This window comes from Salvelinus fontinalis, chromosome 7 (assembly GCF_029448725.1).
Source record: "Salvelinus fontinalis isolate EN_2023a chromosome 7, ASM2944872v1, whole genome shotgun sequence".
In the NCBI taxonomy this organism is placed as follows: Eukaryota; Metazoa; Chordata; class Actinopteri; order Salmoniformes; family Salmonidae; genus Salvelinus; species Salvelinus fontinalis.
Window position 1 is genome coordinate 53,525,877 of NC_074671.1, and position 60,948 is coordinate 53,586,824.

Consider the following 60,948-nt stretch of genomic DNA (forward strand, 5'->3'; position numbering starts at 1 on the left):
CGATAGTCATTTAAACAGGTTATCTTGGCGTTCTTGGGCACATGGACTATGGTGGTCTGCTTGAAACATGTAGGTATTACAGACTGGGTCAGAGAGAGGTTGAAAATAGCAGTGAAGACACTTGCTAGCTGGTCAGCGCATGCTATGAGTACGCAGCCTTGTGAATGTTAACCTGTTTAAAGGACTTGCTCACATTGGCTATGGAGAGCAAGATCACACAGTCGTCTGGAACATCTGGTGCACTCATCCATGGTTCAGAGTAGTGTTGCACGGTATACCAAAACGTCTGTACTTTTTCGATACTAGGTGCTAGAATTTATGTTACTTTCGGTACTTCTGTCAAATGTGTCCCACGGATCAATACTGTCTATAAGCACAGCCGACCCCTTGTTATAGCATGCCTGTTCCACTTACTCATTGCTAACCTGCACTGGGAGTCTGGGCGGCATTATGTTCGATACCCACTCATGCTGCACAGAAGTTAACACACTTGAATAATGCGACATTCGCTGTAGAAATGTTGAAACTGTTAATTATTATTCACAAAACAATGTCTATACAGGCTAGAGCACTTTAATGAAATACTGGTAGCATCCAGCTTTGTTGAATAACTTTCCTTGCTAGCTTACAGATAAATCTGACATCAATTCACTACCCTAGTCCTTTGTTTGTGATCAGCAAAATGTAATCAGTAAATAATGCTGATTGCCAAAATTGTATTAATTCACTTATTCGGTCTCTCATTAGCGAACTAACTGCATTATGAATGAAGTTATTACTGGTTAAAGAGACAGCGCACATTTTTATAAAATAAGATACTTCTATACAAATGTTGTTGATCAGTACAATAAAATAAGTCCCAAATGGAAGAGAAACAGATTGTTTGTCATCTGTAGCCCAATGAAATCTGCTAAAAGAAGCTCAATAACTCAACACACTCCTATTAAATATGTATTCACCTGTTTTGTGGATAAGGCTACATGTTGATTTACAACATTTATCAACAGAGATTTACCATTCAAATAAATTATTACCATTATGCAGTTAGATTGAGAAGCAAAAAAAATGTCTAATTGATTGTATGATTGTATAATTGTTTAATTCATGTATATATGGCTGTCTCTGAAATATGTTGATGTAAAAAAAAAAAAGCGCTCAAAAGATGCCCAACCATTTAACAGAGCGGTAGCTGAGTTTATCTCTCTGGATCAGGTGGCTAATATGCCACATTTTTTGCCGTGGTATCGTTTTGGTATCGTTTTGGTATCAAGTGTCGTGATGGTATCGAGTACTGTGATACTAAATCTGGTATTGAAGTCAAAATGATGGTATTGTGACAACACTAGTTCAGTGTTGCTTGCCTCGAAGTGAACAAAGAAGGCATTTAGCTCATCTGGTATGCTCGCGTCACTGGGCAGCTCGCGGCTTGGTTTACCTTTTTAATCCGTGATAATTTGTTAAACCTGCCACATCCGACGAGCGTCAGAGCCGGCATAGTAGGATTCAGAACATATTCCAGTCTGTGCTAGCGAAACAGTCCTGTAGCTTAGCGTCCGCTTCATCGGACCACTTCCATATTGAGGGCATCACTGGTACTTCATGTTTGAATTTTTTCTTGTAAGCAGGAATCAGGAGGATAGAGACTTGCCCAAAGGAAGGGCAAGAGCCTTGTATGAGTTTCTATGTGTGGAGTAAAGGTGATGTAGATTTGTGTTGCATTTAGTTGTACAGGTGATATCCTGGTAAAAATTAAGGTAAACTAATTTCCGTTTCCCTGCTTTAAAATCATCAGCCAATAGAAGCACCGCCTCTGTATGTACATTTTCTTGTTTGCTTATTGCCCTATACAGCTCGTTGAGTGCAGTCTTAGTGCCAGCATCGGTTTGTAGTGGAAAATAGATAGCCATGAAACATTTTGATGTAAACTCTCTTGGTAAATAGTATAGCCTGCATTAAAGATAAAAAAAACTGAAATGTAAAGGGGGATACCTAGTCAGTTGTACAACTGAATGTATTCAACTGAAATGTGTCTTCCGCATTTAACCCCTCTGAATCAGATCGGTGCGGACCCTTTACTCAGTACTTTGTTGAAGCACCTTTGGCAACAATTACAGCCTCGAGTCTTATTGGGTATGATGCTACAGGCTTGGCTCACCTGTATTCGGGGAGTTTCTCCCATTCTTGTCTGCAGGTCCTCTCAAGCTCTGTCAGGTTGGATGGGGAGCATCGCTGCACAGCTATTGTCAGGTCTCTCCAGAGATGTTCGATCGGGTTCAAGTCCAGGCTCTGGCTGGGCCACTCAAGGACATTCAGAGACTTGTCCCAAAGCAACTCCTGTGTTGTCTTGGCTGTGTGCTTAGGGTCATTGTTCTGTTGGAAGGTAAAGCTTCTCCCCAGTCTGAGGTCCTGAGCGCTCTGGTGCAGGTTTTCATCAAGGATCTCTCGGCACTTTGCTCCGTTCATCTTTCCCTCGATCCTTGCTAGTCTCCCAGTCCCTGCCTCTGAAAGATCATCCCCACAGCATGATGCTGCCACCACCATGCTTCACCGTAGGGATGGTGCCAGATTTCCTCCATATGTGACACTTGGCACTCAGGCCAAAGAGTTCAATCTTGGGTTTCATCAGACCAGGGAATCTTGTTTATCATGGTCTGAGAGTCCTTTAGGTGCCTTTTGGCAAACTCCAAGCGCGCTGTCAAGTGCCTTTTACTGAGGAGTGGCTTCCGCTTGGCCACTCTACCATAAAGGCCTGATTGGTGGAGTGCTGCTGAGATGATTGTGGAAAAAGTCAAGGGGTCGGAATCCTTCCGAATGCACTGTATATTATCCATGTCCTTGTTCAGCCACGACTCCGAGAAACATTGAATATTAAAGTTCTTCAGTTTGTTCTCTAGTGACTGTACGTTCGCCAAAAGAACAAAGGGTAGAGGCATAATCTCGTCAGGGTGGCGGCTCGTCTGCCTGTCTTGCGCTGTCGCTTCCTCTTTCTAGTCCCGGGGATTAGCGCTTGGTCTGGAGTAAGCAGCAAGTCCAGAGCTGTCGAATCGTTGTAGTATAAATTGTCATCCAAATCGAGGTTAGTGGTCGCTGTTCTGTCCAGAAGCTGTTTTCGTTCATAGGAAATTATGGCGAACACGTTATGCACAACAGAAATAAGAATTGGTCAGGAGCCTGTAAAATGGCTGCTATCCACTGCAGCACCATCTCTTACTCTACTGCTGTGTTGACTGTATTAAGTCTGTGCACTAAGTCCCCCCCATAGGAAGTTTGGCCAAACTGAGACTACTGTCTGTGATTCCAATCCAACGAGGTGAATAAGTTCATCAGGCATTTTCATAAATCACGGTTGCCTGACCTGGTACTTGTGTACTAGCGTTCCTACCCTACTCTTACTTCAGCCATATTGCGTGATACTGGTAGATAAGCGGTTTGAAAGAGGTGGAGGTTTCTGCTTCACACTGAAGCAAGGGTGTTGATGGTTCTCTGGGATTGTACCATACAACCAGTGCAAATCCAATTCAAAGGTGTAACTAACACCACACTGAAGCCACATTCACCCACATAGGCTACACGAGGCGTACCATTTTCTATCATACACTTTCATCTTCACAATAACCCAATCGGTTGTCCTATTCCCAAACTTAACACCCTCAAACACTCTCCGACACCCCTTTCTGTTGTGTGAATTAGCTTCCCTGCAGGAGACCCAGAGGGTGTGTTTGTGACCTCCTGCTCCCCGCCCCCCCTGCAAGAGGTGGAATTTGCTGCTGGGAATGGAGGTTGTGTCCTTGAACCGTGCAGTGTCATGTTTGTATCCAGCACGTTGGGATTGGTAGAGGCAGCAGGCCAACAGTGAGACAAGAACTAGAAAGATAGAGAATGACGAGATATCAGAGCTAACCACTAACTAACTGATCACTAACCGGCAATTAACCATTTACCATGAACCATTAACCAACCAACCACTGGCAGTGTTACTATACTTAGTGGCAGATTCATTCAATACTTACTGTAGGGGCCTGAAAGATTGTCAAAACAGGGAACTGAAGATAACACATAAAATCACATCGCCTAAACATTTCTTTCAGAATAGTAGAATGTCAGTATGGGAGTTATATTAGTGTGGGAAACGATCAGATGGGAGTTGGATCATCAGTGTGTCCATTGAGCCAGAGCCATGTGGAGCTGTGTGACTACTGCCAGCAGCCAGACTGTGGGAGATATCCTCTCCAGTCTGGTATAGAGATCTACTTAATGAACCCTCACTGAAAGAGAGAGAGAGAGAGAGAGAGAGAGAGAGAGAGTGGGGGAGAGAGAGAGAGAAAGTTACAGAAGAAGAGGCAGAGCGGGACAGGGAGACACACAGACACAACGACACAACAAAGAGCTGGACCTCTACATTATAAACCCTCGCTGCACCACAGGGTCTAAGAAAAATACAAACAGAGGGTGAGAGGGAGAAGTGACAAAAAAGAGGCAGAGAATGATATGATAAGTGATGGATAAAAGAGCATAGATACTATATATACAAAGCCCCTTCTTAGAGACTGCAGGGAGGACAACTCCACAGGAGTTGATAGACCTGCCTGAGCTGTCTGTAGAGTAAGGTCAGATCCTAGAAATAGAATGAAACTCCTTCCAGTTCTATCGGTCAGACTGACCTCTTGTCCATTCACACTCTCAGCACTGTCCCCGGCCCGTACAGCCAAGTTTGGGGGGGAACAGATTCATTCACTCTGGTGTGAGATTGATTTTGTTAAATGACTGATTGATGCTCAAGCCAGTTCCAGGATTGGAAGATGTTGTTGGGGTAATTCACGTGTAATGACTAGAGCCCAGAGATCATCATGGTCAGGTAAAAAAATATAACTAGCCCCAATTATGACAACTGAGCTCACTAAGTCCCCACTGAGAATGTTTGATACAGAGCATCAAGTAACGTCAGAGCTCACACAAGGCAGAATGGGACTGGTAGTGTATCTCTCTCAGTGGGTGAGTCCCAAATGTTATCCTATTCCCTAAAGGTCACTAGTTTTAACCAGAGCACTATGGGCCCTGGTCAAAATTAGTGCACTATATAGGGAATAGCGTTCCATTTGGGACAGAACCAATGTTTCTCTTCCTGAATGTAAATGACTGTCACCATGTACAGTTGAAGTCGGAAGTTTACATACACCTTAGCCAAATACATTTAAACTCACTTTTTCACAATTCCTGACATTTAACCCTAGGAAAAAATTCCCTGTCTTAGGTCAGTTAGGATCACCACTTTATTTTAAGAATGTGAAATGTCAGAATAATAGTTGAGAGAATGATTCCCAGTGGGTCAGAAGATTACATACACTCAATTAGTATTTGGTAGCATTGCCTTTAAATTGTTTAACTTGGGTAAAATGTTTTGGGGAGCCTTCCACAAGCTTCCCACAATAAGTTGGGTGAATTTTGGCCCATTCCTCCTGACAGAGCTGGTGTAACTGAGTCAGGTTTGTAGGCCTCCTTGCTCGCAAATGCTTTTTCAGGTCTGCCCACAAATTTTCTATAGGATTGAGGTCAGGGCTTTGTGATGGCCACTCCAATACCTTGACTTTGTTGTCCTTAAGCTATTTTGCCACAACTTTGGAAGTATGCTTGGGGTCATTGTCCATTTGGAAGACCCATTTGTGGAGGAGTACAATTGTTTTTCTGAGGTCTTGGATGATTTCTTTTGATTTTCCCATGATGTCAAGCAAAGAGGCTCTGAGTTTGAAGGTAGGCCTTGAAATACATCCACAGGTACACCTCCAATTGACTCAAATTATGTCAATTTGCCTATCAGAAGCTTCTATAGCCATGACATAATTTTGGGGAATTTTCAAAGCTGTTTAAAGGCACAGTCGACTGAGTGTATGTACATTTCTGACCCACTGGAATTGTGATACAGTTAATTATAAGTGAAATAATCTGTCTGTAAACAATTGTTGGAAAAATTACGTCCTAACCGACTTGACAAAACTATAGTTTGTTAACAATAAATTTTGTGGAGTGGTTGAAAAACAATTTTTAATGACTGCAACCTAGGTGTATGTGAACTTCCGACTTCAGCTGTATTAGGGACCAATCAGATCACTTCTTCACTCTCTTCTGTTCGACGGCGTGTATAGTCTCTCTCCACAGATGAAGAGTGAATGCTGATGCAACACTCATTTAAAGCAGGGAAAGATGCTACGTGCTAGCCAAGTGTGAACAGCTGTGTGTGAAATCCTTGTTTCCTTTAGAGACGCTGTGATAACTTAACACCACTCGTTTGGCTGATGCTGTTGGATTAAATCGAGTTTTGCATATTAATTGAGCAATTAGTGAACGTGACTGAACAGATCCCTTCCTCTACTGGAATGCTCTGCCAGTTGTTACATGAGGTGATAATAGAATACTTTTCTATACCCACGTGCCAACACACACACACACACACCCATGCACGCACACACACAAATGTCCACACACTTACTGCACATCTACAGTACAATGTGCAGTCCATTACAAGCCCACAAGAGAAAAGGCAGAGAAGGTATGTTACTCGATACAGCACAGATATCCATTTCAGATTGAATAGACAGAGAGAGAGAGAGAGAGAGAGAGAGCGAGAGAGAGAGAGAGAGAGAGAGAGAGAGAGAGAGAGAGAGAGAGAGAGAGGGGAAGAGAGAGAGAGAGAAAGAAAGAGAGGGAAAGAGAGAGAGAGAGAGAGAGAGAGAGAGAGAGAGAGAGAGAGAGAGAGAGCTAACTGTGGCTCTCTGATGGTCTCAGATCTGGGATGCTATTTCGGGAGCTACAGGAAAGCCCCAGGGATACTCGTGTGGAGACAGTGGAGTAAAATGAGAGATTTACCGGGTAGATCTTGGGTAGTGTGTGTGTGACAGAAAGAGAAAGAGATAAACTTTTGTTTATCCATTTTACTTGCTTTGACAATGTAAACATGTTCCCCATGCCAATAAAGCCCATTGAATTGAGAGAGAGAGGGGAGTGGGAGAAGGAGGGCGAGGGTGAGAGGGCAAGGGAGAGAGACAGTGGGTAGGCGGGGAGACACCAAAGAATAATGGTCTCTCCAGTGAGTTACTTGGACCACAATGTATTTCAGCCTTCACTTTCCCCCCAGCACAAAGCAACGCATATTTCTCAATTGACAGAAACCTGCTTTTGTTGCAAAGACTTGGACATTTCCTAAAGATAAACTATACAAGTCAGGAGCACAGCAGCCTGTCAGGATTGTAGGAGTTAGCATGTCACCTTTCTCTCAGAAACCATGTACTGCTTATGGAACTACATACAGTAATACATGGAACCACAGCATAGGCCTACAGACACAGATAGCCAAACAGGTAATAAAGCAATCACATGTCACTTATGAGCATGTCCTGATTGCTTCTCAGAAAATAACTTGCTACGGAGACATGAAAACCGTCAACTTATGTCTCTATTTCAAATGACCTTATATTAGAGCAATTCAGAGTCAGACAAAAGTATTTTGAAATTCTTTGACACAGCCAATGGCATGCTACTACTCTAATACTCAAACCTGGAGTGTTAGTATTTACAGTAGCTTGACATGTTAATCGTAGCAGTTGTTTTCTTCTAAACAAGTCACTTCCAATCCTCTGGGTTGTCTTGGGTGAGCTACACGCAGCACTCACCTCTCTCTCTCTCTCACACACACACACACACACACACACACACACACACACACACACACACACACACACACACACACACACACACACACACACTCACAGCTGTTACTGTAATACCACACACACAGAATCTCTGTCGTGAAACCTGTGTACTCAAAACACTTCATGATAAGACAGAAAAAGAGAGGGGAAAGGAGCTAGTAGAAACAGGCTTGTATTCGGGGCTTTAGTGACGTGCTATACATACACATCAAGAACAACAGGCTTGTATTCAGGGCTTTAGTGACCTGCTGTACATACACATGAAAAACAACAGGCTTGTATTCGGGGCTTTAGTGGCGTGCTGTACATACACATGAAAAACAACAGGCTTGTATTCAGGGCTTTAGTGACCTGCTGTACATACACATGAAAAACAACAGGCTTGTATTCAGGGCTTTAGTGACCTGCTGTACATACACATGAAAAACAACAGGCTTGTATTCGGGGCTTTAGTGACGTGCTGTACATACACATGAAGAACAACAGGCTTGTATTCGGGGCTTTAGTGACGTGCTGTACATACACATGAAGAACAACAGGCTTGTATTCGGGGCTTTAGTGGCGTGCTGTACATACACATGAAAAACAACAGGCTTGTATTCAGGGCTTTAGTGACCTGCTGTACATACACATGAAAAACAACAGGCTTGTATTCAGGGCTTTAGTGACCTGCTGTACATACACATGAAAAACAACAGGCTTGTATTCAGGGCTTTAGTGACCTGCTGTACATACACATGAAAAACAACAGGCTTGTATTCAGGGCTTTAGTGACCTGCTGTACATACACATGAAAAACAACAGGCTTGTATTCGGGGCTTTAGTGACCTGCTGTACATACACATGAAAAACAACAGGCTTGTATTCGGGGCTTTAGTGGCGTGCTGTACATACACATGAAAAACAACAGGCTTGTATTCAGGGCTTTAGTGACCTGCTGTACATACACATGAAGAACAACAGGCTTGTATTCGGGGCTTTAGTGGCGTGCTGTACATACACATGAAAAACAACAGGCTTGTATTCAGGGCTTTAGTGACCTGCTGTACATACACATGAAAAACAACAGGCTTGTATTCGGGGCTTTAGTGACGTGCTGTACATACACATGAAGAACAACAGGCTTGTATTCGGGGCTTTAGTGACGTGCTGTACATACACATGAAAAACAACAGGCTTGTATTCTGGACTTTAGTGACGTGCTGTACATACACATGAAGAACATCAGGCTTGTATTCGGGGCTTTAGTGGCGTGCTGTACATTCACATGAAGAACAACAGGCTTGTATTCGGGGCTTTAGTGGCGTGCTGTACATACACATGAAGAACAGCAGGCTTGTATTCGGGGCTTTAGTGACGTGCTGTACATACACATGAAGAACAACAAGTTTGTGTATACATTGGGATCTGCTCCTTAATCTGCCTCCAGATGATAAAAGGATGTAATCTCTAATCTCCCGTAAAGGAGTGTGGAGATTACTACTATCCTCTGAATACCTCTGCAGAATGCATGATATTACATTACAATGGAATATATTACGTTTTTGCATGTTCTGATTAGGGACTGATACATTTTTGGAATATGATCCTAACCAACGACACATTGGTTTTTTGAAAGACTTCCCAGTCAATTGCTGGCAGAAAGTGTTGCTGACACAAGACTTTATTAAGGCATATGATCAATTGACCAACTTCTATGGAAAATAATAACTGAATGGACCTTTGATCTAGACCAGGGCTTCCCAAACTCGGTCCTGGGGCCTCCCAGGGGTGTAAGTTTGGGTTTTTTCCCGAGCACTACACAGCTGATTCAAATAACCAACTCATCATCATGCTTTGATTATTTGAATCAGCTGTGTCGTGCTAGAGAAAACCCCCAAACTTACACCCCTGGGAGGCCCCAGAACCGAGTTTGGGAAGCACTGGTCTAGTTAATTCCAGGTCTATAGTAACTACACAGAGAGAACACACTAATGACAGAGTTACCTTATACCAACTTGGCTAATTAATGTCGGAAATCATACCTCTCTCTCTCTTGCCTTATGTGACGAAAAAACGGGTAAATGAGTGTCAGAACCGGGATGCTGTGAAGAACATGTTCAGAGGTTTTGTGTGTGTGTGTGTGTGTGTGTGTGTGTGTGTGTGTGTGTTGCTGATCTACACCGAGTGTCTGGAACACACACACACCTCGAAGTGTGAGACATCTGCTGTACATGAATACACCTGGGGCTCCACCTCCACTGATAATCACCTTCTGATCATATATTATCCGTTTTATTGACTTATTCATTTTCGTCCTATCTGATGTGACTTCCTTGTTATATGTGTTTGTGAAATGGGTTGTCACAGAGTCCATTGAAATTCACTGTAAATACAGTTTGAATTTCAGTCTACCCTCTGAACTAACTGGGAGAGGAGCTTACATAAAACAGCCTTCTCTTCAGATGGGAATCTTGAGCTGAGGGATTTAACGGATGAGAAATTGACTTAAGTGCAGGACAAGATTAATGTCAGAAATTTGCCACCAGATGGGTTTTTTCTCATGGGCTGCTTTGGGTCCCAGTGCCAGTGAAACATGGAGGAGGAAGACAACGCTGAATCATCAGTGTACTGGATTTTGTGCACAAAACCCATATTATTAGACTACTAGGCTGCTGTGGGCCCTGGGAAGGATGGTTTATCTCTCCTCCTATAAAACAAAGCAAAACGTTAATAATATATTTTTCTCTATTCTAGTAGTGGTGTCTCTTTATGGAAGAAACACATTAGCCAATGTTCACGGGCTCTGAGTAAAAGCCCGTGAAATCTCTCTCTCTCTCTCTCTCTCTCTCTCTCTCTCTCTCTCTCTCTCTCTCTCTCCTCTCTCTCTCTCTCTCTCTCTCTCTCTCTCTCTCTCTCTCTCTCTCTCTCTCTCTCTCTCTCTCCTCTCTCTCTCTCTCTCTCTCTCTCTCTCTCTCTCTCTCTCTCTCTCTCTCTCTCTCTCTCTCTCTCTCTCTCTCTCTCTCTCTCTCTCTCTCTCTCTCTCTCTCTCTCTCTCTCTCTCTCTCTCTCTCTCTCTCTCTCTCTCTCTCTCTCGCAGCTGACTGTGCAAGAGCAGACCTGGCAAATGAAGCAGATTCTAAGGCTGGAGCAGTGTTTCTGCTGTGCGCCATGCTGGACTCTGTGGTACAGTGCTCTTATTAGTAATTGGCAGTAATCTCACATGAATCACTGATGGGGTTGGTCAAGTGAAGGTAAATTATGTGTAAAGTAGGACGGAAGTCAAGAAGGGAGGGAGGGAGGGAGGGACGGAGGGAGGGATGGGTGGGTGGGTGGGTGGGTGGGTGGGTGGGTCGGTGGGTGTTTGGGTGGGTGGGTGGGTGGGTGGGTGGGTGGATGGATGGATGGATGGATGGATGGATTTTAGCATTTGGGGCAGAGCATAATCCTGATCATGTTGGTTAGGAATAGGAGATACATCCACATTCACCCACGCTGGGCGCTCCAATGAAAGTAGTCTGATGTGACAGGATCGGATGTGGCCTTTCATGCGTTAGCCTGACTGAAGCGTCCCATGCTCTGGAGCTGCATGGGGACTGCCTGGAAATGCCAACGCTGTCAGAGCCCTGGCACCAGCCCTGACACAGCCTCGACCAGGGGAGACCAGATGATGGGGTGTCTGTGAGATGACCCGAGGGCAACAATAGACAGATGGCAGCTCTGTCTCCACTAAAGAACATCATGTCCCCATAGATGCTCCATGCTAGCCTATAGGCATGGAGACTCTGAGAGTGACAACCTCTCAATTTCCCATGTTAAAGTCCCAGTGCAGTCAAAAACATGCTTTTCGTGTGTTTTATATATATTTCCACAATATGAGGTTGGAATAATACTGTAAAATTGTAAGAATGGTGATAATGCCCTTTACTGTAAGAGCAGTTTGATAAGGCTGCCTGAAATTTCAGCCTGTTTTGGTGGGATGGAATTTTGGGTTGCCTGGTGACATCACCAGGAGGCAAATAGGTTAATAGACCAATAAGAAAGAGAGTTCCAAACCTCTCTGCCAATAACAGCTTGTTTTCAGTTATCCCCTCCCCACTCAGACAACTCCCAGACAGTCTTAGAAAATATCTTTGTTGAGAATTGCTCTTTGTTAACAAGCTATTTTTGTTACTCTTTTACCATTTTATTTGAGATTTTTTCTCTCAAATTAAGATAATTAATTGCTACCCAGAAATGATTTGATATTGAGATTAAAATGACTGCATTGGAACTTTAACAAACCAGTGCCATGATTTTGGTCTGATCGTTTGATCCGTTTCATTTCCATGCTTATTCTTCTTATACGAGCAAATCATATTTCTGTAAGACTTACGTGCATTGTACCAGATTTCCTGTTTCAGGTTTTACTATCTCAGTCTTTATGGTATTTTATAACACCCTCATAATCGTTGATTATCTTTGAACTCTTGATACCAATAGAAACCATGGGGATAATCTACAGTACTCTACTTGTATTATCCCTATAGTTACAGTACATCCTAAAGCTACAGTCAGAAGTATGGGATCAGGACCATCAAGAGGACAAATGCACCAACAAAAAGACAAGAAGATTAAATGATTGTAATGTCAAGCAGAACCCAAAAGTAAAAAACCTTGTTTCTTTTTTAACTAGAAGTGTTTCAGCCCTTCTACCCCAAAATGGAATAACCCTGACATAGAGGCTGTTTATAATCATTTACAGTAGCCTTCTGTGAGGATAACTACTGCCTGTTAAAGCCTTCAGAAAAGTGCAAATTCATTTTCAACAGGAACACGAGTGCAAGGGGGGAAATTGTTCATATCTTAAGTCAAGCTCCTTGTCTTCTATGCGTTTAATCAAGCTTGTAGCACTCTCTATTCAGAAGAGAGGCTAATCATAGGCTTGTAATACAAAACCATAACGATTTTAATCACTGTCCATGCTGGGTTGGAACAAAAGCCTGCCCACTGCAGCCCCTGAGGGCCAGGTTGCCACCCGTGTTGCATGCTATTGTTCCTGTTATAGAAATGTAGTATAGGCTACATTATTCGTTCAAACCTATCTGATCATTGAATTTAATTCTGTCAATGTACACTTGCATCTCACACTGTTTCTCCTGGCCACAAACAGTTTAGGCTCTACTGATGAGTTACAGGAACAAGAATCAAATTGAGACCCCATACCGTCCGTTCCTCTGAGCATCCTTCTTGTCTTTCTTGTTCATCACTACAGGCACGCAGTTAGTGAGCTCGGTCCAGTCCGCATGTAGACCACAACTCCAGCCAGTAGAGAACCTGGAGAAAAGCCAGGACTCCGCTTTGCCCGGGCGGTGACAGGTACACTTCTTCTGTCCGGGCATACAATCACACGGCTGTTCGAGGTGAATGTTTCGGACAAGGTGCCGTCCGAAAGTAGTCCCACCGGTCTTCTGGATGTGGAGGAACACTATAACGTCATCTCCTTTGATGTTGAAATCCACGTGTCGCTCAAGGTCTCGGTCAGTAAAATTGAATTTGGACAGAATTTTTGAGGAACCCTCCGACTCCAGCCCTTCTTGGTACGCGTAAATGTCGTCCCCCGAGTGATATTGGCGGAACATTCCACTCAACTTGTCCCCAGTTAGGAAGCGACAAGAGTTACTGCCGGCTGGACAAATGTACTGATAGCCTATCATCAAGAAGACCACGGCCAGTATCGGAATCCAAATGAGTTTGTTGGATTTATCCTCCATTGTGCGTGGTGAAATAGTCATGCCATTGATATAAGCGGTAACATAAAGTCTCCAGACAAACCAAATGCTCTAACTCATCGTGCACCCTGCTTCATCGTAGCCTAGATGGTTACAGTTGTCAAACTTGATGTCTCCTTTGGGGCGATGCACGTCTCTCTAGACAGGCAGCCGATTTATTTCCAGCAGCAAAATGTGAAAATAAACTATTCCCAACGCTGTGCCAATGTATCGTCTTCTATTGTCAGAAGCAAGGGAGACATTTGTGAAATTTGAAAAGGAGACATAGCCTATCCAGGGTAGTCTATCTCACGAGCGCGTAGCTGATTCAGCATCTTCTTCTACAACGGCACTGTCCGGAGGCGGCGAGTGCAAGCTCGCATAAATGCATCACGCTGTTATTAGTAGCTTAACCACCAGGCGCACACGCACTACCCATGCATCTCTCTATAGCCTACCCGGTTCACTGTTCATTTTAAACCTTTGCGTCACCACGACAATGTTTTTAAATAATAATTTTGTGTCCCTTAAGGCCGGCTCTTCAAGTCAACATCTCAACAACAATTGTTCATCTGTACGCAGGGCAATACATTGAAAGCGGAGGATAGAGAACCATCTACATATCAACCAATCATTTATTATCACTTGCTGTAAAATCAACCAATCCATGAACATAGCCTACGTGAAATACCCATTGGCCACCATAACAATGTTCGCACTAAAACATTACTTTTTAAGCCAATCGAAACGGGGATACATGATTATGCCTATAGCCTACACCGGCCAGCCCCATGAATGGACATCAAATTCCTTTCCCGTCAGCTTGCAAAGGAGTTTCTGATGTCAAACTTCTGGTTTATCAAATTCCCAATAGTAACTACATGACTTTCAAACAAATGTCGTATGTCTTCTTGGATTTAAAGTGAGCCCCTGTGCTGAGCTGAACGGTCTATACTAGACTATAGCGTTTCAGAACCTTGGACAGGTTCAATAGCGACAGACAGTACCTAGATTACAGGAAAGCAAAGCACCTTTGCAACCACTACGTTAGTGTGCGTGTGTGTCAAATCAAATCAAATGTTATTGGTCACATACACATATTTAGCAGATGTTATTGCTGGTGTAGCGAAATGCTTGTATTCCTAGCTCCAACCGTGCAGTAGTATCTAACAATTCACAACAATATACACAAATCTAAAGTAAAAAAATGGAGTTAAGAAATATATAAATATTAGGATGAGCAATGTCGGAGTGACATTGACTAAAATACAGTAGAATTGAATACAATATATACATATGAAATGCGTAAAGCAGTATGTGAACATTATTAAAGTGACCAGTGATTCCATGTCTATGTACATAGGGCAGCAGCCTCTAAGGTGCAGGGTTGAGTAACCGGTTGGTAGCCGGCTAGTGATGGCTATTTAACAGTCTGATGGCCTTGAGATAGAAACTGTTTTTAAGTCTCTCGGTCCCAGCTTTGATGCACCTGTACTGACCTCGCCTTCTGGATGGTAGCGGGGAGAACAGGCCGTGGCTGTTCTCCCTGCTAAAGTGGGTCTAGGGTGCCAGGCAAGGTAGAGGTGATATGATCCTTAACTAGCTTCTCAAAGCACTTCATGATGACAGAAGGGAGTCCTACGGGGCAATATTCATTTAGTTAAGTTCATCTTGAAGCAAGTGGGGACAGCAGCCTGGGATAGGGAGAGATTGAATATGTCCGTAAACACTCCAGCCAGCTGGTTTGCACATGCTCTGAGGACGCAGCTAGGGATGCCGTCTGGGCCGGGAGCCTTGTGTGTGTGCGTGTGCGTGCGAGCGCAAGTGCGTGTGTGTAATCATTTCCTGATGATTTTCTTTGCAATGCACCTCCAACATTACCGCCTTTTCCAAAATTACACCATAACCTGCATGGCCTTGCAGGACGGTGTGCATAGCCTACTCGTGCAGGACGGTGTGCATAGCCTACTCGTGCAGGACAGTGTCCATAGCCTACTCGTGCAGGACAGTGTGCATAGCCTACTCGTGCAGGACAGTGTGCATAGCCTACTCGTGCAGGACAGTGTGCATAGCCTACTCGTGCAGGACAGTGTGCATAGCCTACTCGTGCAGGACAGTGTGCATAGCCTACTTGTGCAGGACAGTGTGCATAGCCTACTTGTGCAGGACAGTGTGCATAGCCTACTCGTGCAGGACAGTGTGCATAGCCTACTTGTGCAGGACAGTGTGCATAGCCTACTCGTGCAGGACAGTGTGCATAGCCTACTTGTGCAGGACAGTGTGCATAGCCTACTCGTGCAGGACAGTGTTGCGTGAATATAGCCTATTCTCATGCTGTTCTCAATCTGCATCATAATGACTGTAAGTGCTTCCACTAAGCTTTTTAACAAGTGCATGTTTTCTTAAGCTTTTATACCGATCTCTAGCTTTTGTTGTGATTTGCCTGAAACACCCACCATCAAAGGCTTTTATGACGATGTGGTGAAGCACTTTAGTATTCCATTGTCTTGTTGCCGTGACTGCTCCAGCACATGACTCCTGCCCTGTCCTGCGGTAACATAATCACAGCTTTGATCAGCATCGGAAAATGTGACATTGTGGTTTGTGTCACTGCAGCCAGGAGAACAAAGCCATAAGCTGTGAGTGTTAGATAAACACATGCCGGCCTTTAGCGGTGAGAGACTGTGGATAATGCAGCAGAAGTTGTGTTGTAGAAAGGGTTGAAGACTGTGTCCTCTTACAGCGCAGAGATCACCGCTGTTAAGGGACCCCACGCAGTTGAATGAGTTCAAACAGAACACCATAACAAACTAGACGGATAAGTTCTCGCCATTTTCCTCCCCTCGTTGGTTGAACATTAACCCACTTGCCAACTGTTTGATGTTCACATGAACACCTTTGAACAGACGTTTGGCAGTTGGAGCCATTCCCAATGCTACAATCATTGATTACAGTTTAAGATTGAGCTGATGTACAGTACTCAATAAGGTTGGGGTCTTGTTATTCAATTGAATCCAGTCTTATCAGGAACAGAATAAAAGATTCCAGTCCTGGTGACTGTAAACATCAACATCAGCCATCCCAGCTAACAAATGTTGGTTCTCAGAATCGTTACGGGAATGTTCTGTGCTAGCTGGCTACCCCCTTGGCACCAGTCCCAGTTAGTGAGGTGTGGTAAAGAGTCTTGTAATCCTGTGGCTGTGATGTTTATAGGGCCTGAGACTCAGACAAGCAGGCAGCGGTATGAGGAACAACCCCTCAGAGTGCAGACTCAGCACCTCATCGCTGATATACAGCCCCGACGTGCACAGGCTACTTACTACAGGATATTAGATATTTTTTTATATATACATTTTTTAAACGTTCCCTGGTGTCCTGAGATGTGAGGACAGATGTGAGGACAGTCATGTGACTGTTTGCATTCATGCTCTGTGTATGTGTTGTATTTCTGTCCTAGAACTGGATCACATTGAGGGGGTACATAACATGTCCTCTCAGTTTCAATAGTTCTAAGTAGTTCTGGTTGAAGAGATTCAAGAGAAATCCTCATTGGAGAGCTGAGATGGCCCTCCAAATCAACATACTTTCTGGACAGGAAGTGACATCTAACTTCATAGGTGCATGAATAACACACTGTGCCATTCACCTTGGCTGCATATAACTGACTGTGTGTGTGTGTGTGTGTGTGTGTGTGTGTGTGTGTGTGTGTGTGTGTGTGTGTGTGTGTGTGTGTGTGTGTGTGTGTGTGTGTGTGTGTGTGTGTGTGTGTGTGTGTGTGTGTGTGTGTGTGTGTGTGTGTGTGTGTGTCTGTGTGTGTGTGTGTGTGTGTGTGTGTGTGTGTGCCAGCACATAAATGAGTTAGATAGAAGCCCTTTGCTTCTGTAAAAACCCACTGCCTTGTGGAGCTCCAGTGCCAAGCTTTCGCCCCCCACTGTCCCCCATGGTCCAACTACACAATGGTAAATCTCCCATGTCTTCCTCTCGGGCCTGTATAAAAGCCTTCTCGCTCATGCTCTGCCCACCAAGGTTACCATGGCAGCTATGATTTCTCTGTGTGCCAGGAGGGCCATTACTCACTCTCCTGTCCAAACAGGAAATACACAGAACCTGTCTCTGTGATTTGGCAGGAAATTGGGGCGTTGGAGGAGGACTGTTGGGTTCCGACCGGAGTCTGTCACCTCAGCCTTCCAGCGCTTTGCCATCAGGCCAGGGCTGGGGGAGGAAGTACTCACCGCTGCAAGGCCTTTCTACCGCTCTGCGGGGGGGAAATCACATGTGAAAAGGCCTACAAGTAATTGCTGTCCTACCTGTCTATTTAAAGCTAGAATTAAACTAGCTGAAATGCATGTACTGGCAGCTTTGACATACTGCATGGTGCAATCCATGGACGCACAAGCATCAGAATCCTTCCTGTGAATTAATGTGTTCATGTTTTTTTTACATCAAAATATGTTAATTATAAGTGCTGCTGTGTGAGATAAAGAGCTTAGATGTGTCATCAAGTGTTTCTGACGGTGTTTACCTCCCTCTCTGTCTCCTGCTGTTGATTTCAGTGCTGGGGTGTCCTCTCTGCAGGCAGTCTCCTCTCTGCAGGCAGTCTCCTCTCTGCAGGCAGTCTCCTCTCTGCAGGCAGTCTCCGGGCAGAGGGGAAATGATCCGTTGTAGCAAGGGCCATTGAAGTAATTCCTTGACTGTGTGGTGCTGTTACATTGATTGAGTTACGGACATAATTGAAGGAGATAATGAAAGAAAATAAAAACAAAGTGTGAAAAAACTCAACCACATACTAGTTATTTTGATCATATTCTTTAGAATTTCAGCCGTGTACTGTATATGTCACATTTCAAAGGATCCATTTAAAGTGGGTCAAAAGTGTGAAGCTGTGAGAGTGAATTCTCAGGTGTCCTTTTGCCTTGGCCCTGATAAAATTATTTGAAAGATATGTCAGTGTTCATTATAAATCGTGCTATAGTTGTGTAATGGAGGCATTCAAAAGAAGGTCTCGAGTCAAACCAAAGATGACTCAGTAATGGGTGAAACGGGATACCAACAAGTATTTTGGATTAGCATACGATTCCCGATAGATGTATATAGCAGAGCTGGGTTCAAATACTATTTAAAATCATTCAAATAGAAGCGTTTGCTTGAGTCTGTCTGGAGTGCCAAATGGGTGGATTTGCAGTTCTGGTCTTTGAAATGATTTCAAATAGTATTTGAACCCAGCTCTGGTATATCGGACGGATGAATAGACAGGTTGGTTGTTTAGCAACAAAGCCAACGCATCTGCAACTAACTATGGGGAAAAGCAGACCGGGTTGGCTTAGATTGTTTACAACATGTATACTATATGTTTATTGAAAACATAAATACATTTTCACAATGAGCACTAGTTGTCTCTTAAATACTTCGTTCCAGTTGTTGGTTAGCTAGCTAACACATTTTGCCGTGTTAGAATTGACATGAAATACATTTCGATGGCAGACTGGGAAGATAGCTTGGAGTATATCCACACCTGCTCCATTAACTCCAGACATCGGCTCATACAATTCAAGATATTACACAGATTACACTATTCCAAAACCAAACTGCATAGGATATTTCCTGATACATCCCCTTTGTGTGATAAATGTCAGGCTGCACAGGGTACACTTCTCCACTGCTTTGCCCTATGCTCTAGCTTGCATGGTTACTGGTGTGGAATTTTTAAGATCCTCTCTGAAGTTCTGGAGACTTCAATTGACCCAGACCCGCTTCTGATAATCCTGGGAGTGTCTGATTCCCTAATCGGACTAACCAACCCCAAAAAACAACTCATCTCTTACAGTCTCATTTCGGCAAAAAAAACTAATTTTGTTGTTCTGGAAAAAGAGGGAAGCGCCCACTACCAAATTATGGCTCAGCGAATTGGCAAACACTGTACACTTAGAAAGGATTAGATATATTCTGAACAATAAATTATTAACATTTGATCAGATCTGGCAGCCTTTCCTCTCTTACTTGGACCATTCGGCGCTGTGAATTTGTACTTTTTAACGCACTCTCCATTGTAATATTTTAATCCACCTCTGGGCAGCACGTGCTGACACCGCCACCCGAGCAGCGGGGAGGGGTATAAGGGGAAGGGATAAAGGGGGGGAGGGATAAAGGGGGGGAATAAGGGGGGGGGGTGACACCCACCCTCTTTCTTTCTACCTGTCCTTGTTTTGTATGTCTTGTTTTGTAATAATTGTTTTGTACCCAGAACTCTGGATCTTTTTATTTCTGTCTGCTCTTTTATGTTTAGTTAAAAATTGTATACCTGCCTTTCATACCTATACACCATTCCTGTGTGTGTTCAATAAAAAAATATTTGAACGAGAATTGACATGAAATCAGTCATAACATCTTAAAACAAGACATGGTATGAAGAACAAAATGAAACCATCTGAAACGAGCCACTTACGATTCCCTGCATGGCAGTTTCTTGTCATGCTTGCTAGCAATCAGCTAACCCATCTATAGGGAAGGACATTCATGGGATGCAGAATAGGATAGAGACTACACTCACTGGCCTTTATTGGTAATGGTAGGGCAAAATACCTTGATCTATGATCTATGTGTGTGTTTGTGCGTGTGGGCGCGTGCGTGTGCGCGTGGGTGGGTGCGGGCGTGGGTGGGCGAGTGCTGAGTTAACCCAGGGTGCCACCTGAGTCAAAGAGGAAGTGGGAGCTGTGCCACACAGACCCTGGCACCAGATTAGCCCTCACCAGTCAATGTATTACTCCACCACTAAAGACTAGGGCCAACATTCAATCATCCCATAGTGCTTCAAATCTCACAGAAAGTCAACAATATTTATATATGTTGTTAAAGTGATATCCCAACTACAGTATATATAAAAACAAAATGTGAATTTGTCTAAAATGATTTTCTGTTATTACAGCTGTTATTGCTGCTGTTTTTCCCAAAGCAGTATGTGTAATAATGTCAATGAATCATGGTGGAATTCATGCAGTAATATGTGTGGGTATTGAGGACTTTTAACAGGGCAACTTGGGTAAGAAAACAAGGTGAACAGCCTGTGGATCCAGTCTGAATCACAGAAAGTCATTATCTACTGAAAACACCTTCCCCAGAGGAGGAGCAAGGAAGCTTCAAACGGATATCTTAATATTAGAATGCAGTCACATTGCACAAAACTAGGAGAATTGCACTGGGAAATCTTTGAAAGCTTGTTATGCTGGGCTGCTTAGGTAAGTGCATTAGACAACTGTACATCAAAGCCTCAAAATATTCAGTGAGCGGAGCAGAAATGGTAAGAAAAATATACTAATGGATTAGTCATCTCCCTCCAGCCATAAATATAGTGAATCTCGTCTTGGCACATTCCATAAGGCAGCCAACAGGGAGTATTTTATCGTACATTCTGAGTGACATGTTCCACAGTGACATGTGTGCGTCCCAAATAGCACTCTATTCCCCCATATAGTGCACTACTTTTGAACAGGGCCCATAGGGCTCTGGTTAAAAGTAGGGCACTATATTGGAATATGGTGCCATTTGGGATGAAGAATTGTGAGAGCTGACAGAAATAGAAAATAGAGTATGTTGTGTCCCCAACACCCCTTAGTATGCTAGATTGTAGGATTAGCAGAAACAAAACCTCAAAACAAATGTTTGTTGACCTTTAAATGATTAATGAAGTCAATTACAGTACCAGTCAAAAGTTTGGACACACCTACTCATTCCAGGGTTTATCTTTATTTGTACTATTTCTACATTGTAGAATAACAGTGAAGACATCAAAACTATGAAATAACACATATGGAAACATGTAGTCAACAGAAATGTTAAACAAATTAAAATATATTTTATATTTGAGATTCTTCTAAGTAGCCACCCTTTGCCTTGATGACAGCTTTGCACACTTGGCATTCTCTCAACCAGCATCATGAGGTAGTCACCTGGAATTAATTTCAATTAACAGGTGTGCCTTGTTAGAAGTTAATTTTTGGAATTTCTTTCCTTCTTAATGCGTTTGAGCCAATCAGTTGTGTTGTGAAAAGGTAGGGTTGCTGTACAGAAGATAGCCCTATTTGCAAAACACAAGTCCATATTATGGCAAGAACAGCTCAAATAAGCAAAGAGAAACAACAGTCCATCATTACTTTAAGACATGAAGGTCAGTCAATCTCAAAATTTCATGAACTTTTAAAGTTTCTTCAAGTGCAGTAACAAAAACCATCAAGCACTATGATGAAACTGGCTCTCATGAGGACTGCCACAGGAAAAGAAGACCCAGAGTTACCTCTGCTGCAGAGGATAAGTTCATTAGAGTTACCAGCCTCATAAATTGCAGCCCAAATAAATGCTTCCCAGAGTTCAAGTAACAAACACATCTCAACATAAACTGTTCAACTGTGTGAATCAGGCCTTCATGGTCGAATTGCTGTAAAGAAACCACTACTAAAGGACACCAATAATAAGAAGAGACTTGCCTGGGCCAGGAAACACAAGCAATGTACATTAGACCGGTAGAAATCTGTCCTTTGATCTGATGAGTCCAAATGTTTGATTTTTGGTTCCAACCGCATGTCTTTGTGAGACACAGAGTAGGTGAACGGATGATCTCCGCGTTTGTAGTTCACACCGTGAAGCATGGAGGAGGAAGTGTGATGGTGTGGGGGTGCTTTGCTGGTGACACTGTCAGTGATTCATTTATAATTCAAGGCACATTTAACCAGCATGGCTACCACAGCATTCTGCAGCGATACGCCATCCCATCTGGTTTGCGCTATGTGGGACAGTCATTTGTTTTTCAACAGGACAATGCCCCAACACACCTCCAGGCTGTGTAAGGGCTATTTGACCAAGGAGGAGAGTGATGGAGTACTGCATCAGATGACAAGGCCTCCACAATCAGCTGACCTCAACCCAATCAAGATGGTTGGGGATGAGTTGGACCACAGAGTGAAGGAAAAGCAGCCAACTAGTGCTCAGCATATGTGGAAACTCCTTCAAGACTGTTGGAAAAGCATTCCAGGTGAAGCTGGTTGAGAGAATGCCAAGAGTGTGCAAAGCTGTCATACTTGTCAAACACATATTTCGATTTGTTTAACACTTTTTTGGCTACCACATGATTCCAGCTGTGTTATTTCATAGTTTTGATGTCTTCACTATTATTCTACAATGTAGAAAATAGTAAAAATAAAGAAAAACCTTTGAATGAGTAGGTGTGTCCAAACTTTTGACTGGTACTGTATATCAACGTAAAGGAACACCATTTAAAATAACATTGTAATGATTCTTTCAACAAGCAGCAGTTGGAACGATGAATGAATGATGCAGCTAGTGCTCAATATTTCAAGAGCGGTGGTTGAATATCTGGAGAGGTCTTAAAACATGACTGCTTCAACAGGACACCAGAAGTAGATGTAGGATACGTCCCAAATGGCACCCTATTTCCTATGTAGTGCACTACTTTTGACCGGGACCCGTAGATGACTGCTTCAAAGGGACACCTGAAGTAGATGTAGGATACGTCCCTAATGGCACCCTATTCCCTACAGTATGTAGGGATGTAGTGCACTACTTGTATGTAGTGCACTACTTTTGACCATGACCCGTAGGGCTCGGGTCAAAAGTAGTGCATTATATAGGGCATGGGGTGCCATTTGGAACACAACAGAATACCAACCTTGTTCAGGTATATGTCTGTTATTATGTTTTTGATTGTATGTGTGTTATAAAACTGTCTGTTCATTTATTGAGGCAGCTATGACTTCAGATGAGTCATGAAGATCAGTGAAATCTCATCCAGCCCAAATGTGTGGACAGTTTCAAATCAATTTGTATTACAGTAGTATCTGAAAGGGCTGGAGCAGCATTAACATGCTATGTAAGAAGATTGTTCTGGGATGATGACCTTTCGCTAAGCACTAAGCCTTGGAAGATAATGTTTGATAAAAAAGAGAATGTGTAGAGAAAGCTTAATATGTGAACTCCAAATAGGCCAGAGGACAGGTTTTTGCTATCTCTGTGGTCACAGAGCTACCAGCCCATTTGACATTTAAACACGTCTGCGATAACATCCTCCTCTTTTCTTTTTCCCCTGGCCTCTAGAGAAAATCTCTGTGCCTTTCTAAATGTCAAGTTAAGTGCTTTTCTTGTCCTGGCTTGACAGGAATGAGATCCCTTCTCTGAATTGGGAGAGAATCAGGCTGGAGAATTCCTAGGGACCATGTCGGATATCGCCCTTTCAAATCTACACCCTTTTTTTGTCTTTCAACCTATCAAATTAAGATAGCTACTGATGCTCTCTACCTGCACACTGAGATAGAGAACTCAAGTATTTCAAATGAATAGAAAGTGGAGCCATAACCTATTTATTTGCTAACATTCCTAACAAGGTACATCAAAATACAGTATGATCTATGTTAATACATGGTGATGTCCACTTCCCATCCCCCTATCACATAGCAACAGCCAGTACTCAAACACTTCCCCTCCTGCCATGCTTGGCTCACTGCAGTTGTGTGAACTCCCTATCTCCAACACAAGAGTCATACCGTACAGACTTTACACAGTGAGTTATATAGAGATACTGAAAGTCTGAAAGCATTGCATCACATAAGTCAAGAAGACACCCACACACGTTCAGCGGATTGATGGCTCTTTAATGTTTCATTGATTAAAAGCTGTATAATTGAATATTCTGGGAAGACAAGCGGGGAAGAGCCATTTAGAAATGACTACTGCTTTTAAAAGACGTGTCATAGTGAGATGATTACTATTTGTGTGCTGGAGCCAGGCCACAGCTTGATGTGATGTCCCATGGCATAAAGGTCGATAGGTCCCTGTGCTTTATGCCATGGGACATCACATCAAGCTGTGGCCTGGCTCCAGCACACAAATAGTAATCATCTCACTATGACACGTCTTTTAAAAGCAGTAGTCATTTCTAAATGGCTCTTCCCCGCTTGTCTTCCCAGAATATTCAATTATACAGCTTTTAATCAATGAAACATTAAAGAGCCATCAATCCGCTGAACGTGTGTGGGTGTCTTCTTGACTTATGTGATGCAATGCTTTCAGACTTTCAGTATCTCTATATAACTCACTGTGTAAAGTCTGTACGGTATGACTTATGCCATGGCATAAAGCACAGGGACCTATCACCAATACCTTTGGAGTAAGCATCTACGGGTGTGTGGTCAGGTGCCTTTGGGTGAAATTGGACCACTACACATCATCTTCAACATGATGTCCTTTTGCTGAACTGTGGGATGTTTCATTGGGATGCCACATCACACCAGCATGGGCTTCCTGTCTGCTCCTGGAAAAGCACCTGAGGGAAAAGTCTCTGTCTGTCTGCCCAAGGCTATCCTGTCAGTCTATCTGGGGCTATCCTGTCTGTCTCAATTAAATCCACTATTCATCAGGACTTCTATCTGCTGCTAGTGGTACAGCCTGGGGACTGACCAGCATCCACTGCTCATATAGCATCTACTCTCAGTCTACCACAGCAGCAGGACTCCAACAGCAGGTTCAGCACTAGATTATCTTTCATACCTTTATTTAACTAGGCAAGTCAGTTAACAACAAATTCTTATTTACAATGACAGCCTACCAGGGAACAGTGGGTTAACTTCCTTGTTCAGGGGCAGAACAACAGATTTTTTTACCTTGTCAGCTCAGGGATTTGATCCAGCAACCTTTTGGTTACTGGCTCAACGCTCTAACCACTAGGCTACCTACCACCCCTTTAAGCTGATGTGATATGAAAGGCACTCTCAAGATGGAAAGTAAAGTACGAGTTTTAGGATTGTCCTACCACCTAATCTCCCTTGTTAAATGAGCAATGGAATGTTCACTGTGTGTGTGTGTGTGTGTGTGTGTGTGTGTGTGTGTGTGTGTGTGTGTGTGTGTGTGTGTGTGTGTGTGTGTGTGTGTGTGTGTGTGTGTGCGTGCGCTGACTGGCACGAAGCACCCCACAGTGTCTTTCTGTCTCTTTTAACAAGGAGGTGCTGTGTTCTCTCCCTGCCCCCACAGCTGTTTGGCCTGACTGCCCTCAACTAAAACAGCTGACATGTTTCCCCTTGATAATAGTGAGTTAGATGTCCGATTGTCTGTGTCATGCTAATAAGAGTGTGTAGGGAATTGTTGAGTCATTGACAGTGTACTCATGTTAATAATCTCAACATGGTCTTATTTTATTATGAGACATCTGGAATGTGATTCCAAAGGACCAAATTAACTAGAATGTGTCTTAAAAATGTGATAAAATTATAATATAATAAAATAAATAGGAATACGTTTTGCCAGAAAGACTAGGCTACCTGCTCAGCCTTATCTTGAAAATGCCTCATGCCAGTGATGCATAATCATACGCATTTTTATTAAGGACCTACTACTGACATCTTCTGGCAGAACAAGGCACACATCTCTGTGGGGAAGTTCATAATCTACACCACAAGGGGGAGTCCTTTAGCCACTAAAAACTGCTTAAGGACGAACACCACCTTGAGCGCAGCAGCCTGTCCTTTGCGCGGTTGCTTTTCTTGCCTGTAAAAACAACGACTGTGGCTAAAAAGTAACGGCCAACAGCCAACTAAATGTTAAAAGCACTGTGGCTCTAAATGTGTATATGGTATATGCAATTGCGTATTCAGGGGATAATAGACTAACACCCACATTTGTCAATCCCCCTTTCCTAAATCTCAGCAGTTTGAGTTCCCTAATTCCCCTCCCCCCTCTTTTGAGAGGGGACACGGGATGAGCAGAGTTTTTGGAATGTGTGCAGCAGCTGCTACGTCACCGCGGTCTCTCCAGTCTCACTCCATCCGAAGATCTCAGTAAAGCTTGAGTCCGGTGGAAAAACAGTTTTTATGGACTCTAAAAACGTTGCGGACGGTAAGTTTGAGTTCTAACTAAAACTTAGAGTTCGATCAGAATGTTATTTATTTTATGAGATACACTCAAAAGGCACATAGGATGAAGTCCATGTTCAATAAATTAGTTTGCTGCTAAATTAAATGTCCTTTAGCCAATTTAGCTAGCTAGCGTGCTGACAGTAGTAACTAACGGACTAAACTCCACGCCATTGAGTGGAGTTTAGTCCGCTACCTAGCTAGTAATGTTTTTGAATATACAGACAGACGTGTGAGCTAGCTAATTTACTGGTTGCTATTTTGTTAATGTCTACAAAATAAACGTTACTTAGCTAGCTAAAGAACTAGTTACTACGCTATTAACTAATATAGCCTAGTTACATTTATAGCTAGGTAGCTAACTAACGTTAAAAAAAAAGTCCTAAAACTGTTTCTCCACATGCGTTCTGTTCTATTGTTGGGTTCAACTTGTCCCAACTTGAACTGTTTTGAGGCACAGTGCCCGTAATTGAGAGGGGCAACCAGAAGTGGATGATGCTGCAGAATATATATATATGGTTATTTGTCAACAGTCATTAGTTGTAAAAATTTGAGATACAAAGTATCTAACGTTAGTTCGATGAGAATAGCTGCGTGATTTGATTGATATGATTTGGTAATAGCAATCAAGCAATGTCATGCATGTTGAGAGCTTGACACTTCACTTAACTCAATTGGTTATGTGGCTTTTAATGCACAAATAGAAAAAAAGACTGAAGTTTAAGCATTTTTGTTGCAGATGTTAGCCAGACAGATATCACGTGGTCAGAATAGCAGAACATTAATTAAAATTGGTCATATATTATTACGTCAGTGTCATGGGTGACTTTACAAAAACATTGAAAACATCCAGCGTGCGAGGATGCTGTTGATGCTGCAGTCGCGTGCATTGTGGAATCATTTAGGATTGATTAGGTGCAATATTTTGATAACATATGTCTCCCCAGGGAGCCCATAAAGTGGGGCGAACTGTTCTGTTCCCATGGTGATCGAGAGGACGCCCTGCCTCGGTGTCGCGGCGTACAGCTGAAGGGGGCGTGCACCAATAGGGAACGACTTCTCGTTCTCTGTGTTCAATCTCATAAAGGCTCATGAAATCCACGATGGTAAGGACAACACGGCATCAACTCGACAGCAGCAGAACTGGGTAGATTACCATCGAATACGAATGTAATGCTTAGCCTTTTTTGTGTCATCTCATATGGTTCATTCATGTGCTGAGAGGTGGAATCTTTGCTTTCTTCTTCCATATTCTATACTCTGTTCATGCTGCTGTTGTATTGCTGTGATACCGGTGGAACGTTTGTTTCTCCCTGACCTTGATTGAGATGCTGCATTTCTAATCTGTAGCACAAAATAATCTATTCATTGTTGTCTGTCACAAATCAAATAAAAAAGAATAACCTAGTATAAATGTCTTGTTTTTTTTCAGCCATTTTACAATAACGTCTATTACCCATACCAGCCAGAGACCCAAGGGACCCACTCATCAGCTGGGATCCCCTCCCTCCTAAACTCCCCCCTGAGCCAGCCCTCCTCCAGCGGCCTGTGTCCTCCAGCACCACCACCAGCAGCCATGTCTGCCTCCACATCCACCACCATCCCGCCCTTCAAATTCCGGCCGCGACGCGAGAGCGTTGACTGGCGCCGGATCAGCGCGGTGGACGTGGACCTGGTGGCCAGCGAGCTGGACTTCCAGACCCTGCAGGAGCACATCACAGGGGTGACCTTCTGCAATGTGGAGGGGGAGCGTTGTGTCCGCTGCCAGAGCCCCGTGGACCCGGCGCTGCTCAAGCTCTTCCGCCTGGCCCAGCTGACAGTGGAGTACCTGCTGCACTCCCAGGAGTACTTGACCCTGAGCCTGGGGGCGGCCGAGGAAAGGCTGCAGACCCAGGCCCGCGAGCACCAGCAGCTCCTGGCCCAGCAGCAGAAGCAGGCGGACCAGGCCAAGGTACTGAAGACGGAGCTGAAGCAGAGGAAGAAAATCATTGCCCTCAACCAGCAGGCTATGATCAACATGACCAATTGCCATAAGGTACTGAACACCTCCTCACGCTGCCGCTTCTTCTCGGTGTCTGTTTCCATTTGTATTGTACAACAGTTAGTCCCCCCACCCACCTTCCTCATGGGTCCCCCTCTTAGCCATTGTTCCCCGGGCGGTATTCAGAGCTGCTTTAGCTTTGTTCAATTATCATTGTCAGAAGAGTGAGAATGTTAACAGGAGGTCTTCTTTGTACATATCTACCTCGGTTACCTCGTACCCCTGCACATTGTCTCGGTACTGGTACCCTGTGTATATAGCCAAGTTATCGTTACTCAATGTGAATTTATTCCTTGTGTTATTATTTTTCTATAATGATTTTTTTTCTGTATTGTTGGGAAGGGCCTGTAAGTAAGCATTTCACTGTTAGTCTACTGTTAGTCAAGCTGTTGTTTACGACGCATGTGACAAATCAAATTTGATTTGGTCTAAATGAATTATACCATTTAAATCAGAGAAATAGGTTCACCTCGTCCCGTAGCTGTAATGTGGCCACTTTATAAGGATTGGGAGACGTAATCATTATCAGCCTTGTTTTGGGACCTAAACAATAGGATTGTGCTCTGAGCAGATGGTGTCAGCTGATGATAATTAGACCTACTTCTTTTAATCCACTTACAGAAGGGTGGCAAGAGACGGAACCAAAATGACTGAACCACCTCCCCCACCCTCATTCATGTTTCCATAATGACATTGGTATCGCGTCAACGTGTCGTTTTGATGTTCTTCTATTTTCTACACCAGAAATGTATGCATTTATTGTACAGATGTAGAATAGAAGGATTCTTATATTTTTAACGGGCATTGCTGTTGAATAGGGCCCAGCTGTTGCCAAGGCAACACCTAGTGTTTCATATGACTGAGCATTGTTGCTAGGTGAGAGTGCCCTGCCCGGCAAACAGGCACGTTGATAACCGAGGCGTCTGTACAGCTCAATTATTGATGGGCCACCATGCATCCAAAAATAGACCTAGATGTGTTGATTGTTTCACACAGGTACTCAAATGTATTGCGTCAAGCTACATTTACAGATACAGAAACTTCAACAGATATACAGAATGCACAGTGTATCTGATACACAGTATCTAGCCTAATTGTCTGCAATTCGCAGAAATGTTGCCTAAATTGTAGTACTTTTATTATTCAAGAAACGTCCTGCCTATTTCAGCCTGTGTGTTGTCAATGCAATCTAGTAAATTAACGTTTTAGTCCGCTTTTTTTATTACCGTCTCGCACATCTAGACACGGCAAACGGATGCCAACAGACACACAACCGCCTTGATTCTATCAAGGACCAGACCTAATTCAATTTCACTGGCGATTTACAAAGTTATTCCAGAGCAGCAATGCAATTACAGCACACAACAACAAGGGTCTCTGTTGTAGAAACCACCACTTCCCCTGCAGCATGGTAGAGCACCAGCACGCGAGGCAACAAGGTATCGGTGGCAGTGCGGCTCAGTTTGAATGAAGGCACAGATGCGTGCTGTGTTGGTGTCGGGCGTTAAATGTGGCGTGTGATGTGGTTGCTCCGGCGTTGAATATGCCCCGTCTGTCACTCCCCCTGTGAGCTGGAGCGAGGTGACGCCAGGCATATGGGGTGAATCACGTCACACACGCTATGTCGATCTGTCTCCCAGGAAACAGTCCCTGAAGCTTAATGGTATATAGTATAGTCGCGGCTTGAGCTTTGGGTTCAGATGTGTTTATTTCTTACACACAGCCCAAGTTGCCTATTGCGAAATTGGCCTTACATTTGATCTATAAGTGAATACAACATGTATTCAGACCATTGATTCGTTGCAATCATTGCATGGGAATGTACTGTAGATGTATAATTCTGTTTCCTTTTCTTTTCCTTTAGTGTCAACATTGTGATAAAGCCTTCATGAATTCCTCCTTTCTCCAGAATCATATGCAACGTCGCCATCCAGACGAGTACGACAGCCGTAAGTCAAGAGAGCTTTAAAAGGTTCGATCATCAGTTTAGAGACAACGGTAGGGAAAGTAACAGTCAGTCAGGTAAGAAGGGTCGCTGCAGCCAACCACCCTGTCTCCCCTGACAGTCCCATAGGGAGTCCCACTGGTATGGGTGTCCCCAAGCGCACCGCAGTGTTCCTGCAATGCTGGGAAACCAGTTCCTATGACATCCCACTCTAGTTTGCAGCAGCAGTAGACATGTCACACACTCCCAGTCTAGCAGAACGAGAGAGATGTATCATTGAGCCCAGCCCTGAAACACTAGTTAGGCTAACTTTTTCTTCATTAGTATGTCTCTGTGATTGTTTCTGTCAGAGTTAAGGACAGGCAACCAGAGGAAAGTGAAGAGCATTGCAGATGAGGAGGAGATCAGTCGGCTGAAAGGGCAGCTGAGTTACACCACATCTGAGCTGGAGTCACAGAGGCAAGCCCTCTTGGCCAAAGCCTCTCAGGTGGGACAATAAGAACCGTGCTTGTTTCCATGGCATTGATCAACTCTGTTATTGAACGCAATGTTTGCACTTGCGTATTTGTTGAGAGATTTTGACCATTTTTATTCTCTTTTCATCTGTAGGAAAGAGACCAGCAGTCCATGCACCAGGATTTGATGAGAAAGCTAGAGAGCTGGAAGGAAGAAGAACACAGGAAGATGGAGGAGATGAGAGTCGGTTTCCGGAGGGAGATAGAGATACTTCACAACAGGAACGCTCTTCTTCAACAAGTGAGTCCACTAGTCCATTTGGCGAAGCGCTGACTTTCATGGTTCTGTGTCCAATTTAAACTGATGCGCTGGTGATTTGGTTCTGTAAGTCAGGGAGGTTTTTGTTTGAATGATTGGATGTGATCTGTACAGAAAGTGGACCTCAAGATGACCACTCCTGAGAGGAGGCCCAGTCCTGCTCCCCAGCAGACTGACCAAGACATGGATGAAAAACACAAGGTTGTGGTCCAGAAAATGGATCAGAAACACAAGAAACTGGTAAGCAGCTAAGCAGTACTTCTTCTCTTAAATATTTCAAGTTGTGATTAAAATGATTTTTTTTATCAACTATTTATTTTGTTACAGGAAGAAAGGTTTACATCAAAAATGGAAAAAATGAAGGCAAACCATGAGAGTGAGAAAAATCAGGTATCTGAAGTTTTCATGAAGAATACTGGTTAACAGAACTACTTGTGAGTTCTGTTGAATAGTTAATGGTCAGCGGAGAGCCTTGAAAGAGGCAGCCATCGCAGTGGGATCTCTAACGTCTACGTCTGTTCTATGTCTCCTCTTAGTGGCAGGATCAGTTTAGCAGGTTGGAGTCGTCTGTGGTGGAGTGGCAGCAGCAGAGCCAGAGGCAGAAGGAGGAGAGTGACCAGCGGCTTCAGGAGCGGGACGTAATCATCCTCTCTCAGCGACAGCAGGTCAGTTCACTCACCACCACCCCCTGGCGACCCGGCCACCGGGGCAGCTGGGAATATGAGGAAACTGGGCGCCTACTTGGCCCTCATACAGGAAATCCTGGATTGATGGTGCCGGATGGACATGTCATGTTTTCACACACTCATATAGTGTAGTCGTCAGGGCCGCTCTGACTTCATAAGCATGTTAAAAAGTTTCATTAAATTAGATTACGCCCTTGGGGTTCAACAGCAGGGGTTGAATACAAAACATACAAAAAATATATAATTAAGAAATGTAGCTAATTGTACTTCTTCATTTCACAGATAAAGCATATGTCTTCAAATCCACCTACTAAAGTAGTTGAAGTTCCAGGTATGCATACTTTTTCATTTACTTTATTTTTTGCATTACTATGTTTATATTTACTAATATTTGGATATTAGCTTGAATCTGGATACTATCTTGAGCTTGGATATTAGCTTTAATCTGGATGTTAGCTTGAACTTGGATATTAGCTGTTTATAGTTCTGTAAAGAACCTGTTATTACTGACTATTGTTCCTACTTTGTATGTTTCAGTGATCATAACAGCCCCAGCGCCAGAGCCTAAACCAAAGAGAGTAGTGAAGGGTAAGTTATTAGCAGGAGATTCCCAACCATATGTAGCTCAGTCATTCTAGACATCTGCATCCTTTTGCTCAGAGAAAAGGTATGCTAGCATGTAACAAGGCTGTTCTGGCAGCGATCTCTCCCTGTTGATCAGACCTCCCAACAAGACACCATTCGAGATCAATGTTATTGTTCCCTCTACCTGAGTTCCCTCTTCCTAATTCCCGCTCTTGTCTGACCTCTGACCCCCTGTGTTGTCCAATCAGAGCAGCCTCCCTCTGCTCCTAAACTGGATCCTATAGAGGAGCTGTCTGAGGAGGACAAAGGTAACACAGTCTAGACGGCAGCAGCGTCTGTCTGTCTGCTCCATGCATGCTCTCTGCACGGACGTGTCAGTCGGTCTGTGATGCCTGCCATGTAGTCAGTGAGCATTTGTGAAGTCGAGTCAGTCAAAGCCACGTTGGCCCAAAAATGCAGCAAGATGTTCTCTTCTGCCCGTCCCTCTCCAGAATCCTGTGGCTGTTAGCTGTAGTTATCTATGGCACAGGTCCTTTGTAAATGGAAGAAAAGGAAGCTCATATGCACCGCTCTCTCTCTCAAATCATTTTCATGCTTGCCCAGCCTGTCCTCTGAAACTACAAAGGCGTCTGTTATTTTGAGTGTGTTATCAAGTGTATGTGTGTAACTACTGTACCTGTCTGGTGCTTGTCATAGACTCGTCCAGCGTGTCTGAGAAGAAGCCAGTTGTTGTAATGAAGCAGCCGTCTTCTGTGACCAGTGTCCTGAGGAAGAACCCCAACATCAAGAGGGAGCTGCGTCCCGCCCTGGAGCAGGCACTCCTAGAGAAGCTCGAGTCCCTGGGAGTCAAACCGGTATGTACTGTACCTTCATGAGTACAAATACACAATGGCATCTTTAAAATCACTCTGTGGAAGATCTATGCCATTAAAGAGTCAGCCTGACAGATCCACCATCAAAAACATACAACAAATTGACTTCACTTATAGACTTGAGGGATCATTTGTTTCCCCAGTAAAGATAATCCTTATGATAGTTAAGCGTCTTCCGTTTTCTAATCTACACAACTCTGTAGGGTCTGAGGGGACTCGGAGGCAGCGAGTACAGTGATCTCATGGCTAAGTTGCACTCGGAGAGAGAGAGAGTGGCGAAGGACATTCCGGACTATTGGCGTCACCGTGAGGATGTGGCTCACACACTGCGTCTGAGACTGAAGGACAAGAGGACGGAGAGTGACTCTGCCCCCGAGCAGCGGGTCAAACCAAAACAACCCACTCAAGGTAGATGTATTTATTATGGATCCCCGTTAGCTGCTGCCGAGGCAGCCGCTACTCTTCCTGGGGTCCGGCAAAATTAAGGCAGTTATACAATTTAAAAAAACATTACAATCCAATCATTACAGAAGTCACAACACACTAACCCTAACCACATATCTACAATGCAAAATCCATGTACGTGTGTTGTATGTTATAGTTTGTGTGTATGCATGTGTCTGCCTGTGTTTGTGTTACTTCACAGTCCCCTCTGTTCCATAAGGTGTATTTTTACATGCTTTGTAAATCTGATTCTACTGCTTGTATCAGTTACCTGATGTGGAATAGAGTTCCATGTAGTCATGGCTCTATGTAGTACTGTGTGCCTCCCATAGTCTGTTCTGTTCTTGGGGACTGTGAAGAGACCTCTGGTGGCATGTCTTGTGGGGTATGCATGGGTGTCGGTACATTCAGCATGTCAACACCTCTTACAAAGACAAGTAATGATGCAGTCAATCTCTCTTCCACTTTGAGCCATGAGAGATTGACATGCATGTCATTAATGTTAGCTCTTCGCATACTTTTAAGGGCCAGTCGTGCTGCCCTATTCTGAGGCAACTGCAATTTCCCCAAGTCCCTCTTTGTGGCACCTGACCACACTACTGAACAGTAGTCCAGGTGTGACAAAACCAGTGCCTGTAGGACCTGCCTTGTTGATTGTGTTGTTAAGAAGGCAGAGCAGTGCTTTATTATGGACAGACTCTTCCCCATCTTAGCTACTGTTGTTTCAATATGTTTTGACCATGACAGTTTACAGTCCAGCGTTACTCCAAGCAGTTTAGTCACCCCAACTTGCTCAATTTCCACATTATTTATTACGAGTTGTAGGTGAGGTTTAGGGTTTAGTGAATGATTTGTCCCAAAAACAATGCTTTTAGTTTTAGAAATATTTAGGACTAACTTATTCCTTACCACCCATTCTGAAACTAACTGCAGCTCTTTGTTAAGTGTTGCAGTCATTTCAGTCTCTGTAGTAGTTGACGTGTATAGTGTTGAGTCATCCGCATACATAGACACACTGGCCTTACTCAAAGCCAGTGGCATGTAGTTAGTAAAGATTGAAGAAAGTAAGGGTCCTAGTTGGCTTTTTTACCCAAAATTTTATTTAAGGTGCTCCAAAGCTTTTTACTATCATTCTTTATATCACTTATCTTTGTTTCATAGTATAGTTTATTTTGATTTAGTTTAGTCACATGATTTCTTAATTTGCAGTAAGTTTGCCAATCAGTTGGGCTGCCAGACTTATTTGCCATACCTTTTGCCTCATCCCTCTCAACCATACAATTTTTAAATTCCTCATCAATCCAAGGGGATTTAACAGTTTTTACATTCATTTTCTTAATGGGTGTGTGCTTATTAGTAACTGGAATAAGCTATTTTATTAATGTGTCAAGTGCAGTGTCTGGTTGCTCCTCATTACACACCACAGACCAGCAAATATTCTCTACATCAACATATGAATCACTACAAAACTTATTGTCTGACCTCTTATATAGTATATTAGGCCCTGCCTTTGGAACTTTGGTTTTCCTAGATATGGCTACTATATTGAGATCACTACATCCTATGGATTTGGATACTGCTTTAAAGCACAATTCAGCAGCATTAGTAAAGATGTGATCAAAACATGTTGATGATTTCATTCCCGTGTTGTTTGTAACTACCCTGGTAGGTTGACTGATAACCTGAACCAGGTTGCAGGGACTGGTTACAGTTTGAAGTTTGTTATTGAGTGAGCAGCTTGATGAGAGCCAGTCAATATTTGAATCACCAAGGAAACATACTTCTCTGTTGATATCACATACATTGTCAAGCATTTCACACATATTATCCAGATACTGACTGTTAGCACTTGGTGGTCTATAGCATGTGGGGAGTATGAGGACTTAGAACTTTTAACGCATTCAAGAATGTTCATGTAGTTTTTGCTGAGGAGTTCATGTTTCATCTCGTGGGTCTATTCCATTCTCTGGTGATAGTTTGCTAGCATGCTGCTGGTGACATTAAACAAGTCCCCCTTAATCAATGTAACAGTTTAAGCCTTAAGCGGCTCGCAACAGGAGTTATGTTCGTCACTGTTTTAACCTACTTAGGCCTCGAGACGTCCTCAAACAAACAAATCAGCTGATTGTTGTTGTTCTGTCCCTCCCTACAGTGACCCAGGCCAGACAGCTGTCCAGCAGCCTTTCCTCCAAGGTGACCCAAGTGATGTCAGGACCCACAGCAGCGCCTGCCAAACAGCTGCAGACGACCCCCCAGCCTGCCCCCCGGACCCTTACCAGTACCCTGCCCAAGACCTCCACTCCAAAGTAGTTACCGAGTCAGAATCTCCTGCTGTTTGTCTCAATGCATGCCAGATAGACACCCTGTCTAAAGAGACTACCTCGCCACTGGCTTCATTTATGTGGTGTCAGTTTCTTATTACCTTATAAGGGAGTGATTGATTGTACGTTCATTTCAAATTATGACATTGCCTTTGTTCTCGTAGGACCCCTCCTTTCAGCTCAGACGATGAGTCATCATCAGAGGAGGAAGAGGAGGAGGAGCCACCTCAGAAACCCAGACAGGAGCAGAGAGTCCCTCATCACAGAGCCTCCCAGCCCAAACCAACACAACCCAAGACCACCCCCCATCACAAACTCACCCAGTCCAAACCGGTCCAGGCCAGATCAAGCCAGCCCAAACAGGTCCAGCCCATTACCACCCAGGCTCAGCCATATAAAACCCAGCAGCTCAGAAGCACTGCGGTCAACACGACCAAGACAGCAGTCACTGTGGTAGAGAGCGAGGGAGAGTGGACAGAGGGGAGTGAGTTGGAGGAGGTCGACCCACAACAGCTCCAGAACTACAAAGACCAGAATGGGAACGTACAGAAGACTACAAACAGTAAGAGGGACTTTTGTTGTTTTTACACCACGAGGCTGATTTACTCCTTTGTGTGATTTACTCCTTTAAGTGCTAATATCAGATAACAACACACATATCTCAAATCTACAGCCTTTTCTTTTAGTTGTGTGTTTATTGAAAACTGTTGCCCATAGGTTTTTATGCATTGTGCTGACCATATTTGTCTTTCCAGATAACCTGGTCAAAGACTTGACTAAGAGCCTGGAGAAGCAGCTTGCAGACAGAGGACCAAAGAAGCCACTAGGGGGAGTGAGCATCTTACCAGAGAGGAAAGACAAAGACGTTGTACAGGAACTCAAGGTGAGAAATCCTCTCTCGTCTCCTCTCTGCAGTGTCATCATCAACTCAGAGAACAAACAGAACATTTGCTGACGTCAGAATGTTCTCATATCCTAATCGTGTTCATCTGGACTGTTATGTGGCGTTTCAGTATACAAACGAGGATGAGGAGGATGACTGGGATATCTCCTCGTTGGATGACCTATCGGTACCCGCCCCTGTGGGCAAGCCCACCGCCCCCGTGAGGAAGAGCCTGGAATCAGACAGCACTACCAGTGTCTGGGGAACATCCACCGGGAAGGGGCAGAAAACAGGTCAGTCTCACTCACTCTCACAGACCCGGCTCCATTCAGGTCCCTTTATCCTTCACCTTCAGCCTCTGATGATGTTTATCCATTCCCCAGGTTTGAATGAAGCCGGAACCGGCAGCACTCTGAAGAGCAGCCTGGTCTCTGTCAGCGACTGGAGTGACGATGATATATAGTAATATGGAGGTGATACAGGTTTACAGTTCTACAATGATAAAACTCAATATTACATTCATAGGAATTCTTTGGAAGGCAAATATACTTATACATGATTTACCGATACTGTTAGAATTACAGTTGCATATAAAAGAGACTTAAGGAAGAGATCCTCTGCTCAGGACACAGTTTATCTCTTGAGATATACACCTATGACAGTGGTAGCCATCTGCCTTGTGGCGGTTTTCAGTGTTTTTATTTTATATACAGATTATATATTAGCTACAGGGAATTGTCACCTTAGAGGTTTTATGAAATGTGATATTGCACTCCATGTGAGGTACTTGTATGATTTGTGTCAAAACAATTTACATGACATTTGTAAGACATTTGAATGTCCTATGGAAGAAAATAATTTTTGTTTGTATATAAAATATTTATACATGCTAGTAGACAAGCAATACAACATTTGTTTTTTAATCAAATGAAAACTTTCATCCCTTTCCTTGATGTCAATTCAGTTCACTACAGGAACACAGTTATATGTTAGTAAAACAGTCATACATGAGGTATCTACAAGGTGTAGGTGGTGAGACAGTTACCAAATCAAATTGAGTCAGTTCCCACAATGTTTTCATGGTAACTAACGGCCAATGATATGAAGCAGTGTATTTCCTGCAGTACAGGAGCTACTGCAGCTCAAACTAAATCGTCCCAGTGGTCCTTGTTGTCTTGATCCTTCTGCCACCTCAGCTCCCTTGGACCTATTGTGGCATTGGAGTCACTCTGGAAGAGTTTGGCATCATGTATGTGCGTCTGGTCCAAGCTGTGGCATAGGAGTTAGGTCTGCGGGGCCTTTTCTTTGAACCCGAAGACGGAGCAAGAGAATTGTGAGATGATGAACATATCCGACACAAAATATATTCATTTGATGCAATCTATTGTCTTTCGGGTGAAGCAGGAATATTGTGGAAAGTATTACGTCAAGCGTAGACCCTCCTTTCCAGAGAAGAAACTGAGTACGAAACCACCGGTGATGAGCAAGAGCGAGCCTCCCCAGCCAATGAAAAACGCTGCTCCGATTTCAAATCTGAAGAGAAAAAATTTGAAGGCATATACTGTATACTTAACTACTTAAAACGAATGTTGTTCTAGTGTGTTCCAGCAGTCTCATTGGGGGAAAAATCTACTCACTTTTGTGCCTTGAAATTGGGATCCACAAACGCTGATCTTACTTTGTTACCCCACCAGGAGTACACGATCGGGCCAGCAAATTCTAGGAGGAAAACAGCTATTATTATCATATTTAACTAGGCAAGTCAGTTAAGAACAAATTCTTATTTATAATGATGGCCTACCCCGGCCAAGCCCCGATGACACTGGGCCAATTGTGCACCGCCCTATAGTATTCCCAATCACAGCCAGTTGAGATACAGCCTGGAATCAAACCAGGGTCTGTAGTCACGCTTCTAGCACTGAGATGCAGTGCCTTTGACCGTTGTGCCACTCGTGACTGCTGCGCCACTTCGGTTACTAATCAGGTACACCATAAACATATCTTACCAGACGCCAGATAGGTGATTCCCCCGGCGAAGGTGACCCGTGTGTTGGCGAGCTCTGACCCTCCAATCTTGGTGCACTTCATCCCTATCAGTGTGAGGGCTCCAGCGAAGAACTCAAGGATGACAGAACAGATGGACAGAGCCCTTACTGAGTGAAGGAACGCTGATGCAAAGAGTAGAACACTCAGTTAAACAGGAAGCCAAAGTACAGGACTACATTTATGTATTATACACTGAGTATACAAAACATTAGGAACAACTTCCTAATATTGAGTTGTACCAACCCCCGTTTGCCCTCAGAACAGCTACAATTCATCAGAGTATGGACTCTACAATGTACAACAAGTCCCGTGTTGCTCACTTGTTAGAGCATGGCACTTGCAAAGCCAGGCTTGTGGGTTTGAATCCCATGGAGGACCAGTATGAAAATGTATGCACTCACTACTATGAGTTGCTCTGGATAAGAGTGTCTGCTAAATGACTGAAATGTTTTTTTTTAAATGTGTCAAAAGTGTTTCACAGGGATGCTGGCCCATGTTGGCTCCAATGCTTCCCACAATTGTGTGAAGTTGGCTAGATGTCCCAAAAAAAGCCAACAGCGTTGAAGTTCTTGACACAAACCGGTGTGCCTGGCAGGTACTACCATACCCCATTCAAAGGTACTTAAGGCTTTTGCCTTGCCCATTCACACCCTGAATGGCACACACACACAGTCCACAGTCCTTTAAGCTTTCTCCTTCCCTTCCTCTGCACCGATTGAAGTGGCAAGTGACGTCAAGAAGGGATCATAGCATTTACCTGGATTCACCTGGTCAGTCTATGTCATGGAAAGATTGGGTGTTTTTAATGTGTTGTATACCCCGTGTATATTGGAGTTTGTGGATTCCACTCTATGGTATCGCTACTTCTGTCTGCAAAATGTTGATCATGATATTTATATTCATACTTCTGCCCTGCCCCATTATCTGCCTGTAATGTAGTACTGTATAAGAGCATCTGCTGAATGGCAATCAACTGCACCGAACTGCACTGAAGATCTTGATTACAACCCTCCAAGTTGTAAGAGTCAATATCCCATCATGTATCATCAGATGTTAGGTGTCCATATTAAGACAGAATCACACATCCATGGAAGTTGTGACAAGCTGACCAGAACATACCTGGTAGTACCACCATGGAGGGGTACTCTTTGCAGTCGGACACCCCCGTTGAGTTTGAGACACAGTCATTCCAGAGGTTAGAGAAGTAGTTGCCGGTGGTGAGCACCACGCTGCCCACTCCAGACCAGGTCCAGTACTCTATAGCCAGGGTGGAGCTCACCAGAATCCAGCCAGACACGACACAAAGCAGCCTATCTCCATGTACATCATCACCGTCCTATGCTTCATGATGATGGTGATAAGGAGAATGCTCTCCTTGAGCTTGGCAGTGGTTACAGGGGAAAAAAAGCTATGCTTATGAAGAGGATTTACCAGAGAAATGGATGTAGTGAACAAAGCTGGAGTGAAGTTCCAGAGTTGCTCAGGGATCTTCGGTCTGTGGAAGTCAAGGTGCAGCCAGGCACTTGCATTGTTATGCCACTGATGCCTCCCAGTCAAACCAGCATTGTGGACGTTTGGCTTATCTCACAGGGTTTTGCTCCGTAAGCAAACGTCTCTTTTCCCACGATCCAGGGGGAGATAGCGTCATGGATGGGGATTCATGAAACTGGTTTCCTCCCTCCACTCGTATGGGGGTTTGACTAGGTCTCTCTCTCATAGCCCTTTATCTCAAATCACAGTGGGTGAACTGCTCCCTCCCAGCTAAGGTCACAAGACACTGGTGCATGTAACTGATTCATGTCAATATTCTCTGAACAAACTGATAATGATCTATGTAAAATAACCTATAGAGTAGAGCTGAGGACAGTATCCCAAAGTAGATCTTAATTGGACAATTTGTTTTGCCACAATAATTAAAATAGCATTTTAAAATGAAAAAGAACATTCTAATACACATGGAACAGCTACATAACAAAACAAACTTCAATCCCAGTGCAACATGCCACACGATCACAACCAATCACTGTAGAGGTGGGACTTGTTGGATCCCTTTGGCTCCTGTGACTGTTTTGATTGGCTGTTTTCTCTAGTTCAAAATTCTCTGGTGAGGGGCACCATGGGAGATCTGGAGGAGGGGGCCAATTCCACCCTGCTAGCGAATTAAGATAAGATATATTCAGAAAGCATGCACTCAAGCTTTATGCAAATCGCATTGTAGACTGAAAATACACCATTCATTTAGAGAAGCATGCTTATGTGGTGTTGTATGTAAATCAGGCATGTATGCTTATACTGTACTGTACATTTAACCTGTTTGAATGGGCTACTGTGAATATAGTGTCAGAGAACAGTATGGGTCCTAATATGATGAGGAAGCATCCCACTAGGCCAAGCCAAAGAGCAGATCCAATGTCATACCTGAGTAGGGAAAAATGTAGAAAAAAACTGCTTGATATTCCCATACGGTTTGTTACTCCAACATCTTCCCTCAGATTGTTCTATTTGCGACATTGCCTTAGTTTTGATAGGTCTGCTTAGGCATGTAAAAATGGCTGCTGCAACTGCGTTTATTAGCAATAACTGCTGATGTCTGAGACGCCTGCATGATGATGCGTCAGGGATTAGGAACCGAAGAAGAAAAACATATAGTCGGGATGAGGAAGTTTAAAACTCGTAAGTTAAAGTGATTTGTACGGTATGTGTCCTGAGAGAGGCAGCTGTTAATAGTAGTTTGTCATTGGTTCTCTGGTTTCCTCCAATGTAAGGGCACTCCATTCCAACAAAGGAAAACACAGTTCACCAGCCCCAGGGCTAGACCAATCATCAGAAGTCCTCTCACTCCCTGGATGTACACTGTGTTACACAGACGGGTCTCATTGCTTTGGAGGCTAATCAATTACTGTAACATTATGTACAAAATTAATTGAACCTAGCTTAGCCAAATAAAATAAATCGCAAATATCATGTATTGTTGTATTAGTCACTACGTATCATAGCTGTGTTAGCCTGCCAATATGCTTTAATTAATTAAGTTAAATTCAGAGAAAGATTCATATTAACAGACACTGCACCCGTAAGACTCCTGACTATTCCACACAGAGATACCAGATACGAGATGAGAGATTCTAGTACTCCAACCACGTTTCACCGTCCTCAGTACCCCAAAGTCCACACAGTTGACCACAGCGGTAGAGTCCTCAGAGCAGTCCTTCCACAGGTTGGACCAGAACCAGGTCACACTGACAATTGAGGACCCACCCTGTCCCCGACCTGGGCCACCCTCCAGTAGTCGATAGCCAGGGTGCAGGCTACAAACACCCAGTCCAGCATGGACACCACGAGGCCCAGGATCTGAACCAACTTCCTCCACATTCCTCTGTCTGGACAGGTGGAGAGGATCGCTCACAGGGACTACCGAGGGTAAGTTAATGGAGCTATTACAAGGTTACTGGTTTTACCCAATCTAGTCACGGAATTCACAAAAATGCATCCATTAAAAAGGATTCTATATTAGTTTAGAAGAGCACAAGATAGGAGCATCGGTCTGTCAGTTGGGCGGCATATCACTCTTGGTTTAAATAGGAAACAGTGTCCGGGCAGAATTGAGTGGCAACACCAAAAACAGAGACTGTTTACAGGCAACCTCCCTGACTGCTTTGGCAGGTATGACTGTGCTGACAATATTAGGAAAGTAACATCTAAAAGAGTTGGTGATTATTTATAGACCTATAAAATATCTTGATTTTGATTGGACTACATTTGAATCATTTGAAAAGGGAGAACAACAACAACAGCTTGGTCGAAAGGCAGAAAAGTCCTGCTTTAATGACATTATCAATAGCAATACATGAAACAATAAATGTGATGAAGCAGTTCATTTGATGATAGTGAAACACTCCGAGGACAAAAGGCCGTTAGATACAGAGACTTTCCCCCACATACAGATTCACAATTGGATCATCGTTGGGCTGTCATACGAGTCAAACATTTAATCGAGTTAATCAAAGGATTTGTTGTGATTCATCGCGATTCATCGCAAATTCAGTTTTTGCTCACATTGAGTTGTCCAAAGTAACGGTTAGCAAATCAGGTAAATTAATAAGGCACACTTAATTTAACCGCATTGTGTTTAGCTGTGTAAATTATGTATTTTGAATATTCTCACTGTATTTTGAAAGCTTTCAGACAATGCGATCAATCCCGATTTTAAAAAACAGTAATTCACTAAAATTCCAAAAAGTTAACGGATTAACTCTGACAGCCCTAATCATCATATACAGTATAGACAATTGTTACTTCAGTTCGATCCAGTCAAAATCACACATACTATGGACAGAACCAGGTCATATGTAGGAGTTTTTGATAAACGGTTCTCTCTCGCTCCTCCTTGACCCACTGGATAAAGAGGACACTGTACTACTGCTGCCGCTGCTCACCTCAGAGTGCACTGACCCATGAGACCTCGACCTCGATGGACGACCAGACGTCAAAGACCCACCGCCAGATTTCAAGGACTGCCCGGAGTTTGAGGACCGCCCAGACCGCTCTGATTTGGACGTGCGACCGGACTGACCAGACTTTGAGGAGATGGCAGACACATCTGAGTGTGCAGCTTTGGAAGAAATCTTAGATGCAGATGAAACCTTGATCTTTGGGGTGATCTGGGATACTGGGGACTGTACTGTGGTGGACTTGGCCTGGTCACTCTCAACCTCGGGAAGTTCAGGGATGACTAGAGTTTTGCTGGGAGAGATAACATACAAAATGAGAAAGAACAAATCAATGACAAGTGTATTATGAGTAAATGAATAACTATTCCATGATGAGCATGGCTATGCTTGTACTCACCTCTCGTCCCCACAAAGCAGTTTGCACACAGAGACCAAGTAGAACCAACCCCCTGTCATATGGAAAGCTGATCCCACCCAGCCAAGAAACAGAGGAGTCCCCAGGTCAAACCTGTGTGCGTGTGCGTGTGTGCGTGTGCGTGTGTGCGTGTGTGTGTGTGTGTGTGTGTGTGTGTGTGTGTGTGTGTGTGTGTGTGTGTGTGTGTGTGTGCGTGTGTGTGAGAGAGAGAGAGAATTAATATTATCTTGTAACTGAATGGAAAAACCTGCATCCAAGTCAACTTACTTTAAACCTTCAAAATAGGGGTTGAAGTATTCCCCGGAGACGTATTTTGCATAGACAGCATATCCCGACGCAGCCAGAAAGCCTGCATAAGATGAAGTGAGTCAGTCATCTACTCTCAATCTGCTACAGTGTGTATCACCAGGTTGCTTTCACAGAGGGAAAAGTCAACTGAAAGAATATGTTTACCGCTGATGATGTGACAGACTCCTCCAGTGAAGAGCTTCCTGTACTTCGCCTTGTCCTTGCCCCCGAGGAAGGTGCACTCCATCCCAATGAGACTGAGTACGAACCCCAGCATCCCCACAGACAGAGCACCCATCAGCAGGCCTCTCACAATCTGGATGTGGTCTGGTTGATTAGAACACAACCGAACGCACGGTCACATTTTACACTACAGTAGGCTTTATAACTTCAGTGGAATAACCAATGTCACTGTACTGAAACAGTCTAAACTCACAGAAGTTTGTCTGCATTGCTTAAAAGATAGAGCACAGTAATACTCACATATTAACATAATTTGTTTTAAGCCCAATTTTTGGGGAGTAAATTAACTTAACAGGCTGTCTTCAGATGTGTCCCTCTTGTTAATATACAACTTCATACCCACCATAGAAATAGAATTAGAACACAATATATTATGCATATCTCTATGGTACTTACTGTCCACGGACCAGAGCACAGGGAAGTCTTGGCAGTTGGTGACAGAAGTGGAGTCGGTGAAGCAAGCCTTCCACAGGTTAGACCAGTACCAGGCCACCTTGATGATAGCCGAGCCGCCCATGCCCCCGATGGACGTGACCTTCCAGCCCTCCATGGCCATGGTGCATGCCACAAAGATCCAGCCCAGCACTGTCATCAGGAAGCCCAGGATCTGCATCACGCGGATTTTCATCCTGATACTCCGGTGTGTGGAGTCAGTCTATGTGCTCTATATCTAGATAACCCTCAAGTTGTCTTATTATGACCGTCTCTGTTGCGTTTCTTTTCTCAAGATCTGACTTATTGGCGATTCCTTTTTCTCTCGTCTATACAATGTTGTGTCTCCTTGGTGGAGCCACCGTCCAGTGGAGCCTGAGTCTCCTGCTGTGCTGTGATGTAGAAGAAACTTGCTCATCCCAGTCATGCTTGGTAGCAGGGCTCAGTATGACTAAGGAGACAGTCATTTTGTGGCTCTAACTGGTTGTCACTTTTCCCATACTGCATGAGGGTGGATATGGGTCTGTTGCTGTTCAGGTTCCCAGGACCTTGTTTGGGTGCTAAAAAGTTTGACCTAGTTTGTCTCACGTTTCAAAAACCTCCATCTCTATGTCCCAAGCTGATTCCTTTTGATTTATTTGACTAATTCTGATCAAATGTATTCGAAGGACATTAACATGACCTAGTATGGCCCAAAGGCTATGGGATACAGTGCTGGTCTGACCTTAACTAGTTCAATAAGAACTCATTACCTGAGGAATTACAACTTCAGAGTCTGTTGAAGCTCTTCCATTGTCCGTTGACATTGCCTCGGGCTGCGGTAGGTTATTAGCTAGGTGTGCTGCCTGCTTCACTTATATAATTAAAACATAACGTCTTTGACCTCATATAATTATGCTTAAATCCACGGCTCTCTCTGATGGTATTAGTTGCATGGGGAATGATGGATTTTCTTGTGGTGAGTGAAGATGAGAAGGGTCTTCTTTGTACCGAGTCCCTCGGCTTATTGGCAAAGTAGATGGGACATTGGAATGGACCCACTGTTGTGATGCATGGACCTATATGGTGGTAATTCATGCTTTTCATTAATCAAGGGCTAATAAGAGAGAAAGAACAAAAGAGTGGTTGTCTTCGCTGGCAGAGCCTCACGTTAATCATGGGTTATAAAGCACAAATACCTGCTGAATAATAACCTTGATGAACCATGATAATTGAAAAAATATTAAATAAGATTCCATCCAAAGATGCATGCACAGAACATTGTTTGAATTTCTATCTGTCAATAGTTTGATTCTATGGTCCTCTAAATAAAAGTATAGAGGTCTGGTGGTGTCTTGTTGAAAGGCAACCAAACTGTGCCTCAACCACAGTCCGAATCAGACTCAACTTGTGTATTTTGTACGGAAACTATTTGCAGTAAATTTGGCAGAAATAAACTTGTTGGGGCAAGGATTCTGCTGGTGGCCTTCATGTTTGAATGTAGAATCTGATGTAACAAAATAAACATGAATTATGGATGCTTGTGAATCATGTGGCCATGCTGATGCTTCAATCTATACAAATTAGGAATCATAGACTTATTACATACTATAAAACTGTTTTTTTTATGGCGTATTCATCTCTTGATTCATTCTGAAAAATATGGACATCAAAATGGGAAATCACTCACCATTATTGATTTTGTCTAGATGTCTGGCTATCATCCAAACATAGTAGCGTAGTCAGAGTAGGTCCTCTGACCAACCAGAGCTGCGGGACACCTGACACTTGTTTACGGATACACAGGACTGGAGCAGGGAGCACGGGGCGGCTGCCAGCTGTAGCTCCATGCCAGCTGGTGAGAGTCCCCCGGCTCGGAGGGCCAAGAGGATTCGCGTAACAGGGTTAAGGTTTCCATTGATCAGAAGGTGGAGATAGATGGCAGGCGGCGGGGGGAAACTTCCGATTCCCATATCCGAGTCCGAACAAAGATCAACTGGGGCAGGACTGCTGTTGATTGGTAACTCTGTGATCAGTCGAGGCAACGGAAGCCCCTTTCTGTCTGTGGTGGCTGGTAGGGGGCCATCTTTCAGTGTGAGGTATATTGCAAAAATACAAGAACTTGACAGTTCTTGAGAGCGCACAATGCTCTCTATTGACTCTTCCTTCATCTAGGCTTCGCTTGTGGTCTGCTAAAGAGTGACAGCATATGGCAGACAGGCACTGGCTCCACAGTTGAGTTCCAGAGGTAGTTGTCATGAGACACTCATACAGAGGTCCATGTCAAAGTGATAAACCCTCAAATTAAAAAGTCCACTTATTCAATCGCCCTTTTCTTTATCCTTAATTCATTAATTTCATCGGATCATTCAGAGAAAATGATCACTGAATTCCTTATTGTATGCAAAAAAAACAACATTTATTGACATTGCCACTGTTTACAACATATTGGGAGATGTACAGGAATGAACCAATCGAGTAATGTCTTTAGATGACCTCAAACGGACACATATTCCTGATATTTGTTCTTGAGGCATATCTAATGAACAACAATGGATTTGGAAGAGCACCAGTCCGTTTGTCCCTTCAAGGTGACCCAGGAGCTCATAGTGTGATCCTAGCCAAACCGAATCTCCTGCCCTGTGAAGAAAACAAGCTTATCTGATTTATTTAGTTTATCGCCCGTTGACAGAAGAGACCTATTACCTAATGTGGTTTTAGAGAGGAGCCAACAATCTATTTCCTCTTGCTGATTTCAAGGGTTATTTCCACCAGCATTGTTTGTGCCACAGGGGGTGACGTCGTTCGAGTCAGTTATACAGCAGAGGCACAGGGACAGTAAGGAGTCTCCTTTGGCAGAGAAGACATCAAAAACAATGTTCTATGTACAGTGCATTGGAAAGAAGTGCGCTAGTATGGAAAATAAAAGCAGGTAGCATGCATCACACCCTTAGGTAATGTAATCACACAGGAATCCGTCTCAATAAGCAATTGGGGTTCTGGTTGAAGAGGTATGAAAAGGGGACCTCAACAAGCTTAGCCCAAGGTCACCTCATATGCAATAGTCCACGGTCACCTCATATGACCATATGCCAATGCCAGTGGTCCGTCCGTTGTCACACATAGGCATTCTTTCCAAACTGCCTTGAGTGTTCTGCTGGGTCTCGGGGGTCTGTGGGAACTGGCGATTTGTAGAAACCGTTGGCAGACTTGCCGGGTTTGTGACGCTTGGTTACCATTGACGTAGCACCACTGTAGGAGTACTCTGCTCGACTAGAGGAAAACACTAAGGGTTACTCCTTTGAGATATACAGTGTCCTCATTCCATTTCCATGGTCAAAACAAAAGTCAGAGTTCAGAAGACAGAGAAGTCTCCGGGTCTAAGACAATTGTAGTGACAGTTATTGAAGTAGCCTGGTACCTCATCCCACCCCGTACACTAGTTCCCTAGGCCCCCTACCCAAGGTGACTTTCACATAAATACATGGATACTATACACAAAGAAAACATTCAGTCATCAACATACAGTGCATGTCCTTATACTGTTATCACTATGAGACAAGATGTTGACAGTGATCCCTGGATATGCCAGTACTTAAACAACTTAATTACAGTTCATATTAAACTGCTTCATTGACTTACTGAATGACAAGCTTTACGATCCGTCTACTCTATTACAGATAACTTTCGATTTCTGTATCTCAGTCAACATGATGTTGAGATACGTACAGTACTTACAGATTACATAACACATTGAGTAAATGGAAGGGGGGGAAAAAACATGTCTATCAAAGTAATACTTTTCTGTAATTGATCATCGTTTAATTAATTGTACAAACTTGCCTGAAGCCCTCTGACAAGGAGAGGCAGAATATGAGTCCTCCTGAAATGCAGAGCACAGAGCCAGCCCAGCCAATGAAGAGCGCTGCGCCCAGTTCAAACCTGGCCACGAGAGGACGGGCATAGCCAGTAAAGCCAGTGACCAGTTAGTAAATACATGTGCTCGCTGCATTTTCATTTGTCGGCATGCAGTGCAGTAGGACATTAAGTAGCACAGTTAAGCTGAACACTTACTTTTGAGCAAAAAAGAGTGGGTCAAAGAACTCTGACGTGATCCTGTGTGCGTACAGGGAGCATGCAGTCAAGGAGCAAAGCCCTGCAGAGAAAACGGAGAGGACTCAGCTCTGGTCTAAATAGCAAGGAGTAGTTCAAATAGCATACAATATAATGAATATTCACCATTGAGTATGAAGTGAAGGCCTGCGAGGCCTGCTAGTCTGGCCTTGGTGCTCTCTGAGCCTCCGATCCTGGTACACTTCATTCCCATCAGGGCCAGGGTGGCTCCAAAGAACCCCAGGCACACAGACGCAATCATCAGGCCCCGACACACCTGGATATACGCTGGGTGGGTGTGTGTGTGTGTGTGAGGGAGAGAGAGATAAAGAGACAAACACTGAGTTATCTCACACTTGTAAAAGTGCTCTGACTTTCTCAGTTTTCCTCTCATTGCCACTTTAAAAGCATTGTATCCTCAAATGGCAGCTTGAACACCCGGTTCAAATGCTGCTCTGGCCTCTGGTAGTGTGTCTTTTAGAGGCTCTTGGGCTTAGGCCAACAAACCGATAGGGTTATCAAATTCCAAATACCACTTTTTTCAAAGCCAGCCATTCATCCCCAGGAGACGGATGCTTAAAATGTAACACATCTGTGATTAGGTCAAAGAAATCACACACACACACACACACACACACACACACACACACACACACACACACACACACACAGACACAGACACACACACACACACACACACAAAACAAAATACACATAATCACATACAATTACAATGACAATACAACATCACAGCAAAAATAGCAACCAGCTAAAGTTTGAACTGACCGTCCAGAGCCAGCATGGAGGGGAAATCTTTACAGTTGGACACTCCTGTAGAATCCGTGACGCAGGTCTTCCACAGGTTGGACCAGAAGGTCGCCGTGGTGATGACCGTCCCATCCACGGAGGACACCTTCCAGTAGTCAGTAGGCAACGTGGAGCAGACCAGGATCCATCCAGATATGGTCACGATGAAGGCAACGATCTCCGTGGCCATGTTGCTCATCCTCCTCAGATAGTCCTGTCCTGTCTGTTGTAGAGCTGGGTCAGGTAAGCTGGTTAACGGCAACTGCGGCAGATGAGACTGTATGTCTGTGGAGCTAAAGATAGTGGATGGAGAGCAGAGGCAGTCCAGGGTGAATGGTTAGGAGGTGAAATGTGTCAGTGGTTAAGATGTCGTAGCCTGGTTTATGTTCAACAGGGAGGGCTCTGTGTTCAAGCCTCTGCACTTCTACCTGTGGACCAATCCCAAGGACACACACACACACACACACACACACAGACACACACACACAGACACACACACACACACCACAGTAGTCATTTGAGTGAGTGGATCAGTAGGAGATGGGGCTAATTGAAAGGATCTGAAATGTTTGTTGGTGGACAGGAAACAGCGCTAAGACACTGACATGTGAATGACAGAAAAATGGACAATAAGCGACTGTTCAGCACATAGATAGACAGAGGAAGACCGTTGTTCACTCGTTGCAAAGGTTAGTGTCACGTAGTTTCCTTACGATTATACTGGTTGAAATTATACAATTCATTGATTTGATTATAAAATGTCCTGCAATAAATGTTTCATACAAGTGTTTAAATGTTGCAGTTATCTGGTGTTCAGTATGCCTATCTGTTGACTCATAGCCCCACCCAGTGGTGAGAAAATGTATAATATTCATGCGACCACATGAGGGTGTTCTGAGTCATGATGCAAAAACTTCAATAGGGGCGTTTCCTAGTCTGTTTTATCTGAAAATATCCAGCTCAAACAAACACAGGATTGGTGAATGCCATGGGCAAGTATTCACTAGTTTATTTCCTTCACATCAGTGCAGATGGAAGGAAAGTAGAGGTTGTTTCTGTATGTTGAAAATGACGTGGAAGTTGATATTTCAACAAAGGCCAACATGTCTTGTCATGTTTGTTTATTTTTGCTGCAGAAATGGTCTGCAGAAATGGGGGTGTTTGGCTGTTAGAAATGAAACGAGAGAGAGAGAGAGATTCCTGTTATTGTGGATGTGTCTTCCTGTGGCTAGTTACATATTGACCAGAAACTGTAAGTCCAGTTTCTGGGCAATAGATACTGGGCAATTCCACGGTAACAGAATGACTCTGAGACACAGTCTAATTCACAAGAACAACCAATCGGTCACGTGTGCTGCCCCTCCGGCCTCTAGGTCACCAGGCTGCTCGTTATGGCGCACACCTGTCACCATCGTTACGCGCACCTGTGCGTCTTCAGACTCACCTAGACTCCATCACTTCCCTGATTACCTTCCCTATATATGTCACTCCCTTCGGTTCCTTCCCCAGGCGTTTTTGTTTATTTTCTAGTGTCATGTCTGTGCGTTGTTTGTGTTTTGTGTTACGTTTATTCATTAAAACACTCAATCCCTGAACTTGCTTCCCGATTCTCAACGTTACACAATCATAGATGTCTATGATTTATTCATTTGGACATCACAGTAGAGCACAGTAAAGTACAGTGGAGTAGAATAGAGTTCAGTACAGTATAATTCTATATAAACTATATAAAAAAAGAAACGTCCTCTCACTGTCAACTGTGTTTATTTTTATTTTGTGTAAATATTTGTATGAATACAAGATTCAACAACTGAGACATAAACTGAACAAGTTCCACAGACATGTGACTCACAGAAATTGAATAATATGTCCCTGAACAAAGGGGGGGGTCAAAATCAAAAGTAACAGTCAGTATCTGGTGTGGTCACCAGCTGCATTAAGTACTGCAGTGCATCTCCTCCTCATGGACTGCACCAGATTTGCCAGTTCTTGCTGTGAGATGTCACCCTCCTCTTCCACCAAGGCACCTGCACGTTCCCAGACATTTCTGGGAGGAATGGCCCTAGCCCTCACCCTCCGATCCAACAGGTCCCAGACGTGCTCAATGGAATTGAGATCCGGGCTCTTCTCTGGCCATGGCAGAACACTGACATTCCTGTCTTGCAGGAAATCACGCGCAGAACGAGCAGTATGGCTGGTAGCATTGTCATGCTGGGGGTCATGTCAGGATGAGCCTGCAGGAAGGGTACCACATGAGGGAGGAGGATGTCTTCCCTGTAACGCACAGCATTGAGATTGCCTGCAATGACAACAAGATCAGTCCGATGATGCTGTGACACACCGCCCCAGACCATGACGGACCCTCCACCTCCAAATCGATCCCGCTCCAGAGTACAGGCCTTGGTGTAAAGCTCATTCCTTCGATGATAAACGCAAATCCGACCATCACCCCTGGTGAGACAAGACAGCGACTCGCCAGTGAAGAGCACTTTTTGCCAATCCTGTCTGGTCCAGCGACGGTGGGTTTGTGCCCATAGACGACGTTGTTGCCGGTGATGTCTGGTGAGGACCTGCCTTACAACATGGCCTACAAGCCCTGAGTCCAGCCTCTCTCAGCCTATTGCGGACAGTCTGAGCACTGATGGAGAGATTGTGTGTTCCTGGTGGAACTCGGGCAGTTGTTGTTGCCATCCTGTACCTGTCCCGCAGGTGTGATGTTCGGATGTACCGGTCCTGTGCAGGTGCTGTTACATGTGGTCTGCCAATGCGAGGACTATCAGCTGTCCATCTTGTCTCCCTGTAGCGCTGTCTTAGGCATCTCACAGTACGGACATTGCAATTTGTTGCCCTGGCCACATCGGCAGTCCTCCTGCCTCCTTGAGGCATGCCTAGGGCACGTTCACGCAGATGAGCAGGGACCCTGGGCATCTTTCTTTTGGTGTTTTTCAGAGTCAGTAGAAAGTCTCTTTAGTGTCCTAAGTTTTCATAACTGTGACCTTAATTGCCTACCATCTGTAAGCTGTTATTGCCTTAACGACCGTTCCACAGGTGCATGTTCATGAATTGTTTATGGTTCATTGAACTAGCATGGGAAACAGTGTTTAAACCCTCAAAGTTATTTGGATTTTTACTAATTATCTTTGAAAGACAGGGTCCTGAAAAAGGGACGTTTCTTTTTTTGCTGAGTTTAGTAGGCTACAGTAAAGTACAGTAGAGTAGATTATACTGTACTCTACTGCAGTGTGCGCTACTGTACTGTACTGTATTAAACTCTACTTTAATCCACTGTACTGCACTGTCCAAATTTGTGAAACTGACATATATGATTGGTTCAGATTTGGACTGCCCAAATTTCAATTATTTTCAACGTCCATGGACGTCCCCTGTCAGTCGGTGATCAGTTGGTGAAAGGGCTAGTTATAGTAAATGGAAAGAGAGGGGCCTCATGGGTAGGTGTGCGCTGAACATAACAGTATGCCAATGGAAAGGAGGACAGTAGCAGGTGACCCACCTGTGGTTTGTGACTACTATGAATTCCCATTGTAGACAATTCAGTTGCAGTCATTCTGTTACAGAATTTTGGGGCATTCTGTTACCAATTTGGTAATAGATCACTTAATAAATCATTATTAGTAAAAACATAACTAATTGGAAGGTCTACCTTTCCTTGTTACCACTGTGAACTTTCATTTTCCTCCCTCCTCACGAGGGAGAGAAATTTGAAAAGATGTGGGTTTTTGGTAGCACAATGACAAGACACTAGACAATATTTATTAAACTTACAGAAGGCAAATAATCTCTGCAAAACTAAATATAAATGTTGATATTAGTTTTCTACGACCCCTTTTCCATATGTTTGGCCAGAAATCAAAGCCTTTGCTTATTCCTAAGTTATAGGATGGAAAATGTTTGAAAAAGTATAGCCCTTAGTTTAATTTGATACCAACTTTGATGTGATCCTGTGAACTTCACATGTTAGTGCTCATGGGGCTTTTTACGTGGAAATGCCCTACTGTAAAAAAATGCCGTATCATACCACAGAGAAATAAAGATATGTACATTGTTACGTCATGCCAATAAAGCAAATTGAATTGAATTGAGTGAGAGAGAGATAGATATGTGTTCTGTTATTGTGGATGTGTCTTCCTGTGGCTGGTTACATATTGACCAGAAGCTGTAAATCCAGTTTTACATCAAAATGAACATCACAGAACAAAGTTATTTATTCTAGGACCTGATGGAATAGCTACTGTAGAAATTGCCATGTCATACCACTTTCAGCAACCTGTTTGAATGACTCATCCCACTGCTATTGCACTCTTGAACGGCTATTGTTATGTTGACTCAGTAAATAGGAGAAATGTTATTGGGACAAATTAACTAAAGGCACTGCATTTTCCTCTGAACAGCCACTATTGTGGGCTAATTTCCCTCTTTGTGTCAGTAACTAGAGCCAGTCAAATAGAATAACGAATTAAAGCTGACATTTAGATGTGAGTAGAACCTGTGAAGAGTGAGTCCGTCTCTGCTTGTCGATATTGGCCAGCAACTCATTTTTCCACCTGAGATTGCTTCTACCAACCTTAGGCCAGACATGGTACTCTGGTCCCCTTCACGAAAGGCTGTGTACATCATAGAGCTCACAGTCCCGTGGGAAAACTCTGTTGAAGAGGCCTACGAGCGTAAGAAACTGCGTTACACAGAGTTGGCAGCAGACGCAACTCAGCGTGGCTGGAATGCAAAAGTCTGGCCAGTTGAAGTGGGATGCAGAGGATTCGTGGCTTCTTCCACCATCAGGTTGCTGAAAGAACTTGGAATCCATGGACAGGCTCTGCGGCAGACCGTCAGAGCAGTTTCTCAAGCAGCTGAAAGAGGCAGCCAGTGGATCTGGATCAAACGGAAGGACCCTTGCTGGGCTATAATTTCATGACCCCCCCCCCCCCCCCCACCCCCACCTGAGAACCCAATTCAGATCCATCCAACTTGAGGAGGGCATATGAGGTATGTGGTCAGCTATAGGGCTGGCTCAGGGAAGAGGACGCCCCTGCCTTGCATAGTCCCATGGGAAATCTTAATTGGGCATGGGACACAAGCTAAGGCTTGATCACCCTTTAGCTGGCCACCTTTGATGAGGGTGTTTAGTGATTAAAGGCCGAAACACCCACTGATTCGAAGGCACACTACTGAGAATGTGTCCCAAAACTGACATCTTAACCCAGTCTAAGAAATAAACCTCCCATGCCACTCTGTCAACATCACGGCAAATCTCATGTGAGTGCATACCATCTATTGGCACAATGGACAGTTTCAACATCTCGTCCCGTGTTTTATGATTCTGATTATCTGGACTTGTTGTCACGATCGTGTGGCGGATTAACGGACCAAAATGCAGCAGTTGGAAAATATGCCATCTTCTTTTATTTTAACACGAAGATGAACACGACACAAAAACACTTTAACAAAACAACCGTGAAGCTACAAACGTTGTGCACAAACATACAGGCTACTAACGTTCTTACATAGACAATTACCCACAACCAATGAGAGCCTATGGCTACCCTAAATAAGGCTCCCAATCAGAGACAACCGAAATCAGCTGTCTCTAATTGGGAACTCATTCAGGTAACCATAGACTCTCCTAGATAACTAACCAACATAGACAACGCTAGACATATACACTCAACACAAAACCATCTACTACACCCCATAACCCCTTTACCAAATAAACACCCAAAACCAACAAAACATAAACATTACCCATGTCACACCCTGACCTAACTAAAATAATAAAGAAAACAAAGAATAATAAGGCCAGGGCGTGACACTTGTCCAGTGACTGCTGTGAAAGGACAGCTGACAACATAGGAAAGTCTGTGTGACAGCTTGGAGAGACAGCTGACCGGAGGGAATAGACCCCAATGGGGCTGTAATGGGCTAGCTACCCATGTTGGCAGTCTCCGACGCTGCTTCAGTATGTTGGAGACACCCGCTAAGTGCTACTGAAAGTCAACAAAGGAACATACCCCTAGAGCCTGCGAGAGCTGGGGCGCAAGATGGCTCAACGACTGATCACACGGCTACGGACCCAGGAATGGAAACGACTACGAGTAGGAACACAGCACATGAGACAACCATAACAGCAGCAGGACACACACTTCAGGTGTGCAGCTGTGGTTGGGAGAGAGTAACATTGGCAAGGGGGTTAAGGATCCACCAAGGGAGGAAAAGGTGCTTGGGAGAGCAGAGACAGGGACCTCGCATTGACCAGTACTTCTTACGAAGCAGCCAGTCAAATCAGTCGAATGAAGCACAGCGACGGGACGCAAACCAAAGTTCGCAGAGCATCAGCACCCTTGTAACGGAGGAGGATAACACAAGCACAGAAATGCCGGTGGATGAACTCACCCAACCACAGAGACCTCTAAAAGAGGAAAAGGTCAAAGGGCACAGACCGAGTGTGAAGTGGCCCCAAGCTGTTGAAAAGAGAGAGTGGGAAACATTCAACAACAACCTGACAAAAATCTTGGAACAGCAGGTAGGAACAGCAGAGAAAAAGCTTGAAAGGATGGGAGACATTATCTACCACTACGGAGAAGAGCGCTTTGGAGTAAACGAAAGGAGAAGTGGCAAGACACCACCCGCGCCAGCCAAATCTAGGAGGCAGCAAGAGATCGAGATACTTGTCAGAGAGAGAAGGCAGCTGAGAAAGCAGTGGAAGAAGGCCTCTGATGCAGAGAGAGAAGGTCTCATGCTACTCCAAGCAGACATCAAATGTCGGCTGGCAACCTTGCGAAGAGCGGAAAACTTAAGGAAACTTCGTAGGAAGAAGGAACACTCAAGAACACGGTTCTATAAAAAAAACTTTAAGTTTGTCAAAGACCTCTTCGCAAAGGAAAAGTGCGGAATCCTAAAAACTCCAAAGCCAGAACTGGAAGAACATCTGGAAAAGGTCCACCAGGACACGAAAAGGCATGAGCAGATAATTCCCACATGACATCCAACCTATTCAACCACCAGAATTCAATCTGGACACTGACCCTCCAAAATGTAAGGAAGTAGAGAACGTTGTCCGACGAGCAAGAGCGGCCTCGGCTCCTGGGCCTAATGGAGTAGCATATAAGCTCTACAAGAACGCCCCGGATGTTCTACGCTTTCTTTGGAGGCTCATGAGGATAGTGTGGCAGAAGGAAATAATACCAAAGGCATGGCGAAGGGCTGGTGGTGTGCTAATCCCGAAAGAGAAGGATGCGACAGACATCAGTCAATTCCGACCAATCTCCCTTCTCAACGTCGAAGGGAAGATCTTTTTCAGTATAATAGCACAGAGGCTGTCCACTTACCTGGAAAGGAACAAGTACATTGATACATCTGTACAGAAAGCAGGCATTCCTGGTTTCTCTGGTTGCCTGGAACATACTAGTATAATTTGGCACCAGATCCAAACAGCTAAGAAAGACAAGAGAGACCTCTATGTCATCTTCCTCGACCTGGCCAATGCCTTTGGCTCAGTTCCCCATGAACTCCTCTGGGAATCCTTCAACTTTTTCCACGTACCAGAACCCATCACTACACTGGTAAAGGCCTATTTCCAAGACCTGCAATTGTGTTTCACAACACCTGACTTCACAACAACATGGCAGCGCTTGGAAGTGGGCATAATGGCAGGCTGTACAATTTCACCTCTGGCCTTCACTATGGCCATGGAAGTCATCATCAGGGCATCGAGATGGGTGGGCGGCGGTGAGAGAACTAAGGAAGGGCTCCGTCTCCCACCTATCCGAGCATACATGGATGACATGACTACACTGACCACCACTGCAGCATGCACCAGGCGGCTACTTGCAAAACTGCAGGATAACATCAAATGGGCCCGGATGAAAATCAAGCCAAGCAAATCTCGAAGCATCTCCATAGTCAAGGGACAGCTTAAAGATGTGAGGTTCTGCATTGGAGATGACCCGATACCAACGATGTCTGAGCAACCCGTCAAGAGCCTGGGTAGATGGTACAACGAAAGCCTCCGAGATAAAGATCAAGTGCAGCAAGTAAGACAGGACATCGCAGACGGACTTGAGAACATCAACAAGACCCTACTGCCTGGGAAGCTCAAGCTTTGGTGCCTACAGTTTGGACTTCTCCCCCGGGTAATGTGGCCACTCACCGTCTATGAGGTCCCAATAACAACAGTGGAGAAGATGGAGCGAACCATTACCTCATACGTGAAGAAATGGCTGGGTGTCCCACGATGCCTGAGTAACATCGGCCTCTATGGCAAAGGGGTCCTTGAACTACCTCTTACAAGTCTAACGGAGGAGTACAAGTGCTCTAAAGTAAGACTTCAGATGACATTGAAGGACTCCAAAGACAAGACCATCAGCAAGGCTGCACCTCCCCTACAAACTGGACGGAAATGGACATCATCCAAGGCTGTGCAGCAAGCAATATCAGCCTTGAGACACCAAGACATTGTGGGGAATATCCAGCATGGAAGAGGAGGCTTTGGCCTGGCAGCAAGCAAACCAACGTTCCATAAGGCAACAACATCTGAACGCAGGAAGCTGGTGGTCGAGGAGGTGCGCAGACAGGAGGAGACTGCAAGAAGTGCAAAGGCTGTCTCTCTTGCTAAACAAGGGCAGTGGACGCAGTGGGAAGGCCTGGAGAGGAGAAAGATCAACTGGAGTGAGCTTTGGCAAATGGAGGCAAGCAACATCAGCTTCATCATAAGAGCTGTTTATGATGTGCTTCCATCACCAAAAAACCTACATCAATGGTATGGCGAGGACCCGACCTGCCCCCTCTGCCCAGCTCCAGCGACTCTCAGGCATATAATGACAGGTTGCAAGACCAGCCTCTCACAAGGCCGCTACACCTGGAGGCACAATCAGGTCCTCAAGAGCCTGGCTGCAGCACTTGAGACCAAGAGGAGTGCAACCAATTCATTACCTCCAAAAACAAGCAATCCCGTCAAAACAACAACATTCATCCGGGAGGGACAGAAAAGGACCAAGCATCCTCCTACAAAGCCAGAAACTGGACACCTAGGCATGGCCCGGGACTGGAAGATGCTTGTCGATATTGGCCAGCAACTCATTTTTCCACCTGAGATTGCTTCTACCAACCTTAGGCTAGACATGGTACTCTGGTCCCCTTCACGAAAGGCTGTGTACATCATAGAGCTCACAGTCCCGTGGGAAAACTCTGTTGAAGAGGTCTACGAGCGTAAGAAACTGTGTTACACAGAGTTGGCAGCAGACGCAACTCAGCGTGGCTGGAATGCAAAAGTCTGGCCAGTGGAAGTGGGATGCAGAGGATTCGTGGCTTCTTCCACCATCAGGTTGCTGAAAGAACTTGGAATCCATGGACAGGCTCTGCGGCAGACCGTCAGAGCAGTTTCTCAAGCAGCTGAAAGAGGCAGCCAGTGGATCTGGATCAAACGGAAGGACCCTTGCTGGGCTATAATTTCATGACCCCCCCCCCCCACCCCCACCCCCACCTGAGAACCCAATTCAGATCCATCCAACTTGAGGAGGGCATATGAGGTATGCGGTCAGCTATAGGGCTGGCTCAGGGAAGAGGACGCCCCTGCCTTGCATAGTCCCATGGGAAATCTTAATTGGGCATGGGACACAAGCTAAGGCTTGATCACCCTTTAGCTGGCCACCTTTGATGAGGGTGTTTAGTGATTAAAGGCCGAAACACCCACTGATTCGAAGGCACACTACTGAGGATGTGTCCCAAAATTGACATCTTAACCCAGTCTAAGAAATAAACCTCCCATGCCACTCTGTCAACATCACGGCAAATCTCATGTGAGTGCATACCATCTATTGGCACAATGGACAGTTTCAACATCTCGTCCCGTGTTTTATGATTCTCAAGCAAACCATTTACAATAAACTATTACATTGACCATGTGCAGCTCTATTAACAAGGTGAGGTGAGAATGTGGTGTGCAGCTCATTAAAAAACCCTGATAATAGTATTTAGGCTAAACAAGGCGAACATAATCTGTTTTTTAATAGTGTGATCCTACGGTTGACAGAATGCCACTTCACTTTCCTACAATTAGTATACTGTGTTGTAGACATTACAAAGGTCAGTGAGGTCACACTGTCTGACTGTCACGTTCCTGACCTGTTTTCTGTTGTTTGGTATGTGTTTAATTGGTCAGGGCGTGAGTTTTGGGTGGGTAGTCTATGTTATGTGTTTTCTATGTTGGGTTAATGGGTTGCCTGGTATGGCTCTCAATTAGAGGCAGGTGTTTGGCGGTGTTTTCTAAAGTGTTTCGTTGTTTTTGTTTAATAAATCATTATGTCCACATACCTCGCTGCGTGTTGGTCTGATCCATGCTCCTCCTCATCCGAGGAGGAGGAATATGACGACGATCGTTACACTGACCCCTAAATAGTGGGTGCAAAAGAACAGGTTATGGGTAGATTATCCTTGTGTGTGTGTGTGTGTGTGCGTGCGTGCGTGCGTGCGTTTCTTTGTGTTTGTGTGTGAGAGAGTGAGAGAGAGAGAATACCTCACCCAGAGTATGTGAGCAGAGTTGAGCAGTCAGAAAATCGCAAAAAATATAAATAGAATCCAAATTCATTCCATTAATTAAAATCACATTTTAACCAGTACCCATCCATTTTTGTGACTACCTGGACCTACCATTTAGGCTACATGTCATATTACACAGCATATAAACACTCTAATTAGGTCAGGAGACAGACAAGACACAAGAAGGAACAAAAATGAATTATTTTTGTGACTACGTGGACCTACCATTTGGTGTTGAAGTATTGAAACCAAACCATATGATTTGAATGAAAAGTATTATAATAAACATGTGAAGGTGAATGTAAGAAGTTCTCATCATTTCAAATAGACTTCATGTCATATTAAACAGCATATAAACACTCTAAATAGGTCAGGAGACAGACAGGGAGTCTAAGATGGAACGGAAATGAATTATTTAGGCTAGATTATTTCAATTATTTCAAGTCTATAGCCTACAAAGAAATACATTGTGAAGCATTCGTGAGGGTGACACACTATTAGACTCAGTCTAAAGTGCCTTGAAATTGATATTTAGATACACCAGTTTGGCCAGAGTCTGTTGCTCATGCGATGGTGCCTGGAGAGCAGGCTAGCAGCAGAGAATATCTTCTCACCATGCTTGCAGAGCCACTGGGGATGCTAAAACACCCTTTTGGCCACTCTTGCCAGAGTTTTTTTTATTCTATAGGTAGGCCTAAAGGTTTTTAGGCAAAATAACACAATCAAACGGAGCCA

General features: G+C 44.1%; 3 protein-coding genes and 2 pseudogenes across 6 annotated transcripts in view; 1 reads left to right on the forward strand and 4 right to left on the reverse strand.

The window, feature by feature from the left end:
* The window catches only part of LOC129859681 (heparan-sulfate 6-O-sulfotransferase 3-B-like), a 22,727-nt gene extending 8,690 nt beyond the window's left edge, over window positions 1-14,037 (reverse strand). Inside the window, exon 1 of the mRNA XM_055929744.1 lies at window positions 12,888-14,037. Within this exon, the coding sequence (XP_055785719.1) occupies window positions 12,888-13,456 (569 nt within the window). The 5' untranslated portion in view covers window positions 13,457-14,037. The remainder of the gene's footprint in view (window positions 1-12,887) is intronic.
* Window positions 14,038-25,810: 11,773 nt separating this feature from the next.
* Window positions 25,811-37,839, forward strand: LOC129859684 (cilium assembly protein DZIP1-like). Of its 4 annotated transcripts, none has more exons than XM_055929751.1 (19): window positions 25,811-26,323; window positions 27,288-27,510; window positions 27,773-28,375; window positions 30,246-30,330; window positions 30,677-30,813; window positions 30,936-31,082; window positions 31,215-31,340; window positions 31,428-31,490; window positions 31,637-31,765; window positions 32,069-32,117; window positions 32,324-32,374; window positions 32,620-32,679; window positions 33,068-33,225; window positions 33,447-33,651; window positions 35,840-35,993; window positions 36,173-36,570; window positions 36,764-36,891; window positions 37,022-37,184; window positions 37,275-37,839. In XM_055929751.1, the coding sequence occupies exons 3-19, from the start codon at window positions 27,917-27,919 to the stop codon at window positions 37,352-37,354; spliced, it is 2,592 nt and encodes an 863-aa protein (XP_055785726.1). In that variant the 5' UTR covers window positions 25,811-26,323; window positions 27,288-27,510; window positions 27,773-27,916; the 3' UTR covers window positions 37,355-37,839. The 4 variants fall into 4 exon arrangements, with proteins under 4 accessions (XP_055785726.1, XP_055785723.1, XP_055785724.1 ...); XM_055929748.1 differs by having other exon boundaries at window positions 27,288-27,446; XM_055929749.1 differs by having other exon boundaries at window positions 27,288-27,446; window positions 27,806-28,375.
* Window positions 37,840-41,589: 3,750 nt separating this feature from the next.
* On the reverse strand, window positions 41,590-42,309 carry LOC129859685 (claudin-10-like; annotated as a pseudogene).
* A 451-nt stretch (window positions 42,310-42,760) lies between these two features.
* Window positions 42,761-45,884, reverse strand: LOC129858854 (claudin-10-like; annotated as a pseudogene).
* A 586-nt stretch (window positions 45,885-46,470) lies between these two features.
* Window positions 46,471-50,031, reverse strand: LOC129858855 (claudin-10-like). Its single transcript, XM_055928091.1, has 5 exons — window positions 49,645-50,031; window positions 48,985-49,146; window positions 48,820-48,901; window positions 48,589-48,687; window positions 46,471-48,018 (listed from the first exon to the last, which is right to left on the reverse strand). The coding sequence occupies exons 1-5, from the start codon at window positions 49,862-49,864 to the stop codon at window positions 47,862-47,864; spliced, it is 720 nt and encodes a 239-aa protein (XP_055784066.1). The 5' UTR covers window positions 49,865-50,031; the 3' UTR covers window positions 46,471-47,861.
* Window positions 50,032-60,948: the final 10,917 nt, after the last annotated feature.

What these genes read in the sequence shown, in the direction of transcription:
- LOC129859684 (XM_055929748.1), top strand. An exon ending in TCTTGGCCAAAGCCTCTCAG is followed by an intron (nt 30,814 to 30,935) that starts GTGGGACAATAA and finishes TTTCATCTGTAG; the next exon opens with GAAAGAGACCAGCAGTCCAT. An exon ending in ACCAAAACAACCCACTCAAG is followed by an intron (nt 33,652 to 35,839) that starts GTAGATGTATTT and finishes CCCTCCCTACAG; the next exon opens with TGACCCAGGCCAGACAGCTG.
- LOC129858855 (XM_055928091.1), bottom strand. Translation starts at nt 49,864, where the DNA reads ATGAGCAACATGGCCACGGAGATCGTTGCCTTCATCGTGACCATATCT. An exon ending in CCTTCACTTCATACTCAATG is followed by an intron (nt 48,902 to 48,984) that starts GTGAATATTCAT and finishes TTTTCTCTGCAG; the next exon opens with GGCTTTGCTCCTTGACTGCA. An exon ending in CCACTCTTTTTTGCTCAAAA is followed by an intron (nt 48,688 to 48,819) that starts GTAAGTGTTCAG and finishes TCTCGTGGCCAG; the next exon opens with GTTTGAACTGGGCGCAGCGC.